A 72,089-nucleotide genomic window follows, 5' to 3' on the forward strand; every position below is an offset into this window, starting at 1 on the left:
GAGCGAAGTTATTGACTCGGGCCGATACGATGTTTTCATGGACTATAGGCTTAGCATTTTTTCAATTTTTGGAGTAAATTATTCTGTGCCTTTTCGTTTATTTATCGCGTTATTCGGCATCAGCACGTGCGTGCGGAGTGATGTAAACCATGAACCGGCTCTTTCGAGCGAACTTATTGAATCTGGCTGAGGCGATATTTTCATGGGCTATAGGCTTAGCATTTTTTCAATTATTCGAGAAAATTATTCTGTGCCTATTCGTTTATTTGTCGCTTTATTCGGCATCAGCACATGCGTGGGGAGTGGTGTACGCCATGAACCGGCGCTATCGAGCGAAGTTATTGAATCGGGCCGAGACGATATTCTCATGGGCTATAGGCTTAGCGTTTATTCAATTTTTCGAGAAAATTATTCTGTGCCTATTCGTTTATTTATCGCGTCATTCGGCATCAGCACGTGCGTGGGGAGTGACGTATGCCAAGAAGCGGCGCTTTCGAGCGCAGGTATTGACTCGGCCCGAGACGATATTTTCATGGGCTATAGGCTTAACATTTTTTCAATTTTTCGAGAAAATTATTCTGTGCCTATTCGTTTATTTATCGCTTTATGCGGCATGAGCACGTGCGTGGGGAGTGCTGTACGCCTTGAACCGGCGCTTTTGAGCCAAGTTATTGAATCTCGCCGAGGCAATATTTTCAAGGGGTATAGGCTTAGCGTTTTTTCAATTTTTCGAGAAAATTATTCTGTGCTTATTCGTTTATTTATCGCTTTATTCGGCATCAGCACGTGCGTGGGGAGGGGTGTACGCCATTAACCGGCGCTTTCGAGCGAAGTTATTGAATCGGGCCGAGACGATATTTTCATGGGCTATAGGCTTAGCGTTTTTTCAATTTTTCGAGGAAATTATTCTGTGCCTATTCGTTTATTGATCGCGTCATTCGGCATCAGCACGTGCGTGGGGAGTGATGTACGCCATGAACCGGCTCTTTCGAGCGAAGTTATTAACTCGGGCCGATACGATATTTTCATGGACTATAGGCTTAGCATTTTTTCAATTTTTCGAGAAAATTATTCTGTGCCTTTTCGTTTATTTATCGCGTTATTCGGCATCAGCACGTGCGTGCGGAGTGATGTAAGCCATGAACCGGCTCTTTCGAGCGAACTTATTGAATCTAGGCGATATTTTCATGGGCTATAGGCTTAGCATTTTTTCAATTTTTCGAGAAAATTATTCTGTGCCTTTTCGTTTATTTATCGCGTTATTCGGCATCAGCACGTGCGTGCGGAGTGATGTAAGCCATGAACCGGCTCTTTCGAGCGAACTTATTGAATCTAGGCGATATTTTCATGGGCTATAGGCTTAGCATTTTTTCAATTTTTCGAGAAAATTATTCTGTGCCTATTCGTTTATTTATCGCGTTATTCGACATCAGCACGTGCGTGGGGAGTGATGTACGCCATGAACCGGCTCTTTCGAGTGAAGTTATTGAATCGGGCCGACACGATATCTTCATGGGCTATATGCTTAGCGTTTTTTCAATTTTTCGAGAAAATTATTCTGTGCCTATTCGTTTATTTATCGCGTCATTCGGCATCAGCACGTGCGTGAGGAGTGACGTATGCCATTAACCGGCGCTTTCGAGCGAAAGTATTGAATCTGGCCGAGACGATATTTTCATGGACTTAGCATTTTTTAAATTTTTCGAGAAAATTATTCTGTGCCTTTTCGTTTATTTATCGCGTTATTCGGCATCAGCACGTGCGTGGGGAGTGATGTACGCCATGAACGGGCTCTTTCGAGTGAAGTTATTGAATCGGGCCGAGACTATATTTTCATGGGCTATAGGCTTAGCGTTTTTTCAATTTTTCGAGAAAATTATTCTGTGCCTATTCGTTTATTTATCGCGTTATTCGGCATCAGCACGTGCGTGGGGAGTGATGTACGCCATGAACCGGCTCTTTCGAGCGAAGTTATTGAATCGGGCCGAGGAGATATTTTCATGGGCTATAGGCTTAGCGTTTTTCAATTTTTCGAGAAAATTATTCTGTGCCTATTCGTTTATTTATCGCGTAATTCGGCATCAGCACGTGCGTGGGGAGTGACGGATGCCATGAACCGGCGCTTTCGAGCGAAGTTATTGATTCGGGCCGACACGATATTTTCATGGGCTATAGGCTTACCATTGTTGCACTTTCTTACGCCGATTTGCACGATGAAGAAATCGATTTGCGCAGATTTAGTTTTTTGGGAAAAAAACGTATACCTTATAGCTCATTGAAACGTCTGCGCAGCAGATCAATTCACTTCTCTGGAAAGTGTTCGGTTCGGTGCACATACATGGCTCTTCATGCTAATGCACGTGGTGACGCCGATTCACGCGATGAATTAACTGATATCTGCAGGTTGTCTGACAGCAGATGAGAATGGAAGCGCGGTGTTCGCTTGCAATTCTTACGTTCGATGTGGATCCTGTTGCTGCCCCAATTTGAATACCGTCATCGCATACATGACCTCCCTCGCTACTTGAGGAAGAACAGTGTTAGAAGTGGACATGGAAAACGTGACAAAAAAATGGAGCCGCACGCCAGCCGAAGCTGATGTCAATTCAGTCATTTATTAGACGCTTGAGAATGAGTTGAGTTCATCGCAGCCTTACAACAACTGTACATCATAATTAGAAATGAAGGCCGTGCCACCGAATGACATATATAACTGATTTTAAAGCAATCTGGTGTCCTAGGATTTCAGCTGTTGTTTTGAGTTCAGCTAGGTTGAGCAACACGTGTAGAATGCGAATGCGACTTTACAGGGGAACATGTACGTTGGCCGTTTACAATTTCGTCGTGGTTACCTATCTGAGCGACTTTACTGTTTGCTCACCCTAGTGTAGTAGACATTCGGTGTACACACTCTAAACATGTTTACACTCTTAAGGGTGTCTTCTTGTCGCACGGGTAGCAACCCTACCGTTAGTGCCCTACAAAAATTTATAGGCGACGACAACGGAGCTCTAACTAGACGTGCGATGACGAAAGACGTAGTTGAAAGCCATTAATCATTCTGCCAGCCTTGAGCGCATAGAAATATCCGATAAGAGAATTTCACAGGGCTGTTAGAATGTTTATATAGTTTTCAACTACGTCGTTTGTCATCGCACGTCTAGTTAGAACTTAGAGCTTCGTTGTCATCCCCTATAAAGTTTTTTAGGGCCCTAGCGGCAGAGGTGTTACCCGTGCGACAAGAAAACGCCCTTAAGGGTCTAAACATTTTTATAGGTCAGGTGCCCACACTTGTGTCTTGAGCGTTTCAGTGTTACGCTACGAAGCAAATATTACGGTAATGTACGTTTGGTGCTTGGCCTGAGAGGTAATGCTGCAGGCAGCGATGGCTGCTCGGACGCTAGAGTCACGCGGTATCCAGCCTGAAAAATCTTCAACTTCGTAGCTGGTGTGATACTATTTCTTTTTTGCTCTGCATCGCAACACTCGAGCGTTCCAGACAGAAGTGTGAACGTCTGTGCTTCGCCAAAAAAAAAAACATTATTTTCATGAAACAAACGAAGGACATTACTGCGTCGTGTTGACAAACATACGCGAGATTCATTTATACTGGTGGCCACGTAGCAGTGCGGTGACCTGACACGCATGGCTCATCAGGTGCTGTATGTTCAATGGGTCACTTTCGGAAATATCACTTTCAGTGCGCTCAGGAGTCGTTAAACCATTAGAGGCGATCAACAGTGGTCGGCCAGTGCTTTTTCCGAAACGTTGGTTCCGGAGAAATTATTCGTTCGGCCCCTGTCGAACAATTCAAGTCTTGCTCAATCTCCCTCTGTACAGCCTTTGCCAAAAATATACGGGCCACTTCACGCCTTCCCCATACATATCGTTCGGCTGCTCCTGACTTTACATGTACCTCTGGACGGTGAGTATGAAAGTTCTTTCAATTCCCACACATGTTAGATCTTTTGGAATACAAAGGAGCTCATTTATACAACCTGTAGTCAGCATATCGTTCGCAGGCAATAACGTAGTCCGCATTCTTATGACAAAAGTTGTATCTCAAGTCTGTTCGGATAAAAAAAATCGTATTATGGCATAGCATGACCGTTCTCACATTACCGCTGTCAACGCCGCCTGTCGCCGAGCGCCCATGAGCGGGGTTTACTGCGCGTGCGTAGTTGAGCGAAGTGTTGGCGGTGATGGTAGCGACAGAACACTAACGGTACGCTAAAATTATCTAATGCTAGGATCCCTCGCCGCTCCAATTCGGGAGAAAACTTTCGCGCTGACATTACGTCGCGCCAAAGTGAAATTATTCCAGAAAGTGACCGATCGACAGCATACGGGCCCAACTGGATCCTTTTTCTCTCGCACGTATTGGCACAAACCTGACGCCTGTCTGCCAACATGTTCCTTGGATATAGCTCGCGGTGCACTTTGCATATGTTGAGTGTCAGGCGCTATCGGAGAAAGATAATGAGAAGAAGAAAAGAGAGAGGGAATGGGACGCGGGAAAGAGGGCGCACACAATTGTATAATCGTGTCCACGACGTTATCGGAGAAAGATAATGGGAGGAAGAAAAGAGAGAGGGGATGGGATGGGGGAAAGAGGGCACACACAATTGTATAATCGTGTCCACGACGTTGGAAAGGTCAGCGCTGACGCGGTCACATGCGTGGACCACATCGATGCGACCGTGACATCGCGCATTGCGCTCGATAACGATGGGGGGGGAGGGGGGGTAGTGTCCGATCTATCACAGATCCACGACCGTGAACGACAAGCGAGCGAGCGATCTGCTCTCGGCACCGACGCCATTTGTTCACCAGCTTCTCGCGACCACAACGCGGATTGATTGGCGTCGGATGCGAAGAGCGCCTTTGTTGAATGGGGTGCTCACGAGAAACTGTCACCAGCGCGCGAGCCGGTGCAGTGCGGCGCGCACGTGCGCGCTCCTTCGACGCCGCGTTCCGGTCTCGAACAATGGTCCGAAGCACTCTTCAGTCCAGGAGGTTGCGGCGGCTGGGCGTTGTACTCATAAATACACACACACACACACGGGCGGCTTTGGCCGCGGTGCGGAGGTCTTCGACGAAAGACTAGCTGGCATGCACGGTGCTCCTTGGTGGTGTCGGGCGCAGCTTGGTGCGGGCTTCTCAGTGCGTGCTGAGCGGGACCAGGTTGGCGCAGCCCAGGTTCCCGTCGGTGAGCGTCAGCACGTCCGTGCCGTGCAGGTGCGGCGGCGCGTTGCACGTGATGTCGTTGCGCTGCGAGAACCTCTCCAGGTAGTTGGAGTTGGTGAACGCCCGGCCCACCCACGTCAGGTTGCAGTCGCAGAAGTACTGGTTATCTGCGAAGCGATACAGAAAGGAAGGACGGCATGTACAGTTGCAGCCCGAGGGTGCGCTTATCTGGGACAAAAGGAGAGAGAGAGAGAGAGAGAGAGAGAGAAAAGGGTAAAGGCAGGGAGGTTAACCAAATGGGTAGATCCGGTTTGCTACCCTACACTGGGGGAGAGGGGAGGGGGAGGTAAAGTTATAGCAAAGTAGAGGTAAAGAAAGAAAGGAGCATAGACATACAATGACAGTCAAATACTGTCACCGTATAGCGTCACTACACAGCGCAGTAGCACTTGCAGCACTATAAACATCTGTTCAGGCTACAGCCACATGTCCAATTCTGTTGCCCTTAAAAAGTGCAACAGTGCCCTCGACGCCCTCCGCTGCGATAGTTTGTGATTTCGGCATTTTAAAACAAGTTCTTGTGTTAGAGGACTTTGGACGATCGCGATTTCAAGCGATCGTCTCTGTAAATTGTAGCGAGGACAGTCACAGAGAAGGTGTCGAAGAGTCTCCTCGCTACCACAGTAATCACACGAGGCAAATTTCGGCTTCGACAGTGTGACGTCATGAATGTCGCATTGCGCGGTCAATCACGTGTCGGATATCCCTTGCCACGTAGTTCCGTGCGAGAACTTCGGGCCCTTATTCATAAAACTTGCCCTATGGCCATCCATAATTGAACATATAGCTGCGACGGCGACCAAACCGTTATAATGTCAGCCACTATCACTAATGGCGCGCGCAAGAACATCATCCAGCGAGGACACCCTATTACATGTACACAATTTTAACGCGACAGCGTTAAGAGGAAGATTCAGCCAGGGGCCTCCTATCTAAATACATGGGAAAGGCGAAATCGTTTTTCTCTGCAAGCACTGTAGAAATGAGGTTTGTTGCATTTAACAGAAAAAGTTAGAGCCTGGCGAGTGTTTGTTGGGAATTCTTTATTTAGGTTGTCACTTCTTTAACAAGAATTGACAAAAATACAAAATTTTCAGAAAACGAAAATATCAAGTTTACGACTCTTTAACTCAGCAATGAAAAATATATAACAATCTGTAAATTGAACCTAATAGTACATCTAAAGCAGACAAAATTGATATATTATGCATGACTTTCAAATAGACCACTAAACTGTGAGTAACTGTTCTGCAAAACCTTTGTAAATAACATAAAAAATTTGCGTAAGATGTAAACTGACATATCAAATTTGTTCGCTTTGAATGCTCTGTAATGGTGGAGTTTATACAGAACTGCGATATCTGTTCTAGGTGCACAGTTGTAATTTGTAAAGTTTGTGCTTAAACTTTCTTTTAACTCACCCTTTCTTGAAAATTCAACAATAGAAAAAAATTCAGGCACTTAATCAAAATTATGCTTCCGACAGCCTCTAGAATTTAACTTTCTCTCTCACATGCAGCAAATTTCATTAAAATCGGTCCAGCGGTAATCCCAGAAAAAGTTTTTTGCGTTTTACATGTACTTGAATAGGCCGCATCGGTGTTCGGCCCGATCTGAAGCTTCCTCTTAAGGGCCCCATGGCGCAGAAAATCCTGCGTTCGTGTCGGCGTCGGCTTCAGCAACTTTCTCCGTGTGAGAAAACTCCCGAACCACGCATCCCCATTCACGCAGGTCCTACGCGTGGCGCACAGACGTTAGTGAGCTAATTGAATTTCTCAAAGCAAAATACGTCAGGAAATTCGTAAAGTACGGCTTAAAGGCAACCTCCAGACATGATAGCGTCGGAATATAATCTGAATATACGAGAAAACAAAATTCCATTACGCGGAAACTTAAACACAAGCCCCTTTTCCGGCTGTCGTTTGAGGCCTGTCTGAATAGGCGCGGGGCGCACCGCTCAGTTCCTTGCAACCCCATCCAGATGGCGCTCTCCTTCGCACATCCGCGGCGCCCACCGTGGGGGAAACAAAAAAAGAAATGGTAGGTGACCCTGGTCTTTGAATTAGGTGTATCCTAGTGACACTCGCACCTCGGCGTTGGTGTTCTTTGGGTTAGCGAACGTCTTTCCGAGGAGCGAGGGAGGGCGAGGAGGAAGCGCAGCGCGCGCCACCTTGCGGGGCTCAGCTCCCTATCGAGCGCTGCACGAAGCGCACCTTACCAACCTTACGCCCCGTTCACACTGAGACATTCGGCGTCTGGAGCGGCGCCCAGTTCAGCGGAACCCAGTTCGGCGGCGGCGAGATCCGCCAGAATAGCCCCTTCCACGCCGATCGCTCCCGTACCGATTTTTGCGGCAGCTGCCGCCGGATTGCCTCGCCGCCGCGCGGCGCTGACCAATCGGGGAGCGCGAAACAGAACTTCCAAAGATGGCGGCCGAGTCTCACGCCATGTCGCAGTCGTCGCAGTCATCAAAGTCCACCGCGACATCCACATCCGAAATGCTCATATAACTGGTGCGCAACCACCCAGTCCTCTACGATAAGCGCCACTTGAAGCACAAAGACAACGTGCTGAAAGACGACTTGTGGCACAAGATCGGTCGCGAGCTTCGGCGAATGCTTCTGCGCGTCATGCATCGCCAGAAAGGGGCTTGCCAACAGGCCGAGCAGTACTGCCTCCTCTTGCTCGGGGTTCATCATTGTCTTTCCAAGTAATGGTGGAGACGCGCAACATAAACACACGAACTCGACGCGAGCGGAGACAATTGCGCAATTTCGAGCCGCGCGAACATCCGGGATATCCCGCGCTTGATTGGAGGTTAGCACTTTATGGGGCAGATGGCGCTGTATGTTTTTCCGGCGGCGCGGTCCGCAAGCAGTGTGAACTACGAGATTTTCGGCGGCAGGAGAATTCCATTCGCTGTAGACGCCGGATTCCTCAGTGTGAACGTACCAGGTCCTCTCCGGCGCTGACGTCAGAGCATGCAACGAGTACGCGCGCGAAGCTGTTGCGAGCAAGCGAGCGGGCGAACGAGCAGGTGCGCATCGGGAGAAAGGAAGCGGGAGAGGAGGGAGTGACGTCACATATGCTCTGCTAGGCAGATGTTAAGTCTATGCCAGACAGCTATTTTCTTGTGTCACACACATTCTTGTGTGTGACGTCATTACCGATGTAATTACTTCCGCTTTCTACTGCCGGGTTTCCAGGAATTTCGCCACGTGGCGGTTCACGTGGCGGGTCTCGAAGTCTATGAGTCTGTGCTTTGGTGTGCGGTAATCAGTGATTTCAAATTAATTCTAATTATTCCAGGCACTTCAGTTATTCAACTTGTTACTAACATGCTCTGATATCACACCTATAATGGAAACCATGAATTTTGTGCTCTACTATTTTTTATATCTTTTTTTGATTTATTTTTAATTTTGACCCCGGTCGCCTCAGGAGCTGAACCGGAAGTGCCGCGCAAGAAACAATGTCACTCGATGCTCCTGCCACTAAAAAAAATAACTAGAAAGATCGCCTTTGAGCATAGCGTTCGCCACCAGCGTTTCCAGGAAAACATTACGGTTACCGTAAGCTGCAGTTTCCGGGAAGCGCGAGAAGCAGTCAGGGAAATTTGAATGCTATTGGGCGTTCCACTCTTAAAGGCGAAGCTTAAGCGTCCTCCAATTTTTCTGTGAATACGGGCCCGGATTCAAACGTATGCAGTCATCTTTAGTGCGATAGCAATTTTATGCACACTCCAGGCCAATTTCCGCCGTTGGCGTTGGCAGATAGCGGGGGAAGATAGCGCCCATCGCTTCTTCTACTCCGGCTTTACTTCCCCTTCCCTTCCCCTAGTGCAGGGTAGCAAACCGGATGGTTTAACTCTGGTTAACCTCCCTACCTCTCTCTTATTTGCATCTCTCTCTCTCTACTTCGGCTGCGGCTGCGTGGGCTGCGCATGGCGCGTCCCCGCGAGCCCTGGAGGTGGTTTTTGGAGGTTCTTGCGGCGGGTGCAAACGCTAAGTGACCCGAGAAGCCTGATCTAGGTGCGCGCTGTGTTTTCGCGCACCTAGTTGGCATTAAAGCGAGAGGCAGTACGAAGGGCGATTCGCTTGCCGCTGCTGCCGCTTTTCATTGCGCCAGAGCTGTGACAGCAAGTGTCCGCGGTCATCGAGTGAGGTGCGCTCATGTTTTCTCGTGCAAGTGTGACACGGTGCTTGTTAATTTAGTTAGCAGGCGAATATTTCAAGCGGTTTAAACGGTCGATAAGAACTACTAACCTTAGTTTGTATAACTGTCAAAGAATTTGCTATCGCATCAATGCTGCGCCTTGCAGGTGAAACTTTTCCTAGCCCAAATACATGTGAGAAACAGGAAGACTGTGACTATAGACAACTGCTGAAACGACATGAATGAAATTTTCTACATTTAGTACAGAGGAGAGTGTTTGGAGCATAATTTTGAGCTAGAGACTAAATTAGTTTACAAACATTCAAAAAATGTTAAAGTAAATAAATACGAGAACACCAGGTGTTTAAACATGCAGCGAAAACCAATAATGCTATTTTTTATGCTTGCATTCTAGTACTGTAAATTGCTTTATATACAAAGTGAGACATGGTTAATAAGCGCTTTAATTACAGAGTGGTGCGCTCAGCGGCGACAGTAGCGGAGATATCATGTGATAAACGCATTTTTCGCACCTACGAAATATAGTGTCCAGAGGTGTGCGTCACGCTAGCGTGGCCGTCTTTGGCAGGAAAGTGTCAAATCCTCTCTGTGGGTTTTGACTGGTTCACTCGCCAGAGTGTCTACGTAGTTGTGGCTTTCTGCCGCTGAGCCTGGCCGCGGTGAACGAATTCTGACGGAGACGGAATGCGAAAACGCGTGTGCATACCGTGATTTGGCTGCACGTCAAAGAACCCCAGGTGATCAAAACTAACCCTAAGCTCATCGCAACGGCGTTTGATTTGATCGATTCGATGAGTGGTACAGCAAAGCTCCATAGGTCTGCTGCGAAAATTATCTTTGACGCGTTCACTATTAAGAATATACGGTGCACGTAACCAATGACCTTACGATCACGCCGTTGGATACGAGATATCGGTGTGCAAAGCTGATTGTGCACTAAACACTGCCGCAAGGACATGCGCAAGCTTATCTGCAGCTCCAGGTGTCGCAACACCGGCTTTAGCAACTCCGCGTGATTGTCAGCACCGTAATCACACCATTTTGCGGTTGAATAAGCTCTCCGCAACGCCGTTTTCTACATTGGGCGCAGTGCATGATAAGGCTATCTATGCATCGGGTCTCGCAACACCCCTTCTGCGCTGCGGTTCCGCAACGGCTAGACATGCGATGACGCTTACATCGCGGATTGCACTGACATACGGGCGCACTTCAAAACGGAAAGGGGTGCTTGTCACTACCAGAGACACGCGTGCCGAAAGATTGCAAAGATAAAGCATAAAACGAAAAACAGCCAGCGCTTGTGCGCTAACGACCATTGGCTCTTGTAAATTAAGAGCGCAGTTCAATAAAAGACGGTCTTCGTGTGGCTTGAATGCCCTGTCCTCTTGGCATTCTGCGCAGGTGGCCGAGGGTCCGATTCCGGTGGTTGCATTCTGACGCGGGCGGAATGCAAGAATGCTATATATAGAGCGTACTTAGATTTATGTGCACTATAAAGGATTCTAAAGAGCACGTGTGTCGTCCTGGAACGTCGAAACCTGTGATTCAATTTCTTTCTATTGCGATAGTAATCACATGGACACTCCAGGCGAATTTATGCCGTAGGCGTCGCCGTGAGGTTCCGCACAAAGTACAAGAACGATAAAATCGTAGCCGCGTGCCGTATGCTGCGTGCGCGAGTAAAAAACCGTGCGAGGGTGAACCGGCAATCGCAGCTCAATCTCGCGCACGCAGCGGACAAAAGCAGGGAGGAAGCGCGCCGCCTTCCGCCGCGCGCAAGACTTCGGGGGAGGGGAGGGAGGAGGGGGCGCGTTCTACTCCGAGCGGCCCCGCTGTATCTGCGAGGGTGAGCCGGCGATGAGCCGGTGAGGTGAACCATGCGAGGGTGAGCCGGCGATCGCAGCTCAATCTCGCGCACGCAGCGGACAAAAGCAGGGAGGAAGCGCGCCGCCTTCCGCCGCGCGCAGGACTTCGGGGGAGGGGAGGGAGGAGGGGGCGCGTTCTACTCCGAGCGGCCCCGCTGTATCTTGAAAACCATCTGCGATGGGTACAGAGTCCGCGCTGCGCTGCGGTTGTTCGGCTTACTTTGCATTTATTCGAGTGGGAGCACGAAGGTGAATTGACGGCTTGCAAAAATGCTGTTGCGCATGCGCGAACACGGATGTCACGAGCGCCCTCTAGATCGTTAGATACGAGAAGTGCAGTGGAGAGAACGGCGTGCCGTTTGGGACTTTTCCGTGAGCGAAGAACCACCGTCGTATCAAGACAAACAGCTCTGTGAAACTTCAGTTTGTAGCAGATGGGCCATATTAGCACGGTAAACTATCCTAAGCGGAGCATCACGCTCGGCCCACCGACTTTGTTGGCATCCGCCGATCTCTTTGGCCGGTAGGCCTAGATCTCGGTTGTCGAAGCAACAGCCGACGGCGCTTGCCATGAAAACACCGCTAGTCATAAAGCGTTTATTTTCGTGAGTATTTTAGCGTCTGTACAATTATGTCGTGGATAAATGAACATAGAGCTGGTTCTCTCTATACTAGCTCTGTCGGCAGCAAAGAGCAAACCAGGCGAGCCGCCTTGCACGGTGGTCACTGCGCGCGGCCATTCTGCGTAACCAAGTGTGGTCACTCGGCGAGACATCGGCACTGTGTTTCGACGACATATACTCCGCTCTTTTTTGAAGGAGTGCATGTCGCTCTCACCAGTCCCGTGCTGGCATCAGCTAGCAGTCTCCAAATATATATATATATATATATATATATATATATATATATATATATATATATATATATATATGTATATATATAACGTAGTCTTCTTCCTTCCGTGCTGAGCCTCAACGAGCCAGGCGAATAGCGGCAGCTTTAGAAAGCAGATACTGCTACACACGATCAGTTTGAATGGTACGCTTCGAGAAGTCGGAGGTCCATGCCATGTACGAAAACGAGAACGGAGTGACGGCGTCTTCAATTATTTTTGCCGCAGTCAAGAACAGACGCGGCTGCCGCAGCAGAGGCCAGGCAGAAGCCGAGAAACGAAACTCAATTTCTAGTCGCGTACTCTCGCACGCAGAGCACCGAAGCTTCGTCTGTTGTGCGACAGGTGCGCTGGCTATCTTGCAAACCGTTAATTCGCTCGCTGCTACTGCCGCGTTTCCTCACCGCAGCGTTCTGACAGCGAGTTTCCGCCGTCATCGAGTGAAATATGTTCACGTTTGCTTGTGCGCGCGTGACGCGATGCTTCCTAACTTAGTTATTCTGCCTATGTTTAAAAGTTTGCACGGCCGATAATACTATATATCCTTACTTCGTATAGCTGTCCACTAATTTGCTATCAGAATCGATGCTTCGCCTTTCGGGCGAAACTGCGACTTCTTTCTTTATTTTTGATGATTATCCATGGACGTCGCGTTTAATAGCTTCCTCTATGCAGAATACTGCGACGCACAGCGCTGCGAAATGCCGCCGCCACGCCTCCTGTCACGTGCCTCTGTACGTCACACTGCTCCTCCTCACCGTCGCTCTCGCTCTGACATTGTCGAAAGGCCGTTTTAATCTGCACAATGCTAAAGCGTGAAAACCCCGACAAGGACGTATCCTCCACTGCTATCAGGAACGCAGTTTTTGGCAGAGCCTCGGTGCATACGCCGCAGTTTTCCTTCGATTCCCTCGTTTTGCTCAATAGCAGCGCAACGCAGACAAAGAAGAGAGGGAAAGAGCCCTGGACTGGGCGCGAACTTTCAACAGTTTTAGTTCAGTCAAAATTCAGTTAGGCAGTTCAAACAAGTTTCTTGATATACAAACACCGTCTTAAGAAAAAAAACGAAGAGAGAAGGAGAGCACTGCGGAGATGTTTGCGACTATACTGAAAGGTTTATTGAGTTACGATTCCCTCGTATTTATCTGCGCGAAAGGATGAGAGAAAGAACTAAAGATGAGAGAGAGAGAGAGAGAGCAAGTCAGATATGGGAAACATCAAGGCACGCGCCTGGACTGCAGTACTTGTGCGCAGAGATAAGTTGACAATGGCCACGAATCTTTACATCCCGATTGCACTGCAATGACCTCGCTAATTGCCCAAGCAATTATATATCTCACAGGCCCGATCGCGTGCTCTCATTTGCAGCTGCACCGACGCGCGTAGGCGTGCAATGTCAGGCACTGCGGGTCGTCTGATAAGAATGACAAGGCTTATGGCGCCGCGGAGCAGAGTATAAGAAGAAGTAGAAGAAGCTAGATCCAAAATCACGCCGCTGTCCGTCCGCATGTGGCCAGAAGTCGTTATGTTGTAACGCTGTAATCATGACCAATTCTTCCGAAGACGCAGGCTGACAGATGGAAACACGCGGTGAGATAAAAGTGTTTAAACAGAGGTAAAGTGCCTCAGATGGGCTTCCGATGCTCCGATAGGTGGACCTATCTTTGCCAAAGGTCGCGTTGTCATCCTTTGGTCCAGACGGGTTTCGGCACTCAAAGCCTTAAGAAGTTTTTAGGGGCTTGTGAATTGTGCTACCCTCTTTGAACGTTGTAGCGCGTGGCATCGAGTTGTGTGAATCTTTCTGAAATTTTTTTCTTCTTTCACCTTTTATTCTCTTTACCCCTTTCCCCAGCACAAGGTAGCCAGCCGGTACTTACACTAGCTAACGTCCATGTCTTTCCTCCCCTTTTGTCTCTCTCTCACTCTCTCTTGGCAAGTAAGGTTTAACGGGACAGCGACACCACGTGACGTCACTCTAAGAACGCGCTAACCCTGACCCGCCAAGGGTGTCAAGGCCGCCTTTGACAAAGATAGAACCGCCTGTCGAAACGTCGGCCGGTCTGTATGCGACACAATTTACTTCGGCTGATGCAGCTACTATGACGCAGCATGACTGATTCGTGTAACTTATTGAGCCCGAAACCTTCACCGGTGCTCTGAAACTGCAACACGTTCGCCGTTCTCGCGTTCCGCCAGCCGTCGGAATGCGCCCACAGTGCCAGGAGATCGAACCCACGACCTAACTGCGGTCAGAAACGGAATGCTATAGCCACTGAGCCACACGAGAAGTTTCAAGCACTGTGCGTAGTCCTTCATTGCGGCAACCTTTTTTAAAAGCGTCATTTTCACATTTTTGTGACCCCACAGTGCACGCGCGGGCTTTAAGAAAATAAATTTAAATAATTGAGTTTAACACCCCTAACCGCCACAGTGGGTCGCGAGGGCCTTCATATGGTGCCGGAAGGCCCCGGATCAATTTTGACCGCACGAGGTTCTTTCACGCGCGTCCAAAGGCCGGTACATACACGAGGGTTTTTGCATTTCCCTCCCATCGAAATGAGACCGTCACGGCAGGCAATCGAACCCGCGACCTATTGTAGATCAAAATAACGCCACAGCCACTCACTGTAAAAATAATTTACACCCGAAAAATATAAGAGAATTGTGTAAATCTGTCCATAACTCACATCCTTACCCACTTTTTTTTTGGATGTAAGGGTGTGAGTTACCGACTGATTTACTCCCTTTTTACTATAAGGGGTGTAAATTATTCAACAGTGTAAGCGACAATTAACAGCGGGTGGACTTGAAAAATGAAGAATCAGGAAAACGACTGTATAGAGCGCCGAAGCTTTTAATTAGGGTACATCGCGCAACAATGCCAAAATGTCGTCTTTATCAAGGTGCTTGGGGCGACAAGAGCGTATACGCGTGGGGGAATTCCCCGAAACTTGCAGCAGTGCAGGCAGCTGGCTGAGAGAGGCGTGGCGTTCAGCCGTTATCTCAATACCGTCGCCGCCAATAGACAGAGATGCGACGATGAAGTGACATCGAATTGAAATGGCGTTTCGGCTGCTTCTACTCGTGTCTCGGGCAAGCCCTTGTGACCGTGACGTCGTGACGTAAATCGCTATATTAAGCGCTCGAGTGTTCCGCTTTGATAGGGAGAAGCCATTAAAGCGACCGCGTGATGAGCCTGGCCTGAAGAGCGCGACCGATCAAACGTGTCTCGTGGTTTGCCGCGATTTCGGCACGGCCGTCCATGTGCAGTTCTGATGAAAGAGAAAGAGTAAGACCGTTCGACACTGCAGGACAATCAGGGAAGCCCCTTGATGCAACGAGGTCACTCCGTGATAACGCGCGCGAAGAAAAATTTCCTTAGCAACGTTTCGCAACGGACAGAACGTCAATCACAAAAGGAAGAAAGAGGAAATCAAGAGAGAAAGGCATGGAGGTGTACCGCAACAGACAATCTGGTTTGCTGCTACCCTACACAGAGAGAGGATGGGGAAGGTTGAAAGACAAGGTAAAAGTCGATATATATATATATATATATATATATATAGAAAGAGAGAGAGAGAGAGCACGGACACACGATCACCGTTGGTCACGATCACGTGCTCTCAACAGCAGAACGCCATAGCTAGTGATCTCCCTCGGTGGGTTTCACGCTGCTTTACTAAAAGCGAAGCGAAATGCAACAACTGGTCCGATACGAGGCTATATTGCATTTTAAAGCGGGATGAGCTCACAGCTGCGCTATCGGGCAAATTTTTTTTCGCAGACTCTCAAATTGGCGACAGCACCTGTGTTTGAATGTTCGTGCGTTTGCGTTAGTTATCCATTGTTTTTCCCGCGTCTTTCCTTCCCCCTTACCCTTCCGCCAATTGTATAGGGTAACAAACCACGCAGAAGCGCCTTTAGATGTAAATGTATAGCACCCCTTCCCCCCCTACACGTTAGTGGCTTATACCCACTCTGGGGGATTGGCCAAGGACCGGATAATTCGATATAACAATAAGAAAAAGAAAGAACGATAAAATAATCGTAAAAAAATTCATGAACAGGAGGTATATATGGGAAGTAATAGGCAGGATTCTAGCTTACGATTTTAATAAAATGTAGGAATAAATGAAAACAAAAGTACACCTATTATAATGAATTTTGTGGAAATGTAACAAAACCTTATGTTGTGATTTTGTAGTCGAAATCCTTCTGACCTTGCAATAAAATCCTGGATGGCATCGCCAACCTTCCTGTCGCTGTGCCCGAAGGTCGAGGTACCCCAAAGATAGCAAATTTTGAACATTTAAATCTGATCTAAGAAGGCGGAACGGCGTTTCCAATGTCCTTTTTCGCAGTTCAGAATATATTTGACAATCAATGATAAAATTATCTATTGTTTCATATGTTCCCCACAAGAGGGATAGTTCGGTGAGGGAGCCAGACCAGCTCTGTGTTAGTAAAAATTTAGCAATGGAATTCGGCAGTGTAGTCTAGTGATTGTGACTTCAAGTGCTCGCGGCTGACAGGGTTTACTACCCGAATAATGTGACAAGTACTGAAAATCTGTAGTTAAAGAAGGGGCGTGAAATTCACGCAGCGTCATTTGTCTCCGAAATCTCGCCCCTACACATGAAAGCTGATGCCGGTATAGGGTTTCAATGACTGGGCAATTGAGGGACGCTTTCGCCAACAAATCTGCCACTTCCTTTAGAATTAGGCCCTTATGTACTGATACCCAAACCGATCTAATCAAAGCTAAATGAGGGGGCACTAACTATTTGAAAGCTCGCAAAACCAGGGAGTCACCAGAAGCAGTGAGGAAGGAGCACAGAGGCAGAGAATCGGTCCCGCCCACTTCCGGTTAACCTGCCTGCCTCTCCCACCCCGTTTCTTTCTCTTGTTCTCCTTTTCTCTCTCTGCAATCAATCAATTAATCAGTCGGTCGGTTAATCAGTCAGTCAATCGATAGGTCTATCAAACACTCTATCCACCTTTCGAAATAAACCTAACGTCACCGTCGTCAACCACTCACTTCCCCAAGCGCCGGCCTTCTGTCACGGCAGAGGTGGGAACCGTGCTGTCTCCCCCCATATAGAAGGCAAAGCGTCGGGGCACTTACTGCTCATCTCGAGTAGCCTCAGGTTCCTGAGCACGGGTGCCATGGAGCTCTCGGAGAGCGTCTGCAGGCAGTTGTTGCTCACGTCCAACAGCGTCAGAGCGGGCATGTCGTTGAACATGTCCTCCGGCAACGAGCGGATTCGGTTGTGCCTGCGGCGGAGGACAGCGAAGTGAAGGTCACACACACGCGGAAGCTGTACGGAACGACGGTGACGCGTTCAAACCAAACTTTAACTCAAATCAAGCTTCATCCCAAGATTCGGGATGCTGAGGGCCCTAAATGAAAGCCGGGGGAGGGAGTCGCGGATGTGGGAAGAATAAGTACACGCTTGCTGTCGGGCGAGAGTCGCAGCGACGAGACAGAGATCCCGACTTTAATGAAAAGTTGGCGGTGTGTGAATGCAAACGACGGTGCGGGAAATGAGGTGTTTGTAACTTCTGCAATGTCGAATCAAGTGCTATAGATTGCTGAGGTGCCAGGCTGTGTCAGCTCTGACTGCAATGCGCATTAACTTCTGGCTATCTCTCCTTCTCCTAATATTTTCCTCTCATTTCTCATTCCTTTGTGTAGGGTAGTCAACTAGATACGGTCTTGCTTAACCTCCCTGCACTTCATTTATCATTTTGCCTTTCTCTCTCTGGAGGTATGTAGGCGGATGGCGCGGCATGCAATACGAGGTGCGAGGTGCAATACGAAGTACGGTATTTTATTGAGCAAAAGCTTTTCGCAAAGTAAACAGCAGGGAGGAGAAGGTGACAATCAATAAGGTGGAAGTTACAGAAACGAAAGGTATAAAGGGTAGATCGCGATTTTATTGCAACAAAATAAACCCCAAGGGGCGCAAACGTATAATTTAGAGTGCGATATTCAACTCCATTTTTCGAGTGTTCTCGTACCCCGCAGTGGGGTATGATATGAATTTATTAATTCAGCACAGCTGTAAGCGAGGCCTTGGTGGGGAGAAGGAAAGAAGGAGATAGGGCACGCCACGACCGATATTGAACTCGTAGGCACCGCTTTAGAAGCTCTGCGATTAGTATTCACCCACAGCGCGATTAAAGCACCGCGTGCGTCGACTGCCGGATACGTTCGCTCTGATTGGGCGGGTGCAGGTTGTACGCCGTCGAGGGGCGCAATTTCGTCACGCAACAATCACCGCCGTCAATACTGCGTGCATTTCATTGTCTTCAAACACTGCGCACCCTGTACTTTACGCCGTCCTGTGTACTAAGCATCACGTACTTTCGGCCACATTTCAGGGTGAGAATTCGTCGGTGTTAGAGAATTGAGAGGGGAGAATTCGCCGCCTTGATTCTCAGCTGTCTGAACAGGGCGGCTACGCCCTCTCTCATTGACTCAAAACGCCAACGTGGCGGAATTCCAACCGCCAGCGACACCGTATAGCGCTCCTGGCAGGTGATTGTCGATTTTACAGAGTTGAAGAGAGGAAGTACAATAAATGTTCATGCTGGTGGTCGTGGAGTGCTAAAACATGGTCAGAACTACGCCCTATAGGTACAGAACTATTTAGAGACCTATGTGTCTATATTGTAGAACACTACATATACGCTGTGTCAAAATACAGCGGCAGTGATGTCAGTGGTCGCTTCCGGCAGCTGCAGTGGAGCCGTCGCCGGGGTCTGCAATGTGGCCGCCAGCTATTTGCACAGCCCACCAAGTAAGCGCGCTGTGAAGTGCCACAACGCCGATCATCAGCATCGCCAGGATATCTCCTCACTGTCCTTCTATTTCACTAGGAATGATCTTTTCGGACGACTTAATAACGGGCCTGGTTGTAAAACGTTTACGACTGACCAGTCGCCGTTTTCAGGTGCATAATATGACAGCGAGAAAGACCAAATAACACAAATTTCGCAAACGCAAACACCCCTTCGAACTAAGTAGTTCCAACATATTAGCTTTTATAAACCTACGAAGACTGCGAAACGAGCTGAAGGTATCCAAATAAGCGCCGACACACTTAAAACGAAGCTGCCGACAACCGTCACTGGGATTCGGACTTTCCTCCTTTCGCCATGTTGCTCCCAGGAGCTGCGGACGCGCTAGCCACTTGGCTATAGCGCTACAATCACGCCTGGTAATTTGTGCAAGGTTTTGGGCGTTCCACAGACTCCGAGAATGGTGCTGTCCCTGCGCCTATTTCGGAGGCAACGTGTGCATTGCAATGAAGTTATTGAGTACGGTTGTCACCGGCTTTCTTCGATTTGTCGTTCCGGGCTGTCCAGGGGCGGCTTGCGCGAACATTTAATAACGAAAATAATAACGAATTTGGGAACGCCTTCTCAAATCTTCCACAGACAGCGCCTAGTCAGCACAACAACGCGTGCTCAAGTTCGTTATAATTTTCTGTATTGCATATCCGTGCAAGCCATAGAGTTTCTCACTACATTACCTAGAGGGAAATCTGGCGCTGCTGCGCTGTGGTATACATGGGAATGCCGGTATATTGTGGCTTCGGATTGGCATCGTTCTCGGAGAGACAGGACACCTTGAAGACGCGCTTGGCAAGCACCGTTCCGTCTGTCGCAATGATTCATTTTCTACTAAAACAGCACGTGAAAAACTGTTTTGGTTTTATTATGACGCAAAAACATGTTTTGTTTGACTATGAGAACTTGTTATTGCGTGTATAATTATATGTTACGTAAAAAGTATCAGCGGGCCGCTAAAGTTGGAGGACAGACGACAAGGTTCGCGCTCGCTTTGAAACAGTTTGTCGTCTGTTCTTGCTTTTCTCCGCTTGGTCATGCATTGTGGGTGAGTAAAGATGTAATATGCTTGAATGGAAACATTCTATGAAGGTTTCACTTTGAGAATGCGTTATTTGTGTAGCCATAAGCACGTTTTAGACGAAGCCTCGTACAACACCAGCCAACACGAGCCCCGCCGTCACATATACCGTCACTCCCATGACGGCACGGTGCCCCCTTACGAAACTCCCATAGACGGTGGCGCCAGATTTCCCTCTAGGTGTTGCGGCGAGAAACTCTATGGTGAAAGCCGCCCCAGAACTTCCCGAGACGCTGCCCGCGCAACGCTCATTGGCTGAAACCCCCATTGTGACAGCCTGCTGCCGGTGCAGTGAACGAGAGGAGAGAGAGAGACATTTATTTACAGAAAGGCAGAGAGGTCGGCCTGAGCTATAACTTGCTCTGGCCTGCTACTCTACTCTGGGGAAAAGGGACGGGGAGGGAAAGGGCTGATGAATGATGATGGTATAAGGAAGAGATGCGTATATACAAATTCACAGAGTTGTGGTATCTCTAAAGGCGTGCGTCCAGCCCAGTGGCTTGGAGAAAAGCTACAGCGGCTCTTGTGACCAGGGCTGCGCTGGTTGCATTAGGCCAAGGACCTAAAAGAAACTCGTCCGATAGCGGTCTCTCATGGATGTTTGCTATGGAAGAGACAAGTTGCTGTCGTTCTTGCGCGTACGCGGGACACACGCAAAATATATGTTCAAGTGTTTCTGGCACCTCACAGCATTCACAGTTTGGGCTAGTATCACTGGCACCTATCATATTTCTATAACGGTTGGTGAATGCGACACCAAGGCGAATCCGGTGCACCATGCTCGTGTGGTTTCTATTGAATTTTTGAGGCATACGAAATCGCATTTCTTGGTCCCATTTGTGTAATCGCTTGTGTCGTCGATCAGGTTGGGCCCAGTGTTCCAACGTAGAGTTGTGGTTTACGCGACGAAGTAGGGCGTTTGTGTCTGTTCGTGAGAACGGAATGCGTACTTCACAAGCATTATCTAAAGCAGTTTTTGCTTCAGCGTCTGCCTGTTCGTTCCCTATCACGCCACAGTGTGACGGTATCCACTGAAAGGTGACATTGTGGCCATTTCTAGTTGCGTGGTCGAGATACTCTGTAATTTCTATAGCCATAGAATGATACGGGCCCCGTCTGAGGACACAGTCAATCGTTTGCAGAGCTGGCTTGCAATCGCAGAATATCGTCCATGCGTGAGGACGCTCCTCGGAGAGAAATCGAAGTGCTTCCCGGATAGCAACAAGTTCTGCGGCAGTTGATGTTGAGTTATGGTCTAGTTTAAACCGGCGAGCGATGATCATATGTGGAATGACGAAGGCTGCAGTGGAGGCATATGGTGTGACAGAGCCATCGGTATACACATGTACAGTATCTCCGTACTCTGTAGAAATGTGCAACAAGGTGAGTTGCCTGAGGCCAATAGATGCAACGAAAGACTTTTTAGTAATTCCAGGGATCTGCAATGTAACGACAGGTTTAGGCAGAACCCACGGGGGTGTTCTCGGAATACAGGCGGGAGAGAATCTCGACGGCAAAACACTCTGATGCCGCGATATAGTCATTGAAAAGCTGGAACCTGGGTGTGTGGTAGGGAGCGATGACAGAGGATGGTGCCTGTGTCGGGTCAACACGCGGAGGTACATTCGAAGAGGCTCGCAGAGCAAGTACACCCGAATAGGACAAGCACGAGCTTCCGCTATTGTTCCATTGGTTGACGTGCATCGTGGGAGGCCCAAACATGTGCGCAATGCCTGAGCTTGAATGCTCTCGAGCGCGCGCACACAACTAAGTCCCATGCTTGAGAGCGCCGGCATGCTGTACCGTATATACCCTACGAATAGGGCTCGGTACAATTGGAGTAATGACGACTCCGAGGGGCCCCATCTTGTTGCTGCCACGACGCGAAGGACGTGAACAAAAGTCTTCAGCTTTGACTTCAGTGCGGCGAGTCAGGCACCAAGGGAATTGCTTAAGAGGAAGCTTTAGCTCGAGTGCTCCTATCTAAACACATGTAAAAGGAGAATTCGTTTTTCTCGGCAACCACTGCACCAAATCTGACGAGGTTTGTTGCATTTAAAAGACAAACTTAAAATCTAGTGACTGTTGGTTTCGAATTCCTGAGTTAGATCGTCAATTTTTGATTAAAAATTGGCAAAAATCGAAAATTTTCAAAAAACGAAACTATAAAGTTTACAACTCTGTAACTTAACCACTAAAAACGATAATACAATTCTGTGAATTGCATCTAATAGTACATCTAAAGCGGACAAAATTGATATGTTACACATGAATATAAAAAATTTAATCATAGAGAAATACAACTTTTGCAAAACCGTTGTAACCAACGTAACAAATTCACGTAAGATGTAAAATGACATATTAAATTTGTCCGCTTTGAATGATCTAATGGATGCCGTTTACAGCACCGCGATATCAGTTCTTGGTGCATAGCTATCAATTTATAAACTTCGTGCTTCTATATTTTCAAACGGTCAAATATTTGAAAATCGTTTTAGGAAAATTCAAGCCCTAAATCGAAATTCCGCTCCCAACAGTCACTAGAATTTAAATTTCTCTTTCAAATGCGACAAATTTCATCAAAATCGGTCCAGGGGTTATCTCATAAAAACGTTTTTGCGTTTTACATGTATTTGAATAGGCCGCCTCGGAGTTGGGCCCGAGCTAAAGCTTCCTCTTAAGTGTGGTAATGCGTCACGTGACGGCCTTCGTCGTACGCCTGGCGGACACGAGAGTACATCGCGACTCTCCGAACCTCGTGCGGCTTCTACCACCGTATGAAGGCCGCTTACGTGGACTACCAATGCCGATAGTTGCCGCGCCAGTGTAAACAGGATGTACCGCCTTAAATCAAGTAAAGAATGCAGGAAAAAAGCTAAAGCTCAGTCGGAATGCACCTTGGAAAACAGACAGCGTGCCGGCGGCAATCACCCACGGCTCTGATCATTCTGGAATCCAAAGACCTATACCTGTTGAAGTGGCCTTCTATCAGCCACTTCCTTGGCAGAGCCTTTCTCCGCAGCTTGTCGCTTCTTTTTCCTTTATTTTTCTAACATTTGCTTGACGTTTCTTATCAGGCAGCGCCTTCTATATCTCGGAGGAATGCTATTACCCCAAGGTTCGTGCCAAGGTCTTCGCTGCATGTGTAGAAGCTGGAATACAGAAGCGCGCTCGTAACTTCGTCCGCATGGTAAAGTGACGAAAAATACGCAATCAAAGCAACAGAGGAATGCATTCGCTGAAGCGTCCGACCAGTGAACCACTCTCATACGAATGATATATTAGGCCGCCTATAGATTGCCTGTCCGTTGTTTGGAGAAAAGCGGAAGAGCTCAGAACAAATTCAGCGACAAAACAAATATGAAGTTTTAGAACAGGAGCACGAGGATAGCATATAAGTATAATGAATGAGACCTTAAAAATAATATCGAATGAAATGTGGGGTACATCATACAAAGACAGAAAACAGGCCATCTGTTAGAAGTAACCAAAAAACCTAAATATCCGCTTCAGGCGCCCAGTTAAGTCTGCCCACTGAAAATTTAATTTAACCACATTTCTTACATCTTCAGAATCAGTAAAAGCGTGCGCGCAGATGTAAAACAGATCTTAAGAATTTTTAATCCTTAAGATTGTCGTCCCGCGCAGCGTGCAATCTCGCGCAATGTTTTTAAGTTTATGTGCTATACACGGGACAAAACTTTAACGCGCACGCATTGTTTGTGCTCACTCACAACGCCGTTCACAAGATGCGCCGAGAAACGCAAAAAACAGCAGCGGTTCACGCCAATACGCCAGTCGAGACACCGACGTACTCGGGTCACGAGGGCGAAGGCTGTGTTCGACGTTCGACGAAGGAAGAGTGGCGCGGTGAGTTTGCGAAGAGAGCAGCACGACGCGAAAGAAAGTGGTAAGGTTGACCGTCATTTGTCGGTTTGGCTCCCACGCCTTTGACCTAGAGAGCATGTGCTGATGCATGACCGAGAGAGCACGTGCTCTCTTGCGCGCCTGCTCTGTAACACAGTAAAAAATACAATAGATGAAGGGAAGATTCTTGGCAGCTGTATTTCCAAGCATTTGAGCGTGAAAGTGACGGCAGGTCGCACTATTATTGCGAAACAATACTACTTTAGGTCGCACTTCAGCCCGTTTTGTGGCGAGGCGGTGGTAGGCACCATTGACCTTTAGCGTGACGTCACTCCACGTGACCTAGAGTGACGTCACACCAGCTGTGTAAAAACGGGGCCCCATCTCACGCCGTCGCCAGGCGAGGCGGTAGCCACCAACAGCGGCCTAACTCCCGCTCCTCTCACCAGGGGCGCTACGGTCGGTGTGACGTCACACCAGCTGTGTAAAAACCACGACCTACTGTATAAACAGTAGGTCGTGGTAAAAACGGGGCCCCATCTCACGATAGTGTACACTCCTCTGTGTACACTATTGCTTCGCGATCACCAGGCTTAACCAAGCGAAGCCACGGCCGTTTCCTTTTTTTTTTTTTTTGTAAGGCGTGCATCACGACATACAGCACATGGTACCCAATCGAATCATGCTTTTATCACGAACAAACTTTTTTATTTGTTTTCTTTACTATGGCTCTTGTTTTCTCCTTGGTCATGCCGATAGAAACGTCTCGTTTCAACGACGCCAGTAACTTGTCAAAAATAATAAAAACACGATCGTTCAAGTGGAGATTGGTTTTTTTTTTTTTTGCGATGGTAGGTAACACAGCAGTGCCGGTTGCTCAAGTCTGGGAGAGTTCTTTTTTTTTTTTTTTTATGGCCCGGATATCGTGATCGTAAAGTCGGGCGACCCGTTTCTGAGAGCTACATGACTGTACACGCACTTCTCCTCATTTCCAGCATACCAGAGACTTCGAGAAATGCCAAAATAATTAATCCGTAAGAAAGGATACAGTTAAAGAACTCCAGAATTACAAGCAGCTTTCGTTCGCCATTTTACAGAATGCTCGCAGAGGTAACTTTCGAACGTTTGATTGTTCCTTTCTTCTTTTGTGATATTCCTTAACTGAGTGGGAACCCGCCGTGGTTGCTCAGTGGCTATGGTGTTGGGCTGCTGAGCACGTGGTCGCGGGGTCGAATCCCGGCCACGGCGGCCGCATTTCGATGGGGGCGAAATGCGAAAACACCCGTGTACTTGGATTTAGGCGCACGCTAAAGAACCCCAAGTGGTCAAAATTTCCGGAGTCCTCCACTACCGCGCGCCTCATGATCAGAAAGTGGTTTTGGCACGTAAAACCCCGTAATTAAATGAATTATTAGCTCAGTGGGAATTTATTGCTTTGATCATTTTATGATAAGCAGCTATTCGTTAGCGCATTTTTCTCGCACTTTCGTATAACAAACAGCTACATTAAAAAAAATATCCCGTGCTGCGCACGACCTTGCGATAAAGGCGCGAAGGGCGCATGCGCATTTATGTTGCGCAACGACCGTATAGAACCTGGCGAGCTGGCTCGATCTTCGCGCGACATCACGAGCACAGATAGAAGCGTTATCGCTCCACATGTGTAAATGGTTCCCGGCCACACAGGCCGAGCAAAGCCATGGCATTGTGTACCGACACTGTGCGATGTGGCAAGTTCGAGGGACAGCGTGCAGAAAACAATGAAACCTCGTTCGGAACGAAGGACAACTGCGAACCAACATGCCGTTCGTGGCCTGCGTCCAAGGTCTGTGTCCTTATAACGTTGGCAAAATATTGGCAGCTCGATGCAAAGAGAGAGAGAGAGAGAGAGAGCGGGGCATGAAAGGGCAGGGAGGTTGACCAGGAGGACGTGTGGTCGATACCCTGGGCGGGGGAGAGGGTATGAGAAAGGGAAAGAAAGAAGGCTAATACAGAGAGAGAGAGAGGTGCTGCCACGTGAGCGGATGGCCAAAACTGTGAAACTAGACGGAAGAACGCGAACGCACTGGAAGAATCCAGAGCTAGTGACAGCAGAATGCTATAAATGAAAGCGGAAGTAAGACGGTATTTAACTCTAGATAAAAAGGCATCCTGGTGCAAACACCATGGCGTGCCCGCTGCGTGTTTCTGCATGCGATAGATGTATCCCAATATTAAAGATAAAGGGTTCGAAAGAAAAACGATAATTTCAACTGACGAAGCTTGGCTTAGCAGCGGGAAGCGTCAGACATTTTTGTGATAATCGATTAACCGATTATTATTTAACACGTTTCACTAGTTAACATTTAAGCTAAATACCTTAGCGTGCACGTCATATTTACAAAATACGAAGTCAACCAGTACTCAAAGCGTGGCATCTTCCTAGGAACTCAGAGCCTCGCACCAGTTTCGAGAAACACATAAATATCTTAAAATCTGCAGCGAAGTGCACTTGTACGACAGTATTCTGCCGTACAGCATCTGAGGCCTGGTCGTCATAGAAGACGCAATGTGCATTCTTCCATTGTTGAATTCTCGGAATTAAATGACAATACCATGGAACTGTCATTGCTTAACGTCGTTCATTGTGTTTGGTACACGTATATCTTCTGAGGTTAAGTTTCTGAGCAGGAAAAGAAATGGGTAAGTAGATTTATTATACACAGTGATCATCTTTAAGTTTTATGGAATTTTTAAAAACAGCCTGCTGCAGGTAACATAATTCTAGCCCTTGAGCTGGATTATTCAGATTGGCGGACAATACTTCCACGAGAAATCGAAATACACATTCAACTAATTAACCAAAATGCACTAATTAACTTCATTATTAGATACATTCCGGCGCCCATTTTGATTTAGGAATGGTAGCCGTAGAGTTTGCGAGGCATATCCACTTGGAATGAGCTTATAGAATGACGCCAGTTTGGAGATATGCGTCATCAAAATTGCCGTAAGAATGCACTGTTGTTCCGCTTACTTTTTTAACAAAACGCTCGTTCATGCATTGAAGCACAAAAGTAACTGGTACGCCAATGTAGTTCGTTCCACACTATGGGAAATAACGTCTCGAAACTGATGTCATCCTGGAAATTAATTTCAAGTCTTGCAAGCTAACCGGCTGCAATTCGTCAATTGCAATATGTGCCGCAAATTTATAAATTGGGAAGCAATTAGTTATTTTCTGTTAACTAGCTGAATATGTATTTCGATTCCTCGTGCTAGTAAAGCCCGCCTCTTCGAGTAATCCCGCTCGAGGACAAGAATTATGCCATCTGCCACAGTCAATTTTTAAGAATTCCATAAAACTTAAATTTGATCAACCTTCACAACTATTTTCTTAAAATTCAATATCTCTGTTTTGCCCTCAGTGCATGGCTGATAACTCAAGATGATGATGTGCAGAGCTAACAAAGGCAAAGACAAAAGAACGCTTACATAGTACAAGTACAATCTACACAACATTGCCGTTACATTTCAGTCATGTGCTCTCTGCAAGATACAAGGCAACAACGCTATTCAGTTCTGATAAGTAAGTGGAGTAAGGCCGCAAAGTAAGTACTTGCGAGGCTAAAAAAAATATTCCTTTACTGTATTTCATTGAGGTACGTCACAAAATATCTGCCGTTGAGACAAAGATTGCGCGCTTGGTCAACGCTCTGCTGTTACTGGAAATCCATCTCTGGAAAAATTTACGCGGCGCACCAAGATCAGAGGGAATGATTTTTTTTCTTTAATGCGGGAGGAACCGTTGTCAAAACTGAGCGAAAGTTAAATGTTATGTACGATGCCACTACGCATTGTGCTGCGTTGTCGCCGTGCTTCACGAGATTCGTTAGACCGGAATAAATTCAAGTTCCAGATTCAAACCATTAGAGATTCAAAACATTCATTAGACCAGAATATCAAGGAACGTAAGTGTGTCGTGTGCGTGCGTGCGTGTGTTGTGTATGTGTTGTGTATGTGTTGTGTATATGTTGTGTATGTGTTGTGTATGTGTGTGTTGTGTGTGTGCGCGCGCGGAGAGGGGGGTGGGGCGTCGGCACGCGCCCAGTGGTGCACGGGCATAAACAGTATGCATCGAGCATTGAAAACACTTCAAACTGTACCGCGGCCTTTCTTGAGGGCGCGCTGGCTTCGCACGCAGATCCTCCGTGCCGGCCTTGCAGCGATAAGGTATGCGCTAGCCCTGCGCGTATAAGCACGACAGCCATTGACATCCGTCGGAGTTTACACGCACATTGTGCAGCGAGCGTTTCTCGTAGAAGCGAGAGAAAAAGGAAGAAAGGAAGAGCGTGGCCGCTAATGCAGCATCGACACGACGTTCTTGATTTGTCGTTATTCTTCGTTAAATGGAGATTTTTACGCCCTCCGCGGAAGAAACACTGACAAGAGTCGCAGAGTGTCCTAAATAATTTGCTGTAGTACTTGAGTATGGATCGTTGGTGCACTAGTAAGTACTTTATCTTATAGAAGAAACGGCAAAAACGAGAATCACGCGTATGGCTAGACAACGCATCCCTGTTGTTCTGTTTATATAGTGTTACTCGTCGTCTTGTGTTGCTTAATTTCTTTCGAGATGAAATATAATAGCTGTTTCTATAAAGCAGTTTCGGTTTACCCACCCAGCAGCTGGACGTGTCACGACGTCATGATACGGCAGAAAGCGTGCGCAGCATACTTGTTTATTTTCTTATAAGCGACGTCATCGCACCTACCCTTATTGCTACACGACGTCAGTAAAATTTGCTGTGTGTCGCGTCGTCATGATACTGTCGATAACGCCAGATCCTGCATTTACAGGTTGACCTCAGCATACCAAATCTCAATATATATATATATATATATATATATATATATATATATATATATATATATATATTCACAGGGAGCGGCAGAGAGGGAGGTCGCGTGAGGATCACGCCAACTCGACCGTTTGGGCGCGGGAGATTCAAATTGAGCAGCAACAAAGAGACCTTCGGTGGCAATTTTCGAAGCAGCAAAGTGAGATTATGATGGCGAATAGAAAAACGGCGATAGGCTTCCAGGTGAATAATTTTTTGGTCTTAATCGGCTTAATGTTTTCCCTTCGTGTCCCCTTCGATTAGCATACTTCTCCCCTCTCCTCAGTTCTAGACTTCTACATCCCATCAGCTTCACGTTACGCGCACTCGAGTAGACGGGACCGGGTGGCTTCGTCTACCCAACCATGCATATGACGCTAACGCGAGTCAGCGCGGAAGGCCAGTGTCTATGGTCAGTGTATATGACATAGCGCTGCTGAGCACGAGGTCGCGGGTTCGATACCCGGCGCGGGGCGCCCGCATTCCGATGGAGACGGAATGCAAAAAAAAAAGAAATAAAAGAAAATGAGGGAAGAAAGAAACGCTCAAGTAGGCCGTGCTTGTGGTGCAAGTTAAAGAACCGCGGGTTGTCAAAGTTGACCCGCAGTCACGCCCTACGGCGTCCCTCGCGACCCATTGTGAAATTTCGTGGCGTCATAAGCACCACGATGCAAATTAACATAGGCCAGTGCGCGCATGCGCGCGCGCTGTCTTGTTCCGCGCGTTGTTTTCCCGCGACCACGACCAGCGCAATTGCTCGCGACCGACGCGTGCCCCGCGCACACTCGACTCGAGCCGGTCGACACCGCGGCCTGTTGCCGGCCGACAGCACTTTCTGGAGTGCGAGCGACGAAGTGTCGCGCGTTGCGCGCCTATCAGCTGCCGCTGCCGCCGCGACCAGACCGGCCGTGCGACTCAGCTTATTGGTTCTGTGCGGCGAACACACGAGCAGTGTACAACGGCCGTGCAGCCAAGCTAAAGCCGCCAACGCTATAACCCTTCGGGCGATACAAGGCGAAGGACACCTAGTACTTAAATGATATTGCGCGACATAAAAAACGACACGGACGTGAAAGAAGACGACACACCAAGCGCAAACTTTCAACAGGTTGAAAGTTTGCGCTTGGTGTGTCGTCTTATTTCACGTCCGTGTCGTTTTTTATGTCGCGCAATATCATTTAAGCAATGGATTACCAACTTGCCCGGAATGCTGCTCTCATTAAGTTCACACCTAGTACGTACAATATGTAGAGAACACGTCGAGGAGGCTCGCGGCAGCTGTGAATGGGGACTCGCTCTCAGTACTTACCGAGCCCAGAATACAAGGAAGGCCCGAACGAACGGCACGGCAGGAGAAAGGACGAAGCGAATGCACTGCCTATAACCGAAGATCAAAAATGAATGAAGAAGATTTCGCAAGGCGATAGGGAGGAGCAGGCGATTAATATCGTTTATCAATGGGCGAACGATAGCCCTCAAAGCTATTTGAAAAAAAAAAAAAGAACCGTTCCAGCGAGGGCTCGGGGCAGTTCACCGCATAATTGCTTACGCTGGCGGGAGATCCCACGAGCATCATACTAAGAAGGCTCGTTAGTAGGGCAAGGTGGAATACAGCGGTTCAGATTGTAAGCGGTATTTGAATTACCGACTACCAAGCCCGCATGAACTTTGACTTCTAACTGGGAGTGTACATAAAGCACAAGACGACTACGAATAGTCGTTACCCCATGAACTATGCACACAGACACCATTCCCCTTCCCATGCCGGATACTTTCCCTTGGTTCCCAGTGGTTTCCCACAAGGCCACCGCTGTGGTTTCTGAACGGTGGCGTGGACGGACCTATCAACAGCCGAAATCCCGCGAAGTCATGTAGCGCCGTAAAGTGCAGCTCCATTACTGCACCATCGCGGACTATTTAGCCCTATTTCAGATACAGTTCCGTTCTGATGCAAGATCAGTCAGCCAGTTCCTTCTCGAATCCTGCACACTACCTCTGCCGCAAAGCACAGTGGGCCGCGTCGGCATTGCCATAACATTTCTCCACAGCTGCCTGCACTCTCCCGAGCCGAATAAATACTTAATGCGCTGAGCTCGGAGGCCACAGCACGAGTAGGGAAAACGGCTTCCCCTCTTACCTCTGTCCTACCGCCGTCAGCCGGAACCAACCGCATTTTTACACGCATTCCGGCTGGCAAGTCGGCTAGCAAGGCAGGCCTGACTAAACGCGACCCGACGCCCATTCACCTCGACATGCTAACGTTCGAATGAACCCAGTGACCTGAATCAATGTAAGAGCAACGCAAAAAAGAAAAAAAACACAGTTGGGCTAAGAAAACACATGTGGAAAAGGCTGCCGTCTTCCCCGTGCGTGTGCATGAGTCTTTTAGCACTGTTGTTGTGTTCGTTCCCGATGAACCAACCAGCTCTATAGTGAGTACGCTACCGGTGGCCTGATGAGTCAATGTGATGCAGGTGGCGGTCCAACTCATCCCGACTTTGTCAAGCCCGTCTAAGCTCCGCTAGTGCATGTTATTAATACGGTCAAGTCACAGGCACCTATGTGCTCGGTCTCATTTACTGCGCACAATGCAGCAACGTCATCAACTAGAGAAGAGAGCCAGAAGGGCTTCTCATATATAGGCTGCCTTTCAACGACCTTCGCGCGACGCGGTTTGTATGCGGAAGCTTCACGGAGCGACTATTAGCGCACAATTGGCTAGCCGCCATCCCTTCTCGGGAAGACGCTGTCGGTTCTCGTCGCTGATCAGTTAGCACGAGCCCTATAGTCAGCACTGCGCCACAAGCGGTGGGTGAGACGGAGTGAACGCATGAACGTTACAGAGAACAATAGAGGGCAATCGGGAAGGGAGTGCGACGACTGCTGATTGCAATCATGCGAGACACGGGGCTCTTCGACACCTGGTGACACACCCCTGAGCTCAACTCGCAGAAGGCTCAGTCTATGTTTGCCAGCCTATAGCTCCGCCTGCAACAACAACAACAACAGACGGACAATCAGGAAATTCCACTCAGAACAGCGTCCGCGTTGGAATCCCGCACCAGCGTAAGGGAACAGGCTAATGCGAGTATGAAAGGGAGAGAGCCTGTTCCAATCCAAACAATTGTACCAAACCTGGTCCAAAAGAGTTCAGCCGGAGTTCCAATGCAAGTGCAGCAACACCACAGAGAAACTTGAAAGTGGCCCTCGCAAGTCGCTTATAGCGCACACAAAACTACGGCGATGTTGTCGCGTCGGACTGCGCTACGCATACCAGGCCGTGCTGTGCACTCGAGGCTCGTGGCTGAAGGCGACTCCAACGCAAAAGGTCACGTGGCGACGCTACACGCGAGCTCGAGCGATCGCCGCCCTGACTGGCCGCGTTACGCTTCTCCAGAGACGACATCGTTGCTGCTTCAATTACGAGTGCTTTTTGTTTTGAAAACCGTACTATAATTCGCTGTAGCAGGTCAGCATTTTACGAGTATTCCAGCTTCTAAGGCGAACGCCACAATATATATATATATATATATATATATATATATATATATATATATATATATATATATATATATATATATACACATAGTCATATCATAAGAAGCCAACAAACACAAGGACAACATAGGGGAAATCACTTGTGCTTATTAAATGAAATAAAGAAACTATAAATTAATGGAAATTAAAGTGGATGAAAAAACAACTTGCCGCAGGTGGGAACCGAACCCACAACCTTTGCATTTCGCGTGCGATGCTCTACCAATTGAGCTACCCCGGCGCTGTTTCCCCATCCACTTTCTTGTTAGGTATTTATGTGTCCTAGTAGAACCCTGGGAGTGTTAGCCAGCGCCCCCACACTTATATATATATATATATATATATATATATATATATATATATATATATATATATATATATATATATATATATATATATATATAGTACTGAACTAGGGACACATTCAGAGATGTTACCGAGACACTCGCGCGATCGTGAGAAGGGACTACCATTATTGCAATTGGAGAATGGTTCGATGAACCGAATTGCTGGATCACGCGGCTGCGACTGCCGCTATCGCCAAACGGAGGGTACACGGAACGTAGCTCCCTATGATCAGCGATTATTGCCTCACCAGTCTTTTTTTTTTTTTTGTAAGCTCTAAATAGAAGCTCTCCCATCACGCATGCTGTCCTTATCGCACTGCGTTGTTTCGCTTCTCGCATAATGCGCAGGCAATTCGATCGACGGCGGACCTTCGCATCTGCGCTTCGCTAGCGCAGTCCTTGAGCCGGGAGCGCGTCACTCTCCAGTAGAGGTCGTACCTGAAGCACAATGCAGTTAGCGCGCCCAAAGTACTATTTATAGCAGACCTCGAAATATATAAGCTGGGAGGTACTGAGTTCACGCGGTGTGCTCATTGTAAACGTACCTGTCGGCCCGTTGCTATAGGCTCATGTTGTAAGGTGCGTGCGAGCCTATTATCATTCACATTCAGTATAGCTCTACGACGCGCAACATGCGCGTACTTGCTCAATTTAGGCGTCTCAAAGGCTATGACCGAACTTCCAGGTTTGCTCGGTCATTTTCGTGTGCTTCGTTACATCTGACGAAGCAGTGTACATTTACGTGCGTTGAATCATGCAGTTTGAAATTTCCCCCACTTCAGTGTATAAAAAGCATCACGATTGATTGATTGATTGATTGATTGATTGATTGATTGATTGATTGATTGATTGATTGATTGATTGATTGATTGATTGATTGATTGATTGATTCGATCAACTGACTGACTGACTGAATGACTGACTGACTGACGAGGGACGCCGCGTGCATTGGAGTGATCCGCTTGAATTTCGACCACCTGCGGGTATACCTGAAAGCACAGCTCAAAATGACGGCATCCAAGGCCGGGTATCCAAACCGCGACCTTGCGCTCAGCTCCACAACGCCGCAGTCGCTGAGGCATTATCGCCGCACAATTTCACTTGCTCGTACAACTCTAACTGCACAGCGCACAAAACAGGAGCGGCCGGCATGCACACTCGAGATGCCAACGCCTCCAGTTCCCACACGTGTATACCACACGAGTAATACGCAAGAGTCGAGGCATATATACGAACAAGCGGCGCTGCATGAACCATTGCGTGACTTCGAACAATATGGGGCATATACCTGTTCCCAGGAGAAAGTGCGGAAAACAAACGAAAAAGGTCAAGTACCCGCCGAACGCTTATCGGCGGCACGCCATACAGCGCGACGCCAGCGTGGTTTTCGAGGAGGGGGGCTCCCTCTGCTCAAGACGCCGCGGTTTGGCCCGGCACCGATCGCCGCGTGAGAAACGAAAGCGCTATCGTGCGCACGTTGCACTGAGCACAGCGAAAGCTAAGAACGGAACGAGGACTGCGTTTCTTTTCTTTCTTTCTTTTGGCCAACTATGCGCGGCAGAGCTATCGCCATCGTGATCGATCCCGTCTGTTCCTCTTTGCCGGACGACAACAGGCGTTAACGCACGCTGTTCCCGTGGGAAATGTTCCTCGCGTGTTCTCGTGATTTCAAATTACGACCTGTGTGGGCTCTGTTCACAAACAGGGACACTCGCACACGTAATGTGGGAATGCACCTCGCTCCCGTTCTCTCATACCACCCCCCCCCCCCCCCCCGTCAGCAGCGAGACTGACTGGACAGCCTGGCTGAGGTGCGGGGACGTCGACCGACTGCTTGAATTGGTGGACTGGGCGGAAAAGGCCAAGCAGGCCCAGGGCCTTATTTGAGCCCGATCCCTCAGCCACCTCCCCTTTCCCCTTCCCACTTTCAATAAAGATGACCACTACCACCACCACCAAATTTAACGCGTTATTCGGGAGCGACATACGGGCTCCAACACTATTTCGCGTGGAATGGTCAAAGCTCACACTCGAGTGCGGGGAAGCGCTTATAAAACAAACATTATTCCTAGCTCTCTTTCTCCACACAATTTCCGTACGAATAACACGGAAAACATACGGAAATACAAGAATGGACACAAATTCGTTTAGTAACGATGTGGCGGTAATGTCCGCAACTCGAGCGTATACAGTGTTGTCGCAACTTCGTGGAATTAAAAGCGAGCAAACGACTTACGACTAACAGTTCAGGCATTAGTTTTCAAGAATTGTGCACTAGGTCGTCGCATAAACACAGGCGGGGTATACGGCGCAAAAACATAATCAGATGCACAGAGTTTCGTAGAGTCACTAGAGCGAACTGTAGCGCTAGTGTCTACAGGAACTGCAAGCACGCCAGTTCAGCCAGCATGGAAATGATGGGTATAGTACATGGATTTGTCTCAACTTCGTCCTTCTGGCTTTAACTGGCTTCGTGAGCGCAGAGTGACCATCTTTAAGAAAGCGTTATACATAATTCAAGAAACATTATTAAAATGGTCCCACGGAAGGATTCGAACAGAGGACCTCTAGCACAGAGACCCGATATTGAAACCATTACGCCACGAACACAAGGACAAGCGGAACCATTACAATTAGCAGTGATTGTGCGTGCTTGCCGAGTCCTATCACCTTCTGCATTAAAACAAGTTGACTCGCCATCCCAGCCCTACGAAAGCGGATGTCCAGCGCAGCTGTTGTAAAACCACCACTACAACTGCTGAGGGGGGTATGCAATGCTTTGTTGATGGTTCGGGTGCTTGTTTTGAGCTTCTTCTTTATTGAAACGCACGCTGTTCTGTGTGTTGTATGCGTGATTCCAATGAATGCATGCACTGTCCGTTTCGCTTTGCTGAGTGCTTGTAGCCTCTGTATTACGAGGGAGATGAGCCATTGCATTCTTTTACTTGCCCGGGGGGGGAGGGGGGGGGTACAGCCATTCGACATGATGGTAATTTCTGCTCACGGTCGGACACGAAACATGCCGACCATCGAAAGAATAACAGCTTCGCTGTAAAAAAAAAAAAAAACAATGTGTAAACTGCTTTGAAATTTAGGCCAATTTAGGCCCAGATAAAGCGCAATAAACGAAGCCCCAAGGCACGAAGATCAGACAAATCCGCGTACAACCCATCATTACCGTGGTGGCTGAACGATCGCAGCGCCAGAGTTGACTGTAAGTGACTGTATGAAACTCTATATGGTCAGCTACTTGAAAGAAACCTGTGACGCGAGGAAGAAGCCCGACAAGAACAACAACATGGGCTCGCTAAGTTTTAAAAAAAAGTCAGAACCAGGTTTCTACGTTTCGCTGCCCAAACCGTTCTCTGGTTCACAACTCGATAGCAGGCTACGGTGGGGGCCTTGTCGTGGATCAAGCCCACCACCATAACATGTCTGCCACCTTCTGAGTTGCAGCGTTTCGTCTATAGTGGTGGTCTGATTAGCTAGTTTGTTTGCTAGTTTTTGTATTTTCAGACGCAGTTTTTCGCCAATGACGGTATAGCAATGATGATTCCCTACCCATGTCGTCTTAGTGTTTCAAAAGCATTAGGGAGTTTTAGATATTTCCCACCCAATGATCAGGCTCGCAAACCTCCGAACATACAAGCGAACGCAAGGAGAGTACTATAGATAACGCAAAGGGGCTTACAGTAGAGTTTGGGTTTTTGCGTACGCAAAGCTGCTTGGCCGCGATATTTTTAAAACTCTCTATTATGGTCAAGGGACCTGTATTGCGGCCCGCCACCGTGACTTTTTCATCGCCATTGTGAAAAAATGTGGGCCCCGAAACGTCGCGAATGTGTAATTTGTTATTATTGAATTTCACGTGTGAATGCATAATTTTACTGAACATCTGAAAACAAGCTCGCGTTAGCTTTCTGGGGAAGCCATTGATTGGAGGATTTTAGCATTCCACAGCACGCACGACAGCTATACACCAAGTTACAAGAGACTCGTGTGGGCCACAATAGACGAAAACATAATAGGTTCTCGTTGTATGCGACACACCACAAGACATGAAAGCACAATTATGTTTTTGTTGTCGATAGGAAGCACAAGTCTTTACAGTTGGAAAATATTGGATCTCCTGAAAAGCCCGTTAGGCTAGCTGCTCTCTGTTTTACAGCGACGGGCATAGACGCTTGTTCCGTGTAATGTCGAAACATTTAGGGAACGGGTGGCAACGATAGCCGACTTTTCAACTCGCACATGCTTGCTCTACTACAGAAAATACGGTGTATAGCGAGGTTGCCGTAGTATTTTCCCACACCGTTTCTTCTCACAAGATTAACAGTTCTCTAAAGCTATTCGCGCAAGGAAACGACAGAGTGCATCAAATTTGCATTCTTCTCAGCACATGTACGGGAAGTATTTTCTCTCAGCTACCAATCTAAAGCAGGAACGAATATACGGAGCAAAATGGATATGGCGTGAAATGAGAATTTGCCTTGAATTTGTCGATTATCATTACAATTTTTGTTTCTGTTGTAAACGGGCACTCACATGCTGTATATCCAAAAAACAGACATTGAGTAACGACTCACGAAAGGCTGCAACGAGTTCCAGATTGTCAGGTAACTGACGGCTAACAACTCGAAGGCGTTAGGAAAAAAGGAGCCGCCGATACTTCGAAAAATACAATATGAGGCCAAATCGCGAAGAAGTGAATGATCACGAGGGCATTGAAACGTACTCATACTACACCGTTAAATTTTCAAATCCGAATTTAAGCGCGAGAGTGACGTGAAAGGTGAACTCAGATACCGTCCTTGATTTTCGCTTATTTTTGAGTGGGTATAACCCAGAGGATCTGCAGCACACGACAGTGTTCCGACCGCAGTATCAACCGGAAGTCAGAAAACTAGCCATAGTTGTACGACGGATTGACAAAAGAACCTATAGCAGCAAGAAGGCTAAGGTTCAAGCAACAACGACTGAACCCCACGTGATGATCTTGAACATTAACGTTGTTTCTGTGTGATGCGTCCCGTGGTGGGTGAAAGACAATGGCCATTAGCCATAAGTGAACAAGGTAATTGGGCAGGAAAACGGAGTTCTCCATTGAATTCAGCAGCACTACGTAAAGCAAGGACTGGAATGAGAGTAAGCACGGGATCGTCAGTTACCAACGCTTATGTGGACCCTTACCGACTTGACCAATTCGTATAATTTATTATTGCCGAGCACGATTTCGTGATTGATGCGTAGTTTCGTTTCTGCAGGGCGGCAGCATCTCGCGAGCAGTCGATTGCAACTTTGCCGGAATTCAACACTTAGCTCATCTGCAAACACTTTGATTTGATCACGGTGATATATTTTTTTTCGTCTAGAGTCTATAGTGCTGCGTACACGCCCTCTATACAGACCCGCATGCATATAGTCCTCCGACCTATGAAGGACGTGTTGTTACACCGGTCCCTCATCGGCTCAGCGGTCAACAAGCAACGTTTCTTCCATCACGGACAACGTACGCACCTGAGGGAAAGGACGGTTAGACTGGTCGCCGGCGTCGGGAAGACGTTCCTGGTGATCTTCTCCAACCTGGTGAACGATATCTCCAGATCCCGAATCTCCAGACCCAGGAAGGCGCCTTCGTCGACGTGCTCGAGGCTGCCGCCCTGCACCATGACGTGCGTGAGGCTCTTGGGCATGAGCGAGAAGCTCTTGTCCAGCCTGGGGAAGTCCGACGAGAAGACGAACAGCCGCTGGACGTTCTTCAGGCGTCCCAGGGCGCTCCAGTGCAGCTGCTCGAGCCCCTTGGCGCGCTTTATCTCGATCATGGCCAGGGTGTCGTCGAAGCCGTCGAACAGGTTGCTCGCGTTGCAGACGTTCGTGAAGTCGGCCATGTACGTGTACAGCTCGGTCACGCGCACGCCGCTGAACACGTCCGAGGGCGCGTCCTTGAGGTTGTACTTGGACAGCTCGAACTCGAACACGGACGAGCCGCGAAGCGCGCTCAGCGCGCTCTTGAGCGCCCGCCGGTCCACGTCCTTGCACTCGACGCGCTCGTAGTTGTGGTAGCTGAAGCAACTGCAAGGCCGCAGCAAGTCCTTCTTGGGACAGGCCGTGCCCACGGGCTCGACGCCCGGGCCGAGCGCCAGCTGGAGGAACACGAGCAGGGGCAGCCGCAGCGTGGCCAGGGTAGCAACAGGACGGCCCGATCTCCGGGAGTGGGAAGCCATGAGTGTATACACGGTAAAGGCGGATGTAGTTTTCCTGATGTAGATAGCGGGCTGGCCAGCACGCCGCGTCTGTAGAAGTTGCCGTCCTCGAAGCTACTGCCTCGCCGCCACCGTGCTACCGCCGCTGCTGCTGCTGCCGCTGTTCCGGGGCACAGCCTTTCTGCTGCCGCCTGCGGTTGCTGTCACAGCCGGGACCGAAAAGAAGCGCCAACGAGGTTCGAGGAGAGGAGCGCTGGCGGCGGGCCTCGCTGATAGTGACTCCACAGTCTCACCTGCTGCTGCTGCTGCTGCTGCTCTCTGGACGTCACCTTCCTTCTCCTCTCTATCTCTTTTTGCTCTTTCCAAAATTCTTTTGATGCATTATTCTTTTTTTTTGCTACCGTACCACCCAACGCGAAACCTCGGATGCGCGACCGGCGGGACGGCGAGCGTGTCGCCCCCGATGTCCAGACCGGGAATTAACATCGCCGAGCGCTCCGATAAGCGACAACCGAATTTCGCAGATACGACACCAGGTAGCGGAAGATTGCGGACGCACGGGAGTCCACTCCAGAGTCGCGTGGAACGAGCCCGATAAAGAGAGGACGGGCACGTCGCGTCTCCTTTTGTTACTTGTTCCCGGCACCCGATGTCTTGCCGCATGCTCCTGTCGGACAAGAGAGAGAGAGAGAAAAAAAGCAGGAGCGGCACCAGCAAGCCTCAGAGCGTGCCTGAGATAAATGCTTCCCACGGGCTGTTCGTATACTACTAGCGTACCCTCCACCGTTCGTGTGTCGCGGACGTGCCCAATTAGCGTCCTATGCAGAACCTGCTCGCGATGCCGCGTGCTGCAGGAGTTTTGGCAGTCAGAACTGGTTCTCTGTAGGGAAAGGTCGAGGTCTTATTTATCGTTACTCTCTTTTTCTTTTTTTTGCCCCGTTATCGTCAACTCCTTGTTGCGTCGTGTGTCCCATATCCGCACTTTTATAGCTTCCGCCCGTATCGCTGTGCCATTCCGCTTGACAGTCCTTTTTGAAAGGCTGCGGCTGCTTAGGTCCTTTCCTGTCTAGGGATGGTCGGTTAATACTTTTTTATTCGATTAACGATTAATCATTCATCATTTTAGCGCTTAATCGATTAATCGCTTTCCATTGAGTTTTTTTATCGATTAATTGATTAACTGAAGTTCTTGCCGGGAACTTTTAGAAAGGTTGAAACACGGTTATCTACTTTTGTAGGAATAAATTTTAATGTTCGAGATGCGGAACCAAGTTAGAAATACGAGTGTATGAATTTTGATAGAGAATAATCTTTGTTAAAGATTAGATAAAGTTGGCATTAGTGGTCTTTGAAAAGACAAATAAGGTGGCACTTAGAGTAGAATTAAACAAGGTACATGGCACTAGTCAATCTCTGTACAGTACAGTTAAACAAGAAAATTACTGGTTTAGGATTTCAAGCCACGTATTCTTTTCTATCGAGCGAAGGTATGTCAACTGGCTTGGATGTTTGAGTGAAACCGACGCCTTCTTTGAATGGCCGCTCAACCAGCACGCGATAATAGATTTAGAATAGAAGCTATGGATTTGCTGGATTCGACATGAACTCCACCGTTATGTCAAATACGTGCTCCTTACCGGTGCGATTGCTGTGCCAAGGTCTTTAGTGAACTGGCAGTGACACTGCAATCAACGACTGGGTTGCTAAGCGTACCTTGAGTTGCTAAAGCATTTCTAGCCTCCAGCTTCGGACGACGTGTGCGGTGAGGGGTGCTACGACCGGCATGCGGGGGCTGGCGATCTTCGGAGAAGCGACATCCGAATCCTTCCCAGCCCGCTGCGACGACTCGCCTTGTAAAGACAACAATGCGCCGCCTCAACAGCCGAACGACGCCGGCATGTCTAGCGACGTTCGGCGGGCCGAGTATTGTTAGTCTATTCGCTGTCGCGTTCACGGTTTGCTTGGAGCGAGAGAACTCCTGGAAATTGATGTTTTGCAGTGCTTCCTCACGGGCCCCAAGAGTCGTAACAGTCAATGGACAGACGCGGCGGCCACTGACTGCGGGGTCAGCTCTGGGATCAAGAGGCGCGTGCTCGGGTCAAGACCTCTGTCTACGAGAACCCTCTCACCTCAGTGTGTTCAGTGAAACGAAAACCCTCCCCCTCAAAGGCGCGTCGACGACGATGACTTTGGACGCTCCCACTGGTCGAAGGTTGAACGGCAGTTTTCCCTCACCTAGGATCTAGGGAGGACAGAGTGTTTTTAAGCAGCCATTTCCGGCTCTTGGGTGTGCATTCTCTTTCAGTCATGCTAGACTGATGAAGTGTAACGTTCCCCACCCTTCATGTAGATATTGCAAATAAATCTCATATTCCTCGTTCTCGATGAGAACAAGTCACTCCTTTCAACAACGTCCTCAGCGTGTATGAGTCGAACGACGACATGGGCCAGCTACCATTTATTTCATGCCCAACCCCAATCGTAACAGGGGTGAAGAGAGAGGAAGCGCTCGGCTCGGCATCACTGAGAACTCGTAAAAACGGCCGACAGTCGTTTTACCTAGAGCCGCAGAATCGCTGCTCGTGCTCCGCCATTCTAGTGCGATATAAAAATTTTTGAGCCACTCCTGTCAAACTTTAGAAAACGATTAATCGAACAGTTCTACTCGATTAAGTCGATTAAATGAAAGGTGGGCATCGATGAAGACTACTCGTTTTGCGGGGTACCGTTAATCGATTAATCGTTCATCGATTTTACCAACCCTATTCCTACATGTCTCTTCTCTCACTGGCTTAACTAACTGGCTTAATTTCGCGAAATGCGAAGGTTGTGGGTTCGGTTTCCACATGCGGCAAGTTGTTTTTTCATCCACTTTAATTTTCATTAATTTATCGTTTCTTTATTTCATTTATTAAGCACAACTAATTTCCCCTATGTTGTCCTTGGTGTCAGTGTTTGTTGGCTTCTTATGATATGACTAATAAAAATCGGGCCCCTCGGTTAACCCCCTTTCTTCTCGTGGCTTAACTACAAGACACTCGGACTTGCGTTCTATTAATGCGTTAGCATTAGGAATGTCAAAGCGGGAAAAAAGTGTATGTGTGTGAAATTTGGGCAGCCGGTCACGTGATATATATATATATATATATATATATATATATATATATATATATATATATAGCCATGAGCACATGAAGACATAAAGCCAACGGACAATGAAGCCAAGGGAAGCATCGGGGAAATTAACCGTACTTGAAATTTAAATGCATAAAATAATGAAACGAAATGGAAGTGGACGAAAGCATGTTTCACATCCGCCCACCATGGCTCTGAGTGGCGCTGGCTAACACTCCTAGCGCTAGATCTAGTAAACATATATACCCAAGTTAGTGGATGGATTGATAGCCCTCGCCGCAGCACTATTGGTGGTGCAACCCATTCGTAACGCGGAGGTTGTGGGCTCGGCTCCCACCGGCAACAATTTAACTTTTCTTCCATTGGCTTTATGTGGTCATGACTAACAAAATCGAGCCCTTCTTCTCTGACACACACACACACACACACACACACACACACACACACACACACACACACACACACACACACACACACGCACGTATATATATATATATATATATATATATATATATATATATATATATATATATATATATATATATATATATATTATTGCTTTTGTAACGGACTGTGGGTCTGTCCAGCCCACCGTCAGTTGCACTTCGCTCCTGGAAGCGGCAGGACGTCTGTCGAGTGAGCTCCTGAACAATACTTTGAAATGTCGTGAACGCGGTTTAGATCACGGATCTGGGACCCCTAAGAGCTGCGGTGTAATGCTAACGACGCATTCCTCTCGTATTTACCACTAAACCCCCACAGACTCTCTCTCTGTCTCTTTTCTTGAAGGGGAAGCTTTCTAGACGAACCCTCCCGGACTTTACCGACTGTGGGGGGGCGTTAATTGTTTTTGTCGAGTAGCTTACACACAGGACAGCACCCGCATGGCGGGTCGGTTTATACGCAAGCCTTATCTGCGCTTTACCCCTAAAGGTGTGCCTGTCGCAGGCTCCGTTCTCTACGGAATTACGCAATGAGACAACAAACGGTACCTAAATGTCATCACTGCAAAAACATACATTGCCTCAAGCGCATAATTCTTTTATTAAAGCGAAACTTTCCACGACTTCTTTTTCCAGAGTTTGGCACGTTTGCTCGGTAGACGTCTTGCGCGCCTGCGATCCTGAAGATAGCGTCGGACAGTAAACTGGGGCTGGCCCCGCAGATGGCGCGACGAAAATTTGCCACGAATCCCGGAGGCAGTGTATTCCGCGGTCGCGCGGTGCGAAAAAACGCGTTGCAGTTGTGCGTCGTTTCAATTAAACCCTTCACGAAAGCTTTGCTTCACGTAGACTAAAAAATGTGTGTTGGATCTGCATGGATTTTTTTTTTTCGAAAACGGGCACATGATTTGATCATATAGACAACCGGCTCGTCCAAGCCGGCTCGCCGCGAAGTAGGTTATCCTTTCCCATATGCTTGTAGCTTCCTATATTAGATACAGTATGGATGCCAAGGGAAGGGAGGCGCAGGCGAGGACGGCAGCAAATTAGATGGAGTGATGAAATCAGGAAACTCGCAGGCGTACGTTGGAACCAGCTTGAGCAACACTGAGGTAATTGGAAGCCGATGGAGAGAGAGGCCTTAGGTCCTGCCCCAGTGGACATCAAAGTTGGCCGATAATGATCGTGATGGCGATGATGCTATGCTTAGCGAATCACACTTATCATCGTGCAACGAGCGGCGGAGAGAGAATTGAGAGGCGTGAGGTTAAGAGGCAAAGGAAGACAGCGGGGATACAAAGAGATAGCCGAGATGCTATAGTCGAGATTGACGCGAAGCGAAGGAGTTCGGCAGGCAGGCTATTTAAACATTCCGCGGTACTTCCGCTCGATTGAAATGAAGCACGTGTTGTCCCTATATTAAAAAAAAAAGGAGCTCAGACTCCGGGGTTCTCGAGCTTCGGGACACTCTCACCAATTTAAGCCAAATCACTACGCACTATCACCTGTGTAGGAGGACTTATCCTCCCCCTCATAGTGAACTGGCTGCACCTCTGGCGTCCACTTCATGCATGCTTCAGACTAAGTGCTATCCAAACCTGGCCCTTTTCCATACGATCACTCCAGAGGCTTTTAGCTCTACCTGCCCCGACTGTGAGGCTGTTAGCAACTCGCACACATGCTCTGGCGATGCCCCTCGTTACAGGGACCCAATCACATCACGGAAGAAGAATGGAGCTCTGCCATCCAGAGCTCAGAACTCTCACGTCAAGCTTGGGCTGTCCAGAGAGCCCACGATGCGGCGGTTAGGCTCAACTTACAAGTCCCCACGTGGGAGTGGCCCTTAGCTCTGCCCTAGGGCAAAGCTTCTCAGGACCATGTAAATAAAATTCTTTGTCTGTCTGTGACCCAAGTTCAGTCTTGAATTACCGTCCGATTTCCACATTATCCTGTTCTTGTAAATTAATTGAGCACATTGTTGCTGACTACATTAGTGATTTCTTAAACGAGCGTAACGTTTTATCTCATTTCCAACATAGCTTCAGGAAGGGGTTCTCGACAGTCACCCAATCAAGCACAGTCATTCACTCGTTTGCTTCTGTCCTTGACAAGGCCGGCCAAGTAGAAGTGATATTTCTGGATATCCAAAAAAAAAAAAAGCTTCTGATGTAGTTCTCCATGACAAATTAATTTGTAAATTAGAATTCCTTGGTCTTCCTGGCTTTATCCTGTCCTGGGTCTCTGTTTACTTGACGCGTCGAAAACACTACTCAGTGATTGATGGGCAGCAGTCCGATTCTCTTTCAGTAACCTCTGGCGTGCCTCGAGGCAGCGTGCTTGGACCACCACTATTTCTTATTTATTGTAACGACATAGTTGATGTAATAGAGGCCCCTGTCAATATTCGTTTGTTCGCAGACGACTGTACCATTTTTAACATTAACTCAGTTAATGATCAACTATCTCTTCATTTAGCCTTAAACAACATTCTTTAGTGGAGCAACAAGTGGGGAATGAAACTTAACTCTGATAAATCTGTGCTACTACGTATAAAAAACAAAAAAATACCCCTGAAGTTTTCTTATTCAATTGGTCAAGACCCCTTGCCAGAAGCGAGCGAGTACAGTACATTGGAATAACAATTACTAACAACCTAAATTGGAATAGTCACATTGCTGCTACCACCTCTTCTGCTTTTAGAAAACTATGTCTACTTCGCCATAAGCTTAAACATGCCTCCCATGAAGTAAAACAATTAGCCTATACCACTTTTATTCTACCCAAATTGGAATACTCGTGCGTTATTTGGGACCGGTTTACCAAAATCAACATTAACGCCCTTCAAAGGATACAGAGAAGAGCCATACGTTTCATTTTTTCAAAATACGGCCGAGAAGAGTCTATAACTGAATTATTGCGTACAAATGGTTTTCGCACCATTCAAACGAGGCGCAAAATAATACGCCTTAAGTTCCTTTGCTCTTTCATAGACCGTAAATTTTCTTTAGATACTAGTCCACACGTAACTCCTTCTGCATCCAGGAAAACCCGTCAGTCTCACGCCCTCACTCTCTCCCCGTACGTTGCCAGGACAAACCTCTTTAAATTTTCTTTCTTTCCTCGAACTATAGAAGAATGGAACCTCATCCCTTTCTATCATCTGAATTCCCCTGAATCAATTCAAAGTCATATTATTAGTATAAGTAACATTGCTGTTTTGTGCTATTTAGTTTCCTTTCCAAGTTTTATATTTTGCAATTCAGCCTTTTGTACGCGTATTTTTTATGTGTTACCTTGCTCCTCCTGCTTGGACCACACGGCCCGCAGTATGATGTAAATAAATCAAAATAAATAAAAAAAATAACACGCAGAGCAAGGTTCATGGTTCATGGTTATATTGCGCTCAGTTTTACAAACACGATACTAAGGAAGGACAGGACGTGGACGGACGAAGCGCAACTTGAATTGAAGAGAAACGCAGCAATGGGCAGGAGACGATCGGGCAATGTGATAAAATCCGTTTGAAAGCACAGCCTCGTGCCGGGCAAGACAAGACGCGCGCAATTCGGGATTGCTGGCAGAGGCATTCGTACTGCAGTCGAGATAATTAAATTAGGCTGTCGATGAGGATTGCAATTATGCTGGTAGCAAATGACGCGTTCATGCCTTGCCATTCGTTGACACGGTATACATGCGGGCGCTTAACGCTCAAACGTTGTTACTCGGCCTGACCTTTTTTTTTCTTTTTGCTTTGTTTTGTGTCTGTCTACCGCTCCAGGAAATGCTTGGAAAAGTGGGCAGCAACAAAACCATTAGCAAGCGAAGGTGTAACTTCAGGCCGTTCCTTGTTTGCGCAAAGCTTTCCCCACAACCTGTCCGAAAAGATAGTGACGGGACAGCCTTTGTACGGCCACGGGCTTTTCTAGCCGCTCGTGTTTGTCGGCAGTGGGAGTGAGTGCAAGCCGAGAACAATCAGCACTGGCGCAAGCCACACGAAAAACGCCCGTCAGCTTGTGGCGAGAAGAAAGGTGCAAGCTGTACACGCTCCTGCAGTGGTATTTTCACCGCCTGGCATGGCACAGGTTTAAAAAATATTCGGGTGCGCTGTAGGAGTACGTACGCGACTAATATAGCATGTAGTCAGCCACTTTAGGGGCAAATGCCCCAATTTTTTTGTGTGTTTGTTCCCTTTAGTTGGATAATTCATCATCATCATCATCATCGTCGTCGTCGTCATCGTCATCATCATCCTATTTATGTCCACTGCAGGGCGAAGACCTTTCCCTGCGATCTCCAATTACCCCTGTCCTGCGCCAACACATTCCAACTAGCACCCGCAAACTTCCGAATTTTGTCGCACCACCTAGTCCTCTGCCGTCCTCTACTGCGCTTCCCTTTTCTTGGTGCCCAATCTGTCACCCTAATGGTCCAACGGTTATCTAATCTGTGCATTACATGACCTGCCAAGCGCCATTTTTTTTCTCTTGATGTCTATTAGAATATCGTCTATAACCGTTCGGTTTCTGATCCAAACCGCTCTCCTTCTGTATCGTAATGTTATACCTAGCATTCTTCGCTCCATCGCTATTTGTGCGGTCCCCAACTTGTTCTCAAGCTTCTTTGTCAGTCTCCAAGTCTCTGCACCATATGTCAGCACCGGTAAAATGCACTGATTGTATACTTCATTTTCAATGATAGCGGTAAGCTCCCAGTCAGGAGCTCACGATGCCGACCGTATGCGATCCAATCAATTTTTATTCTTCTGGGAATTTCCTTCACATGGTCAGGGTTCCCTGTGATTAGTTGACCTAGGTAAACGTACTCCTTCACAGATTCTAGAGGCTGACTTGCGATCTTGAACTCTTGTTCCCTTGCCCGGTTGTTTATCATTACCTTTGTCTTCTACATATTAATCTTCAGTCCCAGCTTACACTCTCCCTGTTAAGGTCCTCATTCGTTTGTTGTAACTCGTCCGCAGTGTTGCTGAATAGAACAATGTCGTCGGCAAACCGAAGGTTGCTCAGGTATTCGTCCTCGATCCTTACTCTTACACCTTTCCAGTTTAACAGCTTGAATACTTCTTTCATGCGCGCAGTGAATAGCATTGGAGAGGTTGTGTCTCCTTGTCTGACCCCTTTCTTTATAGGTATCTTCCTACTTTTCTTGTGTAGAATTAAGGTGGCTGTGGAATCTCTGTAGATACTTTCCAGGGTATTTACGTGAGCGGTCTGTACTCTTCGATTACGAAATGCCTCTATGACTGCTGGTATCTCTACTGAATCAGATGCCTTTTCATAATCTATGAAAGCCATATAGAGAGGCTCATTTTACTTTCCGCATTTCTCGATAACCTGATTAGTGACATGGATGTGATCCATTGTAGAGTATCCCTTCCTGAAGCCAACCTGTTCCCTTGGTTTACTAAAGTCCAGTGTTGCCCTCATTCTATTGGATATTATTTTAGTAAATATTTTATATATTACTGGGAGTAAGCTAATGGGCCTATAATTTTTCAATTCTTTAAGGTCTCCCTTTTTGTGGATTAGTATAATATTTGCATTCTTCTAGTTTTCTGGGACGCTTGCAGTCGATAGACACTTCGCATAAAAGGCCGCCAGTTGTCCAAGCATTATGTCTCCTCCATCTTTGATTAAATCGACTTTTATTCCATCTTGTCATGTCACTCTTCCTCGTTTCATGTCTTGCAAGGCCCTTCTGACCTTATCGCTAGTTATGGGAGGAGTTTCAGTATCCTGTTCATTACAGTTTCTAATTGAGGTATCCTGACTCCTATGGGTACTGTACAGGTCAGTATAGAATTCTTCCGCTGTTTTTACTATATTTTCGAGAATGCTGAAGATATCACCCTGCTTATCTTTCAGTGCATACATCGTGGTTTGTCCTATGCCAAGTTTATTTCTCTCTGATTTCAGGCTGCATCCATTTTCTTACGGCTTCTTCAGTCTTTCTCACGTTACAGTTTCGGATATCACTTATTTTCGCTTTGTTGATCAGTTTTGACAGTACCGCCAATTATATCTTATCTCTTGAGTTGACACTTTCCTTCTTTGTCGTTTCTTTATTAGGTCCTTTGTTACTTGGGAGAGCTTGCCTACTGGTTGTCTTGGTGCCTTGCCTCCCACTTCAATTGCTGCCTCTGAAGCCCCAGCCGCGTTACGGTTTCATTTATTACCTCTATGTTAACATCATCATCTTTCTGTTCTAATGCTGCATATTTGTTTGCAAGTACCAGCCTAAATTTGCCTGCTTTACCCTTATTGCCTCTAAGTTGACCTGTTCTTTCTTGACCAATTTTTCTATATTCAAATTGAGGTGAATCCAAGCTCTCACTAACCTATGATCACTGCACTTTACCCTACCGATCACTTCTACATCCTGCACTATGCTGGGATCGGCAGAAAGTACGAGGTCAATTTCACTTCTTGTTTCACCATTGGGGCTTTTGCCTAATGACTAACGTAACTGCATAACTGACTAATATAGTTGCACAATTAGTCAAGATTATTTCAATCGAATCCGAGAGTCTAATTTAGAGACACACTTCCGATGTGGAAGTTGCAGTGCGTTCTAGCAAACGTCCGATTCACATTCAGCAGTACACTCGTGCATATTACGCAGTCATTTATTGTTTCTTTCGCCTCACAAAGAAAGCACGCGAATTATGAAAATACCCACGTGACTACATCATTATGCAACCGGGTGCATGCTAACGCTATTTAATCCCTCGCTACCCCCGCGGGCATTCGCGGCGCAGGGCTAGAGCGACCTGCGCTTGTCGAATCCGGGTTCGAATCCGCACAGCAGCGCGGTAATGTAAGATAACATGTAATATCGCAGAGCGGCATAAATAGGCTAGATAGACAGATACATACATACAATGGCTGAAGTAGGCTAGCTAAAAAGAAGAGGAAGAATAAAGTGAAGCCTTCAACTGGAAGTGCATGTCACGACGGAAGACCTTTTATTCCACAAAAGCTTTTGGCTTTATGAAGTATCGAAGTCAAGCGACACGCTCATACGACCAACCTCTCCGTCTTCATCGACTTACTCTACAGGAACACTTATGGTGCGCACTGAGTTTAAAGTTATAAAACATATTCTTCTTAGAAGCTGTTCTCGCTCGTTTGTCGGAGAAGGGTCCGTTATACCAGCGGAGAGAACGGGTGCCAAGCTTGCTTTTTTGTTTTAATTTTTGCTGCGAAGCATCAGCGCCGGTTTATGGCAGCGTTACGTCACGTGATCAACACCGCTCACACAAGGAATGTCGCTGGAGAGGCCTACCTTTCAACGCGGTTACTTTTGCCTTCGTCTTCGAGTTGCTGCGCCGACGAAAGCGCGTTCCTTTGATTCGCCGCGCGATGGCGAAGTGGCTACGGCGTAAGCTCTGCTGCTCACGAGGTCGCGGGTTCGATCCCAACCACGACGGCCACATTCCGATGGGCGGGTGGGGGGTGGAACGCAAATACTCTTCTGTGTGCCGTGCGTTGTTCAGCACGTTCAAGAAGCCCGCGAGTGGTCAAAATTAATCCGGAGTTCCCCACTACATACCCAGTGCGTGCCTCACAATCAGATCGTGGTTCTGGCAAACCTAAAACCACAAAATTTAATTTTGAACAGAGCGCGAAGGAGTGAGACACTCGGAGAACGATAACCTTATCGTAAATGAGGGACAAAATTAGCGTCAAGTTTGTCCGACGCATCATGGTGAAGTCCATTACGACGTCAAAACAATGTGCTTAGAACGAAAGTAGGTGGTTTCAAGAGGAACGCTAACCTATAGGGGGAGAATGCACGTGAAATACACGTGAAACGCAGAAATACTATAATTAAATAACCGCTCAACCAGTTTGAGTGAGATTAGTAGAATTTAAGAAAGAAAGCTACGTTCTACCGGCTGTCGGAAGTCGAATTTAGTTTCATGGGTTTCGATGCTTTACAAAAATTGCCAAAAATCAGCAACATTAAAAAAACTTGGAGCCAGAAGTTTACAAATTCATAACTCAGTACTAAAAACAGATATTGCTGTTTATAGGCTGCATCTGCTCAAGCATATCAAGCGGACAAGGGTGATACATGAATTTATAGCTTAGGTGCACGAAGTTACCGCAATGGAAAAGGTTTTTTTTTTGCGAAAATCCTTACAAATCAGTAGTATATTACAGAGTGGTGCAAGTGCACTAAGTATGTTCTCTTCAGATGCCTTAATACTAGACGCAGTTTGCAGAATTGCGATATCGTTCTTTATGTCCGAGTTAAAAAGCTGTAAACATGATAGTTTTGTTTATAATGATGCAATTTTCATAACTATTTTAAATTGATGCCGTAATTTAAACATCTTATTCATACAGTTGGTAGATTCTACCTTTTTTCTTTTATATGCAGCAGACCTCATCAAATTCGGGGCAGCGTTCACCGAGAAAAACGATGACTCCCTTTCCCGTGTATTTAGATACGAGCTCCCAAGCAAAAGCTAAAGTCTGCACGTACTACCTTACTTCCCTCCCTCCCTCCCCCCCCCCCTCTCTCTCTCTCTCTCTCTCTCTCTCTCTCTCTCTCTCTCTCTCTCTCTCTCTCTCTCTCTCTCTCTCTCTATCTATCTCTCTCTCTCTCTCTCTCTCTTTGCGTGTTCTCATTGCCAAGAGTTCGACAAAGCTCGTCTGGTCAGGTAGCATGTCACAAAAAGTGAGAAGTTGAAGTCACTGACCAGGACAAAATTATTCTCAACAAGGACTTTTTTTAGGCTTGCAGCGCAGCTCAGAAAGAGCAAAAAGGAAGGTGCAAGGGGGTAATGAAAGGGAACGGAAAACAGTGATTCATTGCTTGATAATGATAATGAAGGTGAGCTTACACATGCATGGCCCAGACCTATGATAGCCTTTGCTTCGATGATTTCTCTTGTGAGATGATTATGACTACGACCTAGAATGACGCATTCCTCTAAAACAGGTTCGCAACCACACGTTTTACAGTGCTGCGCAAGAAACCGCCAGGCTGTAATACAATTCTTAGCATTGTACCCATGTTCGCGCAGCCTATCATTCAGACATCGGCCAGTTTGACCAACGTAACGTTTTCCGCACTTGAGTGGAAAACAATGAACAACAGAATGCGTGCAATTAACGAACTTCTTTTTATGATTCTTATCACAGCTAGGAAGAGCTTCCTTATTCGGATTAGTGAGCTTGTAAATCCCCATAAGCTTGTTAGGTCAAAAACTCAGCAGTCATGGAGGCATTGCGGAATCAGGGTGTAGACGAGCCTTATGTAAAAATACTGAAAGATATCTATAGCGGCTACACAGTCACCGTAGTCCTCCATAAAGAAAGCAACAAAATCCCAATAAAGAAAGGCGTCAGGCAGGGAGATACGATCTCTCCAATGCTATTCACAGCGTGTTTACAGGAGGTGTTCAGAGACCTGGATTGGGAAGAATTTGGGATAAGAGTTAATGGAGAATACCTTAGTAACTTGAGATTCGCTGATGATATTGCCTTGCTTAGTAACTCAGGGGACCAACTGCAATGCATGCTCACTGACCTGGAGAGGCAATGCCGAAGGGTGGGTCTAAAAATTAATCTGCAGAAAACTAAAGTAATGTTTAACAGTCTCGGAAGAGAACAGCAGTTTACGATAGGTAGCGAGGCACTGGAAGTGGTAAGGGAATACATCTACTTAGGACAGGTAGTGACTGCGGATCCGGATCATGAGACTGAAATAATCGGAAGAATAAGAATTGGCTGGGGTGCGTTTGGCAGGCATTCTCAGATCATGAACAGCAGGTTGCCATTATCCCTCAAGAGAAAAGTATATAACAGCTGTGTCTTACCAGTACTCACGTACGGCGCAGAAACCTGGGGGCTTACAAAAAGGATTCTACTTAAATTGAGGACGACGCAACGAGCTATGGAAAGAAGAATGATAGGTGTAACGTTAAGGGATAAGAAAAGAGCAGATTGGGTGAGGGAACAAACGCGAGTTAATGATATCTTAGTTGAAATGAAGAAAAAGAAATGACGCATGGGCAGGACATGTAAGAGGAGGGAAGATAACCGATTGTAATTAAGGGTTACGGACTGGATTCCAAGGGAAGGGAAGCTAGCAGGGGGCGGCAGAAAGTTAGGTAGTCGGATGAGATTAAGAAGTTTGCAGGGACAACATGGCCACAATTAGTACCTGACCAGGGTAGTTGGAGAAGTATGGGAGATGCCTTCGCCCTGCAGTGGGTGTAACCAGGCTGATGATGATGATGACGTGAGACGGTGTGAATATAAGGAATAATGCTCGTCCTACCCCGAGCAATTGCAGGATTATCTTCGTGCTGGTTGTCTGTTCTAAACTTCTTAGAATCCGTTCTGTTACTGACACTTGTGAGGACACGAGATAATTCAGCCTGCGAAAGCCGTTCGCGCTGAGAGGCAAAGCTAGACGAAACGGTATGGTGGCACGACTTTTTCAAAGCATTATTTAGGCAAAGGTTAGCAATGCCTCTCTTGACCAACTTAGAATGAGCAGAATGAAACGGAAGAAGTGGTTTGTTAGCACGAGGTTCACAGTACCAACACGTGTGAGTATAGGAACAAGCTAAGCGCAGATCCAAAAACCGGATCGTGTGATTCTGTGGGAGCTCGTAAGTAACGTCAAAGGGGGCAAAGCATTCTTTGACTATTGGCACCACCATGGCAACCTCAGTCTTAGGGTCAGCCGGAGAACACTGAATACAAAATAAAAAAAGTCGTCCACATAACGAAATATTTTAAAAACATTAGTCTGATTAAGGTTCACTGACATGGCGGCATCTAGGCGAGCTAAAAATAAATCACTGAGGAGCGGGGCAATGCACGAACCCATGCATACTCCGTTTTTCTGCGAATAGAAGGTGTAATTCAAAGTAATAAACGTTGATGACAAATAAAAGCTCGAAAGTTCTAAAAATTGGTTACCAGACAGCCCACCATTATTCTGAAAACGGGTGACACCAAATTCATCAGTTGTCTCCGAAATAGCTATCAGCAGGTCATTGCGAGGAATAGAATACTACAGGTCCATCACATCGACGGAGAAGACTTGAAAGCCTCGATCGGAGTTGTCCTTCAAAAAGTCTATCACTTCATCGGAGTTGCGTATTAAAAACGGGTCATTCGCGGGTAAAACTAAAACGGCTAGCTTGGCTTCGAGAAACAGTGCGACATACTTCTGCCACGTGTCCTTTTCTGAAACAATAACCCTCAACGGGACGTCAGGTTTGTGCGTTTTCGAGCTTAGAAACACCTCTAGGTGACCTCTTTTGCTGCTGGCAATGTTTTTCAACATGTCCAAGTTACATTCTCTGCAAAGCTTTTTACCTTACACTGTATCGTGTCGCTTAAAAACGACGGAAATTGCCTGACCTGGCACAATGTAACCATGTGTTTTCCCAAGGTTACATTCGGTTTTGTTGCTTGGTTTTGTGTAATCTCTTGATGTCACATGGTTCGCCGAGTGTATAAGTAGCCTTCTGGGTCGCGAAATAAACCATCAGTCGGAAGTTAGCGCTTACTCTGTTCTCCGTTCCCTTTCATTACCCCTTCCACCTTCCTTTTTGCTCTTTCTGGGTTGCCCTACAAACCTAAAAAAGTCATGACATACCAACTCGCCCAAACTGCCACGCTTTTGTTCTCAATAAGGAACCCTAGGCTCCGCCCGAAAAGTAAAAAGAAGTTATAATAAATAATAATAATCTTGGATTGGTCGCAGTGACCTCAATTTTTCACTTATTGCCACACAATCCACACTACATATCCAGACCGCCTCGAACACGTCTCGTCGATTAAATAACCACTTAAGTTTTGCGCGCATGTACGGTACGACACATGCTTTTAACTGTTCCGCACTCCCTACGGCCATTCGCTTGTGGAACAATCTGCCTGAGCACATTGCTTCTGAGTCAGATCAAGAAAAATTTCGTCATCTCCTACACGAGCATTTTTCATAATAGCACTTACAAATCACTTTATCTTTTTTCGTACACTTTGCAATCTGCTTCGAACATCCTGTGATATTTTTTTTTTTTGATGCATTGCTATCTCGCTCTTGTGAATTGCTATTTTATGCTGCGTCGTGTGTTCACTTGTATGCCTTGTATATATTATTGCTTTTTTGCTTCTTTTTCCCTGAATATCACTTGAAGAATTCTGCTCCCTGATATGTTCATCTTTTGTGTATTTTACTTTCTAGTATTAATACCTTACGTTACGTTTTACTCATGTTATTTCCTTAAGTGTACCTTTGTGGCCTTTCATTACTTCAGTTGTTCCTGTTTCATGTTTTAATCTTGGTAGTATTGTTGATGAGGCCTATATTGAGGTATATCTTTTGTGTACCACATTAGAAGGCTGCTTATTCTGTAACCGCCCTTACACAATGCCCCCATGGGGCCTGTAAGGTATTTTAAATAAATAAATAAATAAATACACGTACTAAGTGTCAAGAAAGGTTAAGTTGTCATCGTGCCGACTAAGCACATTCCCGGGACAACTGGACGTATTGTTTCAGTGAAATACTTACGTATCCAGCGTCGCAGTTTGCGTCTCTTTTCTGCGTATAAATACTTCGGCCTGTAATAACAAACTAACTCGAATACGTTCAAAGATAAGCACATTGTACCGGACGAGACGTTTCACATTTTTTCACATATCAAACACGACTTGCTTCCAGCGCATATACTGTTTTTTCTCTTGAAGCAGTCCAGGCTGTTCAGTATTCCGACTCCTGTCGATGTGAGCTTGATCCTCTTCGTCACTCTCTTTTCTTTTTTTCACGCTTCTATTTTATTATATCATTTTGGGCTGAAGTAGCATTACTTGTTAGCAGCATATGGATGACCTCGCCAGTTTCTATAATGTCCATCTCAATCTCAGTGGACCTTTCAGGCAGAAAGCCACCACAAAAATTGTGAGAACATCCGTTGGAGATTGACCTTGATGCATGTACATGCTGCGCTGGACAACGGACAACGCGAATGGGCACGATCACTTCAACCTTTTGCCACGGAATGAGCATATTCAACATTTATTTGAGCACGTTTGCCGACTAAAAATACCATAATTGTATCCCCAAAATGTGACAGTTTCTTCCGGTAGGCGGAGCATTCAGAGCAATAGCGAAGTACTGGACAGGTATACACGAACCTATGCAGTTTTTAGGCCGTACAAATTGCAGTTAGCATTGGCTTACTAGTTAAATTAGTGACCATGAAGTGACTCGCGCTGAGGAAAACATCAAAAAATCTATTTCGTGACCATCCCTATACTTAGTCCAGCGTAGTTCGCATAGCTGGAGGCATACAAATCAGACTATTATGTCACCGGCACGTCATCACTACGTAAAGCAAAAACTGCAGGCAGCAGGAATTTAGGCGCTCCCCATTGAAGTTGTTCCAGACACACAGAAGTAGGGCATGAATAAAGTGACCCTAAATTCGGAAAACGATATGCGCGGTGCTTTCACGCTAGCTTCTTTTTTTAATTACATTTTTTTTTTTACTGCGCCTTTTCAGAGCAACGCGGATCAACGCAAGCTGTGTTCCAGAAACCTGCGGCACGGTGACCGCTTTTGAAACGGCTATAAGATAAACCAGTTTTATCGTCGTCACATCCGTCGACAAAAAAAAAACGGGACGCCAACACGTCGAACTACTTCTCTTCAAACCAGGTATGCGCAGCAATCTTGTTCCGTGCAATAGGAAAGCCGTAAATCTTGCGGATGTGGCTTTGAGCTCTGTCTCTTACATCAGCGGTATTACTCGCAGAATCTGACACACGCGACACATTGCAGCAGGATCGTTAACTTGGAGATTATTCGCTCGAGAACACATGCCCCAATCGCAGGATTGAAGCCTGTACCCAATGAAGTCCATATCGGTTTAGAAGAAATCGTGTTCTTAGCGCAAGGCCAGTTTAGAGATTACGCCCTCAATATCTGTAGCGAGATATAGATATTGAGGTCACAGTTAGCGCTTATCGGGACTCGATAGTTCCACATGTGCACTGATAAGCGTGGCCTTGCGAGAGGCAACGAAGCAAGAACAGTCCATATATGGAGCCGAAACGCGTAGCACCTACCCTATACGCAGTGCCTATATACCGCTTCTGGCTGAATCTGCAACCACGGTGGGCACTAAACGCACGTTATATGGTGCAAGGAGTGAACAATTCGAGGAGCAGGTTGCGGTCATCTGTTACGAATGTACGATTGTTGTCGTACTTATCAAGACGTCTTGCAATAGTTGCACGCAACTGCAGCGGATGTGAACGTACGGTATAGTTGCCGTACTGACAGAGACGTCATGACGCGATTCAAAAGAAGAAAAAAACTTGTCCACCAAGTTGACCGAGACTTCACGTGGAGGTCACTCTATCCGCGACAACCCGGTGAAGAGTGGCAGTGCGAAAATATGGCGTCGTGGCCCACTTAAGGACTGAACTCTGTTCGTATCGGAAACCGGCCGGTCTTTATGGGCTGTAGTATACGAGCCGATAGCCGGGAGGCACTGGCTAATCACAAACATTCTTAGAAATACAAATAATATAAATGTTGGCTCTTTCGGCAGTTATTTGTATACGAGTGCTTACGACGCTGAAGAGAGTGAATGAAGGAAGTGGTGTTACGGAGGGACGGGGGACGTACGCGCTGAGCATTAAAAAAAAAGTATATATGACATCGTGATTAACAGCTGGAAAAAGTTTCGTGTCCCATAGCGCATTTCTCTAAATTAACACACGATGCCTTTTTGTCCCCTTTTGCAAAAGAGAATGAAGCAGTTACAAATAATAATTTAATAATCGCAATCGTAATGCAGATCCCGAGTGAAGTTGGGAAGCAGTATAGAGCGAAGCTGTGGCATCCACTACGCCACCGCATGACGCACAGCCGCGGCGCGCGCCGTCTGTCCACTTGCCTGATGACGTCATCGTTTGCGCCAAGCGACCGGCTGCGCACCTCCCACCCTCCTCACCACCCGTTGCGATCCTCTCCACACTAGAGCCACCACCATCGACAATTACATTTAAACCCATCGGACGCTACGAAGAAACCTCCGCATTAGTAGCAGTAGTAATGGTGGTTGCGAGAGTCAACTGCGAATGCATGGTGCGTTTAAAGAGCGAGTAAATAAGAACGGCGCTCGTTTTCTTTCTAATACTTTTCAGACGCAATGAAGTGTTCCTGGTGTCTGCTCGCCATCTGCGTTATTGTCGCTTTGAACGCATGCCTCGGTGAGTGCATAAAACTTCGGCAATTTGATGCCATACGAAGTTGACGTGTCGGACGCGTGAACTTTCTGCCGCCAATTGACGAGCTTTGCTGCTTTGCCGGGGGGAGTTTAGATTCAGGAAACTGGTGCGTGACACGTGCGATGGCGTTCGCGGGCTCTGTAGTCGCGACACCCTAGAATATAGTGCTAGAACTGCATTTGGTCGAGCTACAAACACGTTTTATCCAACACAGGGAGAGTAGTAAAAGACAGTGGCATCGAAGGTTGAATTTAGAGTGGGAGGAAGTGGGGGCTGCGCTTTCCTTTTTTACTAGCGATAGCAAGGTAATTATACTTAGCGGTTTGTGAATGCTCTTGTCTGAAGCCTTTTTGGGTGTCATATGTCGTCACAGACAGAAGGCACAAAAAAGGCAGGAAGAACGCAAAGGTGTGCGTGCGCCGAAATCTCGAAGGCAGTAGCCATAGTACACCGAATGCATTCTAGACGGCGCTACGATCCCACGTCATAGCAAACTCGGAAAAATGACTTAAGTGCGTTGTATATGTACTTGATGAAAAGAGCGCTACCAAGACGCGGACTAAAGGAACAACATGTACGACGGACAAGGCGCTACTTCCAACTAAATGTTTTTTTGAAGAAACAGGACTTTAAATTGTATATGCGCCTGGCAAGGGAAAATCCAACGTCCACCTCAATTGGCGATTGATGAGCAAGAGAACGTACTTCAGCGGCACCTTATGTAGGAGGGACCTGAAGTTGCTATCGCTATAGTCCTTTCAGTCGCACTTTCACCCGAAGGGCCTTCAATTTATTTCATATTTTAATCACCCATCATAGCCATGGAAAATGAAAAAGGCAGGAAGTGAAGACGTAGCTGCTCTTAACAGTGCGGACTAATATGAATACCTGAAGAGATAACAAGCCTCTGATGCACGCGACACTGATAGCAATTCTAAATTCAGATTCCCTTATATCTGTAGTGACGCAAGACGCTTAGGGACGTGAGCGGAAGCGCAACAGTGATTAGGCTTTTAAGAGCCAAAACCACATGTGAAGCTAACCCCCCTAATGTTACATAATATTAATACTAATATTAATACTAATATACTCCCCCCCCCCCCTTAACAAGGGTGACCTAGAAGGCGAACACAGGTCATTCGCTCACCGGACGGGATAGCGCGAACTATTTTAACATTCGTGCCCAAATTTCCATCGGGTGACACCGTTAAATGTCGGAGTACTTAAACTTACTGTCCAAGCAAGGCGAAGGTTGGCAGAAATATACGGAGGCTTAAGCTGATAACCGATAACTTGGTCGAACAATACATATCTCAGGCTGCATGAAGCTAATTTCCACAAGGGCACTTCTCCACGTCGGGGCGAACTCAGGTTTGACGATGTTGCATTGTCGAAACCTTGGGTTGCAGCCCGAGATGTCCCTCGTTCGACCAGTGTAGATCACACTGTGAAGTCTACCGTATACGATTGCAACGCGCCAGCGGAGAGACGTCAAGTGAAGGACGAGTCTAAAATGTGTTTGAGCTACAGAATGAAAGTGCTGAAACAGCGCCAATAATTTTTTTTTCTCTTCCACTTGGCGACATTTAACGACGGCTGTAATTTCTGCCGCTTTTGCAGGATCCAATGGATCGATAGAGTGAGTACTGCTTTTGTTTTTCCCCCGAAGCGCTACATACACCCATTAACAAGTCTTACACCTTTCTGGTGCATTTTAGCACATGACAACGCACGCTGATCGCCATAATTATTTTGGGCTAATTCTGTGTGTTTTTTTTTTTCGTGCCAAAACCATCATCTGACTACGAGGCGCGCCGTAGTACGGGAATTCTTGATTAATTTTGACCTTTTGGGGTTCTTTGACGTGCACCTAAACCTAAGTACACACACTAGCGTTTTTGCATTTCGCCCACATCGAAATGCGGCTGGGTTCAAGCCCACGCCCTCGACCTCAGCAGTGAAATCATGCACAAATCCAGGGCTATTCCCGGATGCCCTGACCCCTCCTCCCCCCAGTAAAATGTGTGTACGTGACAAACCCATGAAGTCCTTCTTCCCAGCTGTTACTGTTCCTTTGCTCCGGAGAGACAAGAAAGGTTTAATGATCATTGAAGAGAACCCGCAATCATGTAAGAAACTCATCACTATCATCAATCAACATCTCAAAAGCAGCTTTGAGATGGGTGATTGAAATGAGATGGTGACTGATTGAGATGGCTCCTCGAAAAAAAAAAAAAGAATAAACTTGGATCCACGCCTGAGCGTAACTTATGCATGGCGTATGCATGGCGTTGCAACAAAATATGAAAATTGAACTTTCACCATGCGACAATTTGCTTCGCCGCAGCAATGTGTTTTTTTTTTTTTTTTTGTGGGGCGGGGGCACGGAAATGAAAAAGAAAACGCAATGAAAGCATGTCGGCCGTAATCGAATGCCTACTTTGGGCACCTAATGTGGCTACCGAAGGAATATCGAAGAAATCGTGAGACGCTTGGTCCACAAAGAACCATGGGCATACTGCTCGGTATTCTACACCGGCGAGACAAAACATTTTCCTGAGAATTTTCCTCAAGCGAACGCGTTGCAATCGACTCCCTGCAATGATGGCGGCGAGCGACTATGCATTGCTTCTTTTTCTCGTCTGCTAGCCAGGAAGCATCCAAAACTATTCCAGGTGAAAATCCACTAGGCCAGAGAAAAAAAAAAAAAGATCGAACGCGCATTGAAGTGCACCGCGCAGTAGTCGGGGCAACACGAGAAAAACGCATGCGCTCTGGCTAATTCCGGCAGCCCGCGGGTAAGCGGAAAAAAAAAAAAAAAGAAGAGGCTCAATGTGTCCTCGCGAATAAAAGTAAAAGTAGAAAAATAAATAAGAGCGTAGTTACCTTTGGTGGCTTGAGCGTCTTGACATGGATGCTTTGGCGCAGGTGAAAAAAAATGTTGACATTCTTTTCTTTGACATAACGGCACAAATGAACCACCCCAACGCTTCGTCTCATCGGACCTCGCTGCGGGCTTTGTCAACTTGTCTGATAGTGTGTGTATTTGGCTTGTCTTGTATGATCCGATGCACGACTTTAGAAAAGTCAATGCCCCTTTGGCGTCAAATGTTTGTAACGACATTGAACCCACAAAATTCCGAATTTGAAAATCTAAAGCACGACTTTGGAAATGTCAATGCACCTGTCGCATCAAAAGTTTGAGAACTTTATACCCATAAAGTTTCAGAATCGAAATCCATGCGCTCCGTAGATTCCGCGGTCTTCGCAATGTGCCATGACGAGCCCGTCGTCATTGAAGCGCCCTTGAAACTTCGTGCTCGGATGGGGCTTCTTGCTTTACGATACGTGACTGCCGGTGCATGGGCGTTGCCGCGAAATCCAGCCTGATTTCGCAATGTTCGCGCTGAAATGCCTTTTCGAGCGTGAAAAGAACATTCTAGACAAATAGACAAAATCCAGCCCAATTTCCAGCGCCGCACGACAGCACGAAAAAAATTCGGGGGAGGAAGGCTGAAGCCCCATAAGCCCCCCCCCCACCCCCTCCTGGCTACGCCTCTGTTAAAAGAACCCCAGGTAGTCCAAATTTATCTGGAGTCCCCGAGACACTACGGCGTGCCTCATAATCAGACCGTGGTTTTGGCACGTAACACCTCATAATTATTTCCTTTTAACCACGGAAACTCGCTGTCAAAGCGTTGGCGCGAGGAAACGTGGCAGCAGCAGCGAGCGAAGTGACATTCGTGCTGCCTATCGCTTCAACGCGAAGTGAGCGCCGAGAACACAAGGCACGCACAAATCTACGAGCCACCGACGCACCTAGACTCTGCCCCCAACGCAGATCGCTCTCAGGATACGGCCGAGCGACCGTGCGCAGCCGCCACACGCGCAGACGCAGCCGGAATGGAACACCTCTCCCCTACCCTCGGTGTCTCGCGCACGACGGACCGAGACAGGGCGCTTCCTACCCGTTTCCGTCTCTTTCGCGCCGGCGAGATTGAGCCGCGACCGCGGGCTCCACTCGCACGTCTTAACTCGCACATACAGCATAGGACGCATCGCCGTTGAAATTTATAGGGAACCTCACGGCGACGGCGGAAATTCGCTTGGAGTGTCCATAAAATTGTTATTGCAGCAACAACAACAACAATAATAATAAAGAGATTCCTCACGCTACACTTGACGGTCATGTCTGCGTCAGCATGAAGTGACCGTCCTCTGAAAGAGATTCAATGATGCACACACAATAGGGAAAGCTCCTCTAGCCCAACCTTGGCCAGATATGGGTAGCCAGCGAAGGAGTGGTTGGGGCAGGCATGAAAAAATAGCTCGAGATTGACATCGGCTTTACATAGGCCGGTCATCAAGGGGCCTGCGTTGGGCCAATCACAGGCCAAAGTTACGCACTGCATGACGAATTTTCAAATGGGTACAATCTGCTCAACATGCCAACTGCTGCCACGGAATCGTAGGTTCACCCAGTGAACTTCGTACTATGACTGACACCCTCCGAAGAATAAAAGAATGCACATCTTAAAGACATACATACACGTATATGTTGCTCGTAAAAGCAGCAGTATACCAGGTGCTTCTCTGAAGATATAAACCAATTTTTAAAAATTGTCTTAGGCAGAAAGCACAATTCTAGTCCTTGAGTTGCATTGCTCAAATGTAGGGATATTATTTGCACAAGGTATCGAACTGTAGAGCTGATTAACAAACATTTGCTCACTAAGTTTTTAGCTTACACCTTACATCAAAAAGAAATTTACTGTTTATAGCCGGGGAGTTCAAAGGCATACCACTTGAAATGAATTCTCAAGAATACACCAGCTTCGAGATTTTCAAAGTGTGTGGCGAAATACACTGCCGTTCCAGTTACTTCTGTGCGTGATGCATAAGACGTTTTTTTTTAAGTAAGTGAAACAACAGTGAATTTTTACCGTAAGTTTGTTGGCACGTATTTATGCACAACACAAAGTGCTTTGTGTTGTCTTATGTGCCTTTCTGTGTGTTCGGTCATTCTGCCTGCGCTACAACGAAGAAGATGCATGCCGTACCAACAAGCCCATATAGCTGCCCTTATTGAGCTTCTTTTCATTTGGATTATTCCTAACATCGGTAGTTCAGAAACAACAGACTCACACCAGGTTTCGATTGCAATTATATTTTCTGGGCACCAGGCATGCACTTTGATGACACTGAGTTTCTATTTATTGCGAGACAGCAAGGGGGGGGAGAGAGAGAGAGGATATTTTGTAAGTGGTCCACTTAGTGGACATGAACATTTCATATGCTGCTAGAGTGCTGACAGGCTAGGAGGAAGGGGGGGGGGAGGGCTGTCTCCTTCTGACACATACCTTAGACCAGTCAGAACTTCAGCAACAGATGATGTCGGGTGGTCCTTCCGTAGAGTGTGTTTATTTTATTTTCAATACTGTTACGACTTTTCAGGCTGTTACAGGGTGGGAAAAAGAACTACTTCTACAAAAAGCATTTCCAGCGTTTTTTGAAATGTGTTCAGAGAATTATGGTTTGCAAACACCAGCATCCAATCAAGACTGTTCCAAAATTTAAATAGGTTGCGATGTTGCTACAGGCAAGGTCAAAAATTTAAGTACATCAACTCTCGATGTGTAGGGCAAGACAGCTATGGCTTGTTCAAGTTGAGGCCACGGCACCAGCATGGCCTCCGTGATTCGGGTCGTGTGAGCTCAGAGGCCATAGTGCTGACATGAATTTGCCAGAGCTAACAAGTATATTTATCAGAACAAGAGCGTGATCACATTGTAGTGTTTTCGCAATTAAACTCATAAGACAATCTGCAAAGGTTCCAAAACAAAAACTTGATTTGGAAATTCAACACTGTTTCTATGTGTCTATCGCGAGAATGTATCCAGTAATGAGTTATTTCTTATATTTACCACTACCTACAAAGAGAACATCAAGACCGAGCTGCAGTTGCTTCAGAAAGGGCTGAAAAAGACAAAGCCGCAGAAGAACCTGATTCATCTGTTAGTGTAAGTGACGTTAACTAAATTTTGCAATTGCTTCATGGTGCCATGTTGGGAAGCACTAGTCATTCCTTCCATTTTCCTAAATTCTCCTTTTACTGTTACCTTTTCCTCCTCTTTCCAAAGTCCACATATCCTGCAGTATGAGTTTTCCCTTACAAGATTTAAAAGTTTACCGCCACAACCTGCGTGTTTCCCACACAACTGGCACCAAACGAGTCACTACAAAGATTGGCTTAAAACCCAGTCATAACGAGCCTGTACACAAAAAGTAACTTCCAGTATCGAACCACTGGAACACTACAAACATTACTAAACATGTGGTACCATAAGAGTGCATGAATGTCTTTGCAATTACTGATTGCTCTCTCGCCTTCCCTGTTCTTGCTCTGTTTGCAGGGTACCAAGGTGTCAATAACTGAAATCATTAGCTTCATCAAAGAGTTCGCCAGCAAGATTTCCGAAAGCAAATCTGGCAAATCTGACAAATAGGAAACATAGTCGCAAAAGTCCCATGCAGCGAAATATGCTGGTAGACAGCACGCTGTCTGCGCATCTACGACTTGCAAGATTCGCCTATACACGCTCCATGTTTCTTACAGGTGCTCAAATAGCAAAGTTTCTTAACTGAATGGAACTTGAGTATTCAAGAAAAGTTGGACTTCAATTATCTTATAAGTGTACCGAAAGCTGGGTGAGTGGGCAGGTATTCGTTGTGAAACTGCAGCGAAGGCAAAACACAGCACTTGTGTGTTACGTTTGCCTTGTGTCTCATTTGTTGCGTGAACGCTGCAGCTTCATAATCAATTATTTTGTTCAATGCTGAGCATTTCCCCATGTATTATTTTAAATTAAAAAAAATGATACATCACTTGCAACAGTAACAAGATGAAACAAAAATAATATTTTAGGTACAATGAGCTACCATACAAGTAATTTATGGAGCAAACATCAGCCACTGGAATGACTGCAAGATATTGTGCGAGAATAGTATACTAACCCCCAAGTTAGCTGAGAAACATGCGCCTCTGTGATGCAACAATGCCTCCCAAAGCACAGTTCTCTGGAGCAGTCATTGCCAACTACTGTATTTTCGTTTGCATTACATAATTAAAACGCGTTTTACGCAGCTCGGTAAAGCTGTTTGCCCAGGTGGGTTCTAATGACCATTCTATAGTGAGCCAAAATGGAGTATGTATTTGAAAATATTTAATGCACAGTTCTTGAATTGAATTCAAATTGAAGAACAGGCGATTCTGCTTGCGCTTGGAATGTCAAACATTTGCGCAACTCTAGTGCACAAAAGCACACCTTGTGCATTGCACAAGGTGTGCTTACTTCTTGCTACAAAGTACTGAGAACGAGAGCGCTAGCCCTGTCAGAACTACAGGCGGCCCAGCCCATGGTTGACACTACAAAGAAACAAGAAAGGCACACAGTAAACGTGTTGCTTTCTTCCTGCATGGTGTGATTGTGAGTAAATCCACCAAACAGGCACAGGAACAGACAGCAGGTTGTGTAAGTAAGAGAGAAAGAGACAGCGGTATTGTAGTGGCTGTTTCTTACTCGTATACTCCTACCAAGTGATGAAATACACCATCATTGTGTCAAGCTGCGTTCAAGAAGTATTTGTCGCAAACTGTGCCCTACAGCTGCTATTATATTTTGCCTTTCTTGTGTTTGTACTTTTGGGGAATGTGGACACTATTATGCATTCATTGCATCCTTCACAGAGCTATAGTACTGTACTATACTGCAGCCCTGCTAACATACATTGTTAAGCTAAAACAACAATGTCATGTGTTCACCCTCCCTTCATGCAGTGAACCTTGCATTATTTGTATTCGAGTTCTATTTTCCATATTGCGTTCTCTCATAAATAAAAAAAATTAGTTATCTACTTCATCCATTTGTATTGGACTTCCTGTTTGCTTACAATGTATATGGCTAACACAAATTTTATAGGAGGGCCAAGATATACTTTACTTCAATACCTCTTGCAACATATATATTGTGTTCTTTGTATAGTGCGTGTCTCGAAATAAACTATCAAACTGCAGAATCGTGTTTTATGCTGCTTTCTTCGTTGCAAACTTTAGCTGAAGGTCGTTCAGACGTACTTGGTGTGAAAGAAATTTCAGGGTTGAAGGTTGCGCCTGAAATCCTCGGATTGGTGTGCTAACTATATGCGTGTACGACGCAGCATGCAAGGAAACTTCTGCCGAGCAGAAGGAACAGCCTCCTTGCAGCTACCAGGCATCACACCTCAACGGTGCACGAGATGAGACCGACAGGGGACCAATGGCATTATTCAGTGTCCAGTGAAACAGTGGATAACGATAGCTTGATATTTGCTGCTCAAACCCAACCACACACACAGCAGCTCAGCAAGTACACTAGTGTGCTGATAGTGTGCATACATGCAACACTCATGAAAGCAGTGGAAGGCAGAACGCTGCCACTTGCTTCAACCCCCCCCCCCCCCCCCCCGACGATCGACCGTACCGTTGACGGTGCGTCCACTTTGCTTTGTTGTACATGCAGCCAAACTACTCCACATCTCTGGAGACTCTCTGCCCTTCCATGCACGAGCTGCATAAGTGGCGTCAGCAAGACAGTACAATGCCGCTGCCAACGTGAATGTGCCTTAAGAGGAAGCTTTAGCTCGAGTGCTCCTATCTAAATACATGTAAAAGGAGAATTCGTTTTTCTCGGCAACCACTGCACCAAATTTGACGAGGTTTGTTGCATTTAAAAGAAAAACTTACAATCTAGCGACGGTTGGTTTCGAATTTTTGAGTTAGGTCATCAATCTTTTATTAAAAATTGGCGAAAATCAAAAATTTTCAGAAAACGAAACTATCAAGTTTACAATTCTGTAACTCAACCACTAAAGATTATAATACAATTCTGTGAATTGCATCTAAAAGTACATCCATAGCGGACAAAATTGATATGTTACATATGAATATAAATAAATTTAATCATAGGGAAATACAACTTTTGTAAAACCGTTGTAACCAACGTAACAAATTCATGTAAGATGTAAAATGACATATTGAATTTGTGCTTTGAATGATTTAATGGATGCCGTTTACAGAACCGCGATATCAGTTCTTGATGCATAGCTATCAATTTGTAAACTTCGTGCTTCTATTTTCTTCAAACGGTCAAATATTTGAAAATAGTTTTAGGAAAATTCAAGCCCTAAATCGAAATTCCGCTTCCAAGAGTCACTAGAATTTAACTTTCTCTTTCAAATGCAACAAATTTCATCAAAATCGGTCCAGGGGTTATCTCATAAAAACGTTTTTGCGTTTTACATGTATTTGAATAGGCAGCGTCGGAGTTGGGCCCGAACTAAAGCTTCCTCTTAAGCAGATTCACAACGGCGATGTATAATTGTTATGGCAAAACAAAGAAGAGGGAGGGTGGGGGGTTGCAGTTGGGGGATAACTGGGGGTGGAGGACTAGGGAGCAACTGACTTAATTGTGAGCTGCTTTAATGTCCCAAAACTACACAGCGAGTTATCAGGGACACTGTAGTGGAGGGCGCCGGATAAAGTTTGATCACCCGAGGTTCCATAAAAGGGACTCTAAAGAGAAAAACTATTCGAGTCCTATTAGGAAGTAAGTTAGCCTTCTACAACAACGCACACACACACACACACACACACACACACAAAAACCACTCAGTTTGGGATGAGGCATGGTAAGCCAAAAACGACACGAGAACGAAACATGGGAGGCGACAGCACCTTAATGTTCCTGTATGAGCTCGCAGCGACATCAGAAACTTTTGAGGGCATCTGCTCATGCCTAGCCAATTTTGTGCTGGCAAGGCCAACTGGAATCCTTCTTTAAGACAGCCAAGGACATAGTCTACAAGTTTTGATACCTTTTACTGCGAAATGCCCAAAAACGAAAAGAATACCTTGCAATCCTTGACGTCACACCAATGTAGTGGCGCCAGGGTTTTGGTGTGCAATATAAAAAAGAAGTTTGACCTTCATTTTCTATTTTAATAATCAATAAATTACAGCAAGAAAATGACGAAAATGAAGTTTTGGAAGCATATATTATCAATCTAAAGTGGTTTAATTTCACTTCTTTTTGTATGTGTCCCCTTTAACAAGTGTCTAAAACATGGTGCATTAACGTTTCTGCATTCCGCCCTCATAAGAATGCAGCTATTGAGATGGGGAACCGAACCTATATCTTTGTGCATAGCAGCACAACACTATAACCACTGAGGGAAGCCTACACTGAGGTAGGCCAACTTGTTCAGACGATTATTCGAATCAGCAGAATTGCTATATAGACTTCCGTTAATTTGACTCCAGTTAACTCGACACCGACCGAAGTTCTTGGCCGGCGCAACACCATTTCTAAGGGACCAGAATTTCCTTATTTCCATCCTGAAATTGGCCTTCGCTGTATAACTGGAACATGGCTGGTAAACACGCATGCACCTGACACCAATAGTGGTGACTCCAATAGCAGCAGCATCCGTCTAGGCGGCGCTTAGGGTACAATGAATGCGTCCAACAGACGTCATCTCCCATGGAAAACACATATTATTGGGTTGCCCTAGGAAGATCTTAAAGCAAAAACGATAGCTGATATTACTACAGTATTTGCCCGAATCTAGCACGTGCCTTTTTTTTTCTTCAATGAAAGTTCACTCGAGAACTGCTTAGCGGTGCAATCCAATACAAAACCAAAACTGGGTTTCTAACAGCCTACTGCGAGAGCCAGCCTAGCCAGTGTCATCGGCATTGCCGTCACACAATGGCGACTATGGATGACATAAAGCTTCCTACAATAATTACTAGAGGGAACTGTGGCGCTGCAATCGTTCAGCCAAAATGGGAATGATAGGTAGCACAAGGATCTGTCTGATCTTTATGCTTGTCGATTCAAACGTCCTTGTGACGTTGTTTATTATGCTTCAGCTGCCTTCATTGTCCTAAATTTCAGAGCATCAACGCGCTGGCTTGTACCCACGAGAAATTCGTATGGGTGTTCTATGCTGCTTGTCGATGTACGAGCCTGTGGCTTCAGTATCGTGCTTTTGAGCTGGAGGTTCTGCGCTAGAATCTTGCTGTCAGACAACTTTAACAATGTTTATTTAATTACTTATTACAAAGTACTTTGATGAAAATGATGACTTTACGAAGTCACAAAGCCGTCTGAAACCAGAAGGACGAAGTTTAGGCAGATCCATGCGCCGCCCATCATTCCCACGCCGGCTGACCCGCTTGCAGCTCCCGTAGACGGTAGCGCCAGAGCGCCTTCTGGCAATTATTGTATGAAACTCTATGATGGATGGCAACCAACGGTGTAAGGAGGACAGGTGCTCTGACATGCACAGGAGGTGCACCACATAAATGTTTGGTTACACCACACTCTGGCACAAGGGGCCGCACATATCTCGGAGGCCGGTCGCTCTGCCATTACAATCGCAGGAAGTGTAGCCAAGGTTACACTGTGGCACGAAGCACTTATTAATTGGTGCGAAGTCGTCGCAGGCATACTACATACTGTATTTATTTTAATCCAGGCCGATAGTTTCTTTCTTTTTTTTCTTTTTTCAAATAATCATATACGAAACTCTAGGGTAGGCTTAGGTTTGAGGAGTTTAAAGAAGGTGCCAATTTTTAATTGAAATTGATAAATATGGTGCATAACTAGCGCCATCTAGAAAAGTCAGTAATGTAGTAGCTACTAGCCAAGCCAGTAGCCAATTGAAGCACACGAGCGACATCGCCATTTTGACCTGTGCCGTATCTGCATGCGACATGGCATTATCGCAATTGCACCGAACAGGCAATGCCACTATGCTGCCGCTTTCAAAGAAAAAGTTGTGCAAGCCGCAGAGGCATCGTCAAACGTTCAAGCCGGGCGGGGCACTGGCTTCGATGGCAAAAATGTTTGTCGTTGGAGGGGGCAATGGAAGACGCTGATTGCATGCACCGGCTGCAACGAGATGAGAGTGTTAAGGAAGATAGTGAGTAGAATGAGGTCGGCATGTTCATATTCAATAAATGCAGTTTTCATTTTATGAACGCTGTCCTCATTTTTTTGTTCGGCCTACATTCAAGCTAAGTTATTTTTTTTTTTTCTTGCTTCAGACTTTTGGGGGGTCGGCTTAGAATCAGGGCCGGCCTAGATTTGATTAAATATGGTACTAAATACAGCTGCATCTAGAACTACAATCATTAGTAACGAGTTAGCTGGTGCTATTAAGACTGCACAGCAGAATGCTTGAGACCAGTTTTCCTCACCTAGGGTCCTTTAACAAGCACGTAGTGCACAATAATTTTTTAGTGTTTGACATCGCAAAATATTACCCTTCAAATGAATTAACCTATTCTCTTCAAAATAAAAAAAAAAATTTATAGAAAAGTGTCGTGCAGTTTTCTACTGTAGACAACCGTGACCATTTTTATCATGTTTATTTGTGAACAAAGAAAAAAATAATAACTGACGTTAAACTGATGCTCTCATCTTGAAACCTCACTCTTGTGAAGTCGGCTTCACAGTGATGCCTCGTCGAATCTGGCCCCAACCGATCAACCTGAAATGATATGAATACAATAAGTGGGTTACTACAAATTCAACGCTGTAACAGAAGTCATTGCAATAAAGGTGGAACACCAAAGGTTGGCATCAAGCATAACACCAATCACACCAGATGTCATGCGTACTTATTGACGCATAATGCACCAGCTTTTACAATACGTAAATCCTTGTTAAGGACCAAGCAAGAACCAGATCAAGGGGGGAAAAATTTTACTTTAGTGCTGGAAAACCCATAACTTCAGCATCCGCTCTACATCTGCACAGGACTAATTACACAGCACTAAAACATTTTCTATAAAAAGATATTGCAAACATTAAGAAAGAAAGAAAATTATGTTGGCATTGATGGCAAGAATTGATTGATCCATAACAGCTTACATGTCCTAATGCAATACTGGGGCAATGAGGAGCACCATAGTGGAAGGCTCCACATTAATTTTGACCACCTGTGGACCACAATCCAAGTACACAATCTTTTTCGTTTTTTTCTTTTCACTTCACCCCCATCGAAATGTGGCCACTATGGCTGGTAATCGAACCGACAACCTCAAGCTCAGCAGCAGTACATTAAAGGCACCGAACCCCGGCAGAGCGTTCTTGATGGCAAGAAAGAAAGCTCGAATTCACATAAAGACACGCAAATTCCCGGAGCTGTTTTTCATACCCTTCGTCACCAAGTGCAGCCATATTGGCACTGGCTAAAAATTGGCAGCAAGCTTTGAAGACTCGTCTAGTGCTGCTCAAGCTGCAGGTGGATGCTGCCACTCTCACCTCCAGTGTTTCTCCACTCGTCTGCTGAGGGCAATCTTCTCGCCAATCTCTGTGCAGACTGGGCTGGTCAAGCTGATCTTTGCCAAGTCTGCCTTCACGGCCAGAACACGGCCTCCCGTAGAAAGTGACCCAATGTTCACCATGAGAACCTCGTTCTTTGACAGCTTTTGCACCTGCGGGTGACAAAAAGTACTTGATCAGAAGTGAGCAGACAAAGCATAAATTTTAGGGGTATTTGAATTCCGAAATTTTCTAATCGAAAGAAGGAAGAGGCGGGCTTCCATTGCTAGGCGGTACTTGTCTGAGTGGAGCATGCGCTCACAAAACCTGATGTGTAAAGTCCCCTCCCGCGTTGGCTCCGGTTTTCAGGGCCCATGCGCTGCGGCGTGCACTTTCTACACTGTGTCGTCTGCTAGCCTACTGCTCCGGCTGCTGTGAAGGAGACACTGATATCCAAGAACTCCCCAGATTTCGGAATATGATTCCGTAGTATCAAGGCATTGTTAATACACACGGAAACTGAATAATAATCGTTACTACGAAAAGTTAGGCATTCTGAAGTTTGCAGTACTGAACCACTTTTACATCGAAACTATAAGCAGTAAGTACGGTATTTATGAAATGTTCGTTAATCTGAAAACTTCGTTAATGTGGTCTTCATAGCAATGAGGTTTCATCGTAAAGTAGAAGCTCATTAAATTTAAGATAACAGATGATTTGGCCTCCAGTCTATGGCTTGAAATGTTCATTAAATTGCAGTGCTCCATACTAAACTTATGAAGTTGTCAATGTTGAATATTTACCAACTATAAGTGTACATGAACATGTGTGCAGGTGTCCACAGTTAATGTACAAAAAAAAAGAGTCCTTAAAGGGGCCCTGAACCACTTTTTATCGAAGC

General features: G+C 46.5%; 2 protein-coding genes across 2 annotated transcripts in view; both read right to left on the bottom strand.

The window, feature by feature from the left end:
• Positions 1–2,599: 2,599 nt before the first annotated feature.
• On the bottom strand, positions 2,600–39,407 carry LOC142585392 (uncharacterized). Its single transcript, XM_075696122.1, has 3 exons — positions 38,265–39,407; positions 17,306–17,454; positions 2,600–5,354 (listed from the first exon to the last, which is right to left on the bottom strand). Exons 1-3 carry the CDS (start codon positions 38,969–38,971, stop codon positions 5,161–5,163), a joined length of 1,050 nt encoding a protein of 349 aa, XP_075552237.1. The 5' UTR covers positions 38,972–39,407; the 3' UTR covers positions 2,600–5,160.
• A 30,866-nt stretch (positions 39,408–70,273) lies between these two features.
• eIF2gamma (eukaryotic translation initiation factor 2 subunit gamma) overlaps positions 70,274–72,089 on the bottom strand; it is a 14,429-nt gene continuing 12,613 nt past the window's right edge. The window contains exons 12-13 of the mRNA XM_075696124.1: positions 71,189–71,361; positions 70,274–70,412 (exon numbers count right to left, since the gene is read on the bottom strand). Coding sequence (XP_075552239.1) covers positions 70,352–70,412; positions 71,189–71,361 — 234 coding nt within the window. The 3' untranslated portion in view covers positions 70,274–70,351. The remainder of the gene's footprint in view (positions 70,413–71,188; positions 71,362–72,089) is intronic.

Source organism: Dermacentor variabilis, chromosome 6, assembly GCF_050947875.1.
Source record: "Dermacentor variabilis isolate Ectoservices chromosome 6, ASM5094787v1, whole genome shotgun sequence".
NCBI classification, from domain to species: Eukaryota; Metazoa; Arthropoda; class Arachnida; order Ixodida; family Ixodidae; genus Dermacentor; species Dermacentor variabilis.

What these genes read in the sequence shown, in the direction of transcription:
- LOC142585392 (XM_075696122.1), bottom strand. Translation starts at nt 38,971, where the DNA reads ATGGCTTCCCACTCCCGGAGATCGGGCCGTCCTGTTGCTACCCTGGCC. An exon ending in CTAACCGTCCTTTCCCTCAG is followed by an intron (nt 17,455 to 38,264) that starts GTGCGTACGTTG and finishes CCTCCGCCGCAG; the next exon opens with GCACAACCGAATCCGCTCGT. An exon ending in GAGGCTACTCGAGATGAGCA is followed by an intron (nt 5,355 to 17,305) that starts GTAAGTGCCCCG and finishes ATCGCTTCGCAG; the next exon opens with ATAACCAGTACTTCTGCGAC.